General features: G+C 35.7%; 2 protein-coding genes across 3 annotated transcripts; one reads left to right on the top strand and one right to left on the bottom strand.

The window, feature by feature from the left end:
- Positions 1-27155: 27155 nt before the first annotated feature.
- On the top strand, positions 27156-56794 carry LOC136818378 (uncharacterized). Of its 2 annotated transcripts, XM_067074715.1 has the most exons (37): positions 27156-27378; positions 27917-27987; positions 28196-28276; positions 28802-28983; positions 29431-29509; positions 29951-30077; positions 30215-30267; positions 30475-30669; positions 31018-31155; positions 31455-31538; positions 31897-32021; positions 32342-32498; positions 33063-33162; positions 34960-34996; positions 35276-35339; positions 35564-35638; positions 37158-37217; positions 37546-37610; positions 40150-40326; positions 40638-41870; positions 42316-42669; positions 43151-43316; positions 49609-49757; positions 49899-50107; positions 50534-51117; positions 51401-51605; positions 52039-52319; positions 52471-52775; positions 52964-53081; positions 53188-53456; positions 53751-53973; positions 54201-54376; positions 54550-54609; positions 54815-54900; positions 55190-55352; positions 55901-55965; positions 56547-56794. In XM_067074715.1, exons 1-37 carry the CDS (start codon positions 27191-27193, stop codon positions 56692-56694), a joined length of 6852 nt encoding a protein of 2283 aa, XP_066930816.1. In that variant the 5' UTR covers positions 27156-27190; the 3' UTR covers positions 56695-56794. The 2 variants fall into 2 exon arrangements, with proteins under 2 accessions (XP_066930816.1, XP_066930817.1); XM_067074716.1 differs by lacking the exon at positions 28196-28276 and having other exon boundaries at positions 27162-27378.
- A 639-nt stretch (positions 56795-57433) lies between these two features.
- On the bottom strand, positions 57434-63199 carry LOC136818379 (TNF receptor-associated factor family protein DDB_G0290965-like). The gene is made up of 7 exons (XM_067074717.1): positions 62916-63199; positions 62604-62655; positions 62091-62198; positions 61633-61797; positions 60785-60862; positions 60287-60364; positions 57434-58309 (listed from the first exon to the last, which is right to left on the bottom strand). The coding sequence occupies exons 1-7, from the start codon at positions 63101-63103 to the stop codon at positions 57449-57451; spliced, it is 1530 nt and encodes a 509-aa protein (XP_066930818.1). The 5' UTR covers positions 63104-63199; the 3' UTR covers positions 57434-57448.
- Positions 63200-65478: the final 2279 nt, after the last annotated feature.

The following is a 65478-nucleotide window of genomic DNA, read 5'->3' as shown; positions in this document are numbered from 1 at the left end:
AGTGATGTGGCGAATGTGAGGATCTGATCTGGGTTGCTCAGCCCACGAGGATCTGCACCCGGATTAATCGGATTCAAGATTTTCTGTTTTATTCTACTTTTGAAAAAATGACTGCGAGAATAAATAATCTATTTTTCTTTTACAGTATGTGACCCCAAAACTTCTCTCAGATCTAGAGGAAAGAAGGATGTACAAAAGTTTTTGCTGGATGCAAAACTTTAACATCTCTACTTTATTTTTCGAAAGTTCTTGTTTAAAATGCCCGTACGTAAACCTCGGTGAAGAAGCATGATTTATAAATAGCAACAGATATCTCGTCGTGCGTCTCCCCTCTCTCACTCGCACTCCATCGTAGGCAGTTGGTTTGAGAAATTTCAAATGAAAAAAACAAAGACAACGACTAAAGACCCTCTACGACAACCTCGTGCCCGTCTATCCCAGGCTTTATTTGCACTACTGATGGACACCAGAAAGTTATTATTATTCCTTAACTTTCATTAAAGTGCCACCGCACCAAAACGAACACATAGAGTTGAATGCTTTGAAAAGGAACGGTATTAGCCCTATAGTAACTTTTGACTTCTCATCTGATCTGAGACAAAATTCAGTTTTCAGACGCTAACAAATTTGTCAAGGGAGTTTTTGCTAATTGGGAGTTAATGTTATTTTACTCATGTATACGTTTGTTTAAACTACGCAGAGCGCTTAATAACTACTTGTAGTATAAAATTGTTTTACAACAGTCAGTATGATTAAAAAGAATTAACTTTTTACAATTGTCATGACGTTAAAGTTATGTTGAGAATTGTTTTTTGTAAAAGTTATTCATAAAAGATGTCTCATGACAATTGATATGACACAGAGAGAAACTTTAATAAACATTGTAAATTTAGTGAAACACACACAAGAACTTTCTTCCTATAGAAGTGGTACGACTCGATACTTTTTTTTCCGGACACCCTGTATTAACGTCTAGCAGACTGTATCAGTATGCAGTTTACTATTTACGAATTCCCCAGAAACCTCCAAGTGTAATTGATAATGAGTTTCTTTCAAAAGAAATCTTTTATATGATCCTTAAATGTATTACAGTAATTAATAAACTTTTAATTATGGAAATGTCACTTTAATTGAATCGAAATAATAGACAAACTTTATGTTATGATTCTCTATAACTGACTCTTTTTAAAAAGCATTGATGAATAAAAATATCAACTTTGATCCAAGATCTTGGATGGTCGTCATGGTTACTTTTCTCTGCGTTGATTGCGCACTGAATAGAATCTGGATTGGTCGGTACAGCGTCGATATATGATCTCAATATGTGCTTTTCACGGTAATTCTTTTCTTTTTGAACAATCGTCCAAATAAACAAGAAAAAAGTTTTCTTTTCATCGGCTGAATGCGGTTTCAAAGATATCCGTAAACAGTTTTTAACTTCTAGGTACAACATTCACAAATGTCTTTGTCAGCTTCTTCTCGCCATCCAGCGGACTCCAGCGGCCCCTCAATTCATCACGCAATCACGCAATTTTCTTTCGAAATTCACGCATTTACGCAAATTATTTTTCAATTTTCGCGCATTCACCCAACTGAAAAAGCCCATTCACGCAAACCGCCGGGGGCCTGGATTGAATGTCCTTTTCTTCATACTCTTCTTATTCTTGTTGATATTTGATATTTATTTCTTTACCCTGCAATCATGGTCGAAATCTATTGAGAATTCAGCATATTTCCACGTTTTTTGAAATTTGGAGCTCGAGCGAGAATATCAATTTTGGGCCATTTCTCAAATTCAATCGGATATTTCAATTTGTCTCGGGTTTATAGGCTATAGCTATATTATGAGCCTTATTGGACCATTTTTGAACTTTTGGATTTTTGAACTTTTGGATCCTCAGATCCTATTGTCCTAATTGTATTAAGTCTCATGTTAAAACTCAGAGTTAAAACTCTACCCTTCCAATCTACTTTAGAGCACTTACAAATCGACTGTGGTTACAAAACTTCCCGGTGGATTTCCCTTTTTTCTCAAATATTACGACCATGATTGTGGTTGGTGTAAGTCTGTTAAGTTTTTTAAAGATATTGCCTTGAATTCTTCTTTGATAATTTTTAACGCGTTCTGGTTTCCGTATCTTCCATCTTCTTAGTTAGAAATGGAATGCTCTCTCCTTTCCTTTTTTAAGGCTGATTTCTTACCAAAGTCTTTGGATGGTGGTGTCTTTTTCCTTCAATTTCACATTGTCGCCGTCCTTTTTTCTGTCCAGTATTTTGGGATTTTAAGAAAAAAAGTACGGTATTCTGGTATTTGAAATGCTGCTGGTGACGGTAAATTCCCTAAAAATGCTTCGGCATTTCGGTATTTACTAGTAGTTTTAAAAGCTTTCCGAACTGTTTTCTTCATAAAGAGACTTCCAAAAATCGCCTGCGGTGTTAAACTTTCTTAAATTTTAGAAAACTACATCCATGTTTTCTAAAACGATCAGTTTTGACACAGTACACCCTCGCGAGCCAGGGCCGATAAACGATTCTACGACTTAAAGAGGCCAGTACCGTATAATTGGAGGAATCGTTTAGGGCCCTGGTACTTTAGAAGAGAAAATATCAAGAATCTTGATATTTTTCGACCTTTGGACTCTGGCAGCTTGAGTGTGGGCAATATGTTGCGAAGACAAGTACAGCCGAGCTGCGAGCACACTTACTAAAATAATTTATATCAAAATGCTGTAAATAGTTCTTCTCCGTATGACCATTTGGCATGGGAAAAGAAAATAATGTTGATTTGGACATTTGGAAGGGAAATGCAAGTAGAAAATGACTGTGTTTGTTGTTTGGAATAGAGAATGGCTTTCCTCTGTCTTTTAATGGTTTTTTACTGGCTCAAAATAAATTAGTAGCCTTGCAATAAGTCTCAACTTCCAATTACTGTTTTTTAAATTTGGCTCTCTGATATGGATATTTTTTTGTGGTGAAGTTTTAGGGAGCTGTTTTAGGGTTGGTGCAGAAAACTGCTGTGAACTGGTCTTAAACAGTTAAAGCTATAAATTAACTGGCTTTAAACACACTCAGCAAATCTAAAGAAATTTCAACCTTGAAAATATTGCTTTCTTTCTCACTTTTAGACTATGTGAAAAATAAATAAAACATTTTCAACAGCTCTAATGCTTTGCTGCTGACTCTGCTGACGCTGCTCATCCAAAAAGTAGCCGATAGAATTTTTATATCCAGCCTCAAGAACGTAAACTCCAATTGTCCACCCATATCATGTCACCACAGCTGGGAACGATGAACGACAGTGACAGTAGCAGTAGGATGAATTCAATCAGATTTTTGTACAACAACATAATGTTTTTGTGTTGTGTAAAAACATGAAAAGTATCATGTCCTCAACATCATCATTGCATCTTGCTTTTGTGACTAATTGGCTGATTGGAATAAGCATGAGCTATAAAAACTCTGAGAGATTGTACTATTTGTTAGCCCTGGTTTTCCAGGATGCTAAATAACTAAATGCATTGCTCAGTCATCAGTGTCAGTTGAAGTTAATTTTAAACATTTGGCCACTGTTATGATGTTTAACTGGTTTAAATAATAAGAAAGAAAAGATTGATGGACACTTTATGGACTGTGTAACAATTAAGAGTGAAAATGCTTGATCTTTGTTACTTTCACTTCACTGAAAAACAATTATTTAACGAAAAGGGACAATTGGAGATAAAATGGTGAAATCAGCAAGAGGCAAAAATTGCGAAAAAATAAGAATTTGGGGAATACAATTACTTTGGAGAGCTGTGGAGAGAACTTATTTTGGCAAGGAGCTAAATAAAATAGAATTTTTTATAAATGTGGTTTTGAAGAGAAATCCAATTTTTAATTTTGGCAAAAACTAATTTGGGCAAATAGCACAGTATATAAAGTGGTTCTTTTATGCTAAAAAATTAGTGTTTCAAATAGAACTTTGTTGTTACTTAGGGGCCGTCCATATAGTACGTACCCACTAAAATGTCAAAAATTGAGTATATATATACCCCTCCCCCTATAGGCAAGCAGATGCAAATAGCTATACCCCCTGGTGAGTACGTACTTTTTTCATTCACACCCCCCCCCTGGCTGAAAAAAAAATCAAATTCAAAAGGCTTGGGTTTTCCCCTTTTCCTATGAGAGAGAAACAGCTGATATTTTGTAAGGAACAAGCGAATAATAATTCTCTTTTTATTCTCTTTCAACCAATTTTACAAGCAAAAAAAGGGCTGTGAATTTTTTTTTTCGCGTACTTACTTTTCTTTCGAAACCCCGCCCTCCCCTTCCCCTTCCCCTCTGTACGCAAGCAAATGGTTTTGAGAAGACACCCCCTCTCCCCCTTAGTGCGTACGTACTATGTGGACGGCCCCTTAGGAAAATCACTGGAAATTTTAATTCTGGCAAGAACTTATTAGGGGCCCTTATTATGGTGAGGCAGGGTGAGGAAGCAATTCTTTCAATTTTGGCGATAACTAATTTTGGTGAATTTTGTTCTGTTACTATATCATCATTCACTAAGAATTTATTTAGAGAACACATTGAATTATGTAAAATACCCATTTGAAATTTTATGAAAATTTTAATGCTAGCTATGAATCATTGTATAGAGTTTGGAATTAAATTCTAATTAATAAGAGTTTTCTGACTAGTAAAATGAATTTGATATTCTTGTGTGAATCTTTATACCTGCCATTTTTAAGATTTTTCTGAATCTTTAAACGATTTTCAACTCAGGGTTTTGATAATAAAAACATGGCGTAATAAGTTTTTTAGAGATTTGGCAGATGATCAAAAGAAATCTGCAGGAATACATTTTACATGAAACTTTAATAAACTTGGAACATTTCGTTTTATTCAATTAACAAAAAAAGTTAGAAATATTTACTGGTCCTATGAAAAATGTTCATGGGAAATGAAAATAATATTAGATTTTGTTGAATTTCAATATTAAAAAGAGGTCGATTGTAATCAAGGACTACCTTAAAGGAATAAATTATGACGGAAATAAAATTTGGCGGATTTACCAGGAATTCCGCCATACGTCAAATTAAATTCCCGCCAAATTTAATTTATCTCGTGTATTCTCCAAATTTGTGCTATTTCAGGCCTTAAAAACAGGTTTTTGCTTATTTGGTAACAATTTTTGGCCAAAAATTTCCTTCAACCGCCAAATTAAATTCTCACCTAATTTCTTTTTTCTAGCAATCTGCCAAATTAAATTCCTCTGAAAAAACTTTTTCAACCACCCGCCAAATTAAATTCCTGCCAAAATTTCTTCCTTCAAGGTATTATTATCAATTTTGTCAAGTCTCGAGAACAGTGAAGGTAAAGTAAAATAATTCCAAATTTTATTTTTGCCTTTAATGGTTCCTAACTTTTGATTGAAAAAAGTTCCAAAAAATTAATCTTGTTTTATCAGTCCTTTCAGCTTCAAAGTATCAGATGATTTAAAATGAAACAGCTTTGCTGTGAGAAAATGTGACATTTACAAAAAAAAAGCAGAGATATGTATTCAATTTTTTGTAGTAAATTTCTCAATCATTTTGTATCAAAATAACAGAACTTGAACTGAAAAGACATTTATAATCTTAAAGTTCTATTGGGCTTTTCCAGAAAAAATTCGTTCATTGGGGGTGGAGGATATATTATTTTTTTCTGTGATCTACCCCTGGACATTTCGATTTTTCATCCCCTGGACACGTGTTTTACCCCTGGACAAGCATCAAGTTGACCCCCTGGACACAAATATTTACCCCTGGACATCGCAGATTCACCCCATGGACATGGCAGCTTTTCAGGGTTTTTTCAATACCCCTGGACAATATATCCTCCACTCCCCATGAATGGTTTTTTTCTGGAAGAGCCCATTCTTGAATTTTGACCAAAATGTAGTTGTCCAGAAATATTCATCTATAAAATAATAAAATTTGACACTTAATACAGGGCGATTCTACTCAAAGTTGTACATGTCCTTTCCGCAACAGGGTACCAAAATGCCAAATTTCAAATTGGTTTAGGAACTAATATTTTGCCCTAAAAAGTTAGTTATAGTATTGTCTTTCTTGAATCTGAAGTCTGCCCCAAAGATTTCTAATAATTTTAAGTCTTTCCTTACCATTCTCGTAGAGTCATCAATTTTTGTTAAGAAATTATTGAAACCAAGTTTAGCTCATTTAAAATTTCCTGTTGAATGGGGAACATCAAGACTGGGTCAAAATAAAGACCAGCTTGGTTACCAACTTAGAACAACTGTTTTCTGCTCTTAAAACTACTTATCACTATCAAAATTTACCAAACTGTTGCGGAAAGGACATAATCTGAAATTTTAAGTATGCAACTGTTTTCAAAAACTGTCAAGAAAGCATATTCATGGTTTAAAGTATTTAGTATTCAATTTTACACTTTTAAATTGCTTAAAAATCATAAGTATGACTTTTTATGTATTCCTAAATAAAATAAATTAGTTTTCAAATAATGTTGCGGAAAGGACAAAAATTAGAGGGAGGAGACTCTTGAAGGTTACATAGAATAAGATCGTGAACGGTGTAGAATGGTTGGTCTGGATTGAATGATAAGATGTCCTTAAGAGCTTTCTTTACTGTTGCCCCAATGCCATCTGGGATACCTTTACTATGTCCACTTTCAAGCCAAATCCATTTAATATCAATTTTATTATTCAAAATATGAATGTAATAACCAGCACATGGTTCTGTTTCTGTACTGAGATGTTGGCGAATCAGAAATAAAGTTTATTTTCTTAGCACCAGGCACCAGTCTTCACTAGTTCATCAAGAATTGGTTGAATGCTTGTCATGACTGCAGGAGCTTTATGGTCAGTGCAATCACTGATGGCGCAACGAGAATATCTGCTTATTTCGAACCATATGTACATTGGAGGAAGGCAGACTGTATATCTTCATGATAATACGCTGACTTTTCTTCACGGCTTTGTCGCATTTTGGCATTTTCTGACCAATCGAGCTGAATGGTGATAACGTCAGACTTAGATTGGGCCTCTTCTCTTGCAAGTTTAAATGCTTTGTATTGCGAGTGAACACGAGACTTGTGGTCGTGCATTATTTTCAATTTGTTGAGAAGTCTTTTTTTTGAATTTGGTGAAACTTAAAGTTACTAGAACTTTACGGCTAACTTTCTTTAACCTTCTTTTTTTTTTTCTTTGTGGTTTCAATTTTCTGCCATTCTGAAAATGTAATAGGCGCACTGAAGTTAAGATCCTTAACTTTTCTGACAAGCTCATCAATATTGCGATAATCCATAGTGTCATTCCATCTTATGTTAGTGCGTTTTGTGAATTTGCTTAGTGCCTCAAGTTTTATTTCGGGATTCAAGCACATTACACAAAGACAGGTTCCCCAATCGTTTGGGTTAGGCTTCACCACATTGAAAGGGCAATTTTGTGAAAAATATGATAAACTGCACTCGTTGGAGTTTTCAGCCTTGAATTTCTCAAATAATGAAGAAATTGAACACAAAAGATATCTGAGGGACAGGATCTCGTCGGGATCTGCAGGTTTTTTCTTCATTTTTTTCTATCCGTACACATACACGAGACATCATCTCGTAGAAAAAACTTTCTTACTAGTTCTTGTAACTCAGTTAAAGCTTCCTTTTCTGAGTTAAATGAAATGTTCAAAAGATTTACCCCAAGCTCTTGCCTCATTTTGGTGTTAAAGCCCAACTGGGAGACCACCATGCACCAGTTTAGATTTTACTTTCTTCTTCTGTTCTGAGATGGACTTGGGCTCCACAGCTTCATTTTGGGTACTGGAGCTTGTTGAAGAAGAGGAGTGTTCATTATTTGATGAAGATGACTGTTCACCAGTGCTTGTATTATTTTTTTCATAAGATCTTCTCAAGCGTCTCATCTTATTCTTTACAATAGATTTTTGTGGAGTGGAAAAAGTGTTATCAGTTCTGGTTTGCAACCTATTCAACTCTTTCTGTTTTGCTCTATAGTTTTTCTTTGTCAACCGTAACCCTAACCCTAACAACCCTAAACAACTTCATTCTGGTTAGATTTTCTGTCTTACAGTAAGCTGCCTTTCTGTTTGCAGCATTCTTTCTTTCGCGATCTTGATCCTTTAACTTTCCATGTAGCCTTTTGTTCTGATAAATAATTGCTCTTTTTTCTCTTGATCTCTCTGTGCTAGTTTTACCCATTTTACTATTATATCTAATCTAAAGAAAAAGATACACTTTTAAATATGAAACAATTTGTGTTAGGCTAACCCCTTTAGAAAATGAACTATCATCACAACATCAAATTTCTTATTTTGATTGTTTACAAAAAGTTATCTCTGCACGCCAAACGTTTTCCATTCAAAATTGAATGTTTACAAATCAGAAAGCAATGCAATGTCTTCATGAAAAGTTAAAAATTAAAAGAATAACATTGGAAGAACTAAAAGTATAGTCCAAAAAACCTAAATATATTGAAAAACATACCAAACTAACTCAGAAATTCAGTTTTAAAAAAGTGTTGCGGAAAGGACATTAGTGTTGCGGAAAGGACATCATGTTTGAACCTTGATTACTTGTGGACAACACAACATTCAGAAACCAAACTTATAAAAATAATTTCTTTATAAGAATGCTAGCAAACTGAATAAAGAATTCAAGCCCCTACACCCCATGGAAAAAAATTGCGTACAAATGTTTAGCGTTGCGGAAAGGACAGATTTTGGGACCATGGCTTATTGACATCCAAAGATGTATGAATTCTAGATCAAGTACAGCATCCTTTTAAAATTAAAAAAAATTCTGTCAATGCTAGATAGAAGAGCTTTTAAAAAAAACCTGTTTTGGGTGGAATAGCAACAGTAGAAACAATTTTCTGACTCAAACAACAAAAGTGTTGCGGAAAGGACAAAATTTGGAGCCATAAATGAAACCTGAAGTAAATACCATATGATTTTATTAGAAGCAAAGAAGGAAAAAAAATCATATAAAAATTTACCTTCCCCATACCTTTAGAGTATGAAATCAAGTCACTGTAATGATAGAACCCTTTATAAATGGTACATTTCAGTCTCAGTTCAAAGGGCACTTTTTTGAAAAAATGCCAAAAATTGGCTTTTTTCAACTTTGGACTCAAATTTTTGAAAATGACGGTCCAGGTGCCAACTTAAACTGAATTTCCCATGGGGGCACATGTAAAGTAGAAGCTTTAAGCCAATAAAACCCCTGCCAGATCGTCTCCTTGAATAGCTATATCAAAAATTGTTGCGGAAAGGACAATGTACAACTTTGAGTAGAATCTCCCTACAGCTTATGAAAAAAAATCTGTCAATGTTACTTTAGACTGTATTCCTATTTGATTTTATCCTCAAAATAGGTTAAAAACTGAAGACTCTATGGAAAACTTTCCAAAAATTTTGTTATGTAGCAAATCAGAACATGATGACGACAGTGAAACATAATCTTTAGGTCAGAATAAATTCAACTGAAATCCAAAAAAGTCTAACATGTCATAATTGATAATCTAGATGACAGATTTGTTATATGTTTGCATAAATTTTATCCCGATAAAAAAACTACTTCCAGCTTCAACATTTTTTGTCAAATTTAGTCCAATATACACACTGTACCATACTAGTTTGTATACTTTTTGACATTTACGGTCAATATAAATAAATTTTCAGTCTGGTAATAGGATATGTTTAAAGAATTGTTTCATGGTAAACATTAAAGAAACAGATTTATTTCTTTTTCAATACTTGAAGTTTCTTGCTTTTACACATTCATCAGTTGATTAGAATTGTTCACATAATTGCCAAGCTTTTAATTGGATAAACCATAACCAGAACATTTTTGCAGAGAGTTTGTATTGTACGTAGTCTCAAGTTTTTCTGAAAAAGCTTCTTCACCGATCAGTTCATTTTGACTACCAGTCAAGCAATCACTGGAGATGTATGCTTTTTTCTTTTTCATACTCCTGATGCCCATGGTCATGGACAAGATAGATGTCAAAATGTATAAACATCAGTCAGTCATTCATCACGAGTGATCAGATTATAAAGAAACATGCAAGATTGCTGTTGGAAATCAGTTCAAGCAAAACAATTATATGTGGACAGCAGAGGGTCTTTTTGAGTGAATCTTTAAACTATTTTCCATTTGTCTTTCTGTAAAAAATCGTTTTACAAGCAGTTCCAGTTCGCTCAGTGCAGGGATAGACTGCTTATCAAGGTCTCGTAGTATCTTTCTCTGCCAATCAAGTTTCATTTAAATGACATTTTGCAATTTTGTCAATTGATTGGTTTGCCAAGAGTTCTTCATACTTCAACTTCTTCATGTTGAGAATCTGTCTTTGACTTTTAAATTTACTATTTACATCAGCCATTCATTACATATTTAGCTTGTTTTGATTTTTTCAAATTCTCGGAATTTGTAAAATGGCGGGATTATGCTAATCGACATACGTTTCGCGTACATGCCTAAAAGTACTTTCGTTTTTAAAGTGCCCCAGGGCTTATATCCCCCGTCAACGCGTCCATCAGAATCATCAATAGCGTAAGGGGGTTAGATAAGCCATGGAGTCGAGGGTGGACACAGTATGTATGTGTACCACTTTGGCTCCCTAACAGTAGCGTAGTGACATGGGGTCAGAAACAGCTCCACCTCTAGTCAGTCTAGTGGCAACTTTTTCGTGGTTATAACCACAGAAATGAGCTTCTATTTTACTCAAAACACATATTAAATAAGTCTCATCGTTACCGTTTATCGAGCATCTTGAATTAAAAAGTCCCTTTTTAATAGTCCCCTTATAATATCACGACTTCTTATTATTTGGAAATTTTCATTTAGAGGAGAAGAAATATTTTATACAATAGGCACTATGTTTAATCACTTTCTCATTAGCGATTATAGCCTTATGCAAAAATCAGAGCACAGAAGTTAAATTTAGGTTAATCTGGTGAAACCCCGGCGCGTGGGATGATAGGTTTCCGAGGTGACAGCTTATGTCTGAAGTTTAAATGTCGACCTTTTGAGAGGCTGAATTTCGATCCTGACTTTTTTATGACCATTTTTTCCAATTTTCAGCCAAAATTTTCAAGTGATTAAAATTAGGGGAATTTATGACCGCATGCATGACGGGAGTATATGAGTGACTCGCAAGTTTTGATAATTTGTGATTTTTGGACCCTTTCAGAGACTTTCGACACGGTGTAAATACTGCAATAAAATTTTCAAAATTTTATATAAAAGGGTTTAAAAAATTAGTTACAAACAATTAAAGATTTGATATCTTGACAAAGGTATTTAATCACGCCCTCAACCATGACATATTTGCACTCTTTTGTCTTTTTGTTGGGAATGCAACTAATTTTGCGCAAAGTGTTCCTTGAAAACTTCATCAAAAAGTATCGTTCTTGTTCCTTTGTGATTGTTTTGTCAATCGTTTTCTGCGACGGTCGTTGTTCAATTCTATTACAGTTCGTGTTATGTGCGAGGAGACTAAAGATGCAAAACAACCAAAAGAGCTCTAACTTTCTTTGAAACCCCATCTTTCAAACGTCAAGATCTTCTTTTGAAAAAGTGTCTCTTACACTGTGTCATATACTATAGCTTCTGGTTTAAATACAAATAAATATTGTTATGACTTTGAGGAAAGTAAAAAGTCTAGGCACTTCGATAATCGCTTCTACATTAGCTTCCATTCAATAATATCATGTTTGTTTTTAGCCATCTGCGTACCTCTCTAAACCCAGATATTAAATCTGAGTTTCCTTCAAATATTTTTTCTGTTCTTGATTTATCACTGTAATGTACCCCTGCTTTAAAGTGAGAAGCCTTGTTGGATAGCTAAAATACAGAAGCTTCAAAATTCCGCCGGATCTAAATAAATGTTCATCGACGAAATCACTACAAGTAATGGTAGGCACTCGTTCACAAACATACTTTGAGCTCGCCATCCACAAGAAGCCAGCGACAAACTTGGCCATTAGATTCAACACACGGTGCAGTTAAACGTAGCGTCGACCGCCGTCTCCTCTTTCTTTTCCTTCTTTTCCTCTCGTGCTCTTCTTCATCAAAGTCAGTATCCTTCATTGATTCTAAATGTTAAACTTTCGATTCGTCCAAGCTTTATCCATTTTGAGAACCACCGCTAACATAGTCGTCTGCTTTGTTTGGATTTTCGTCTAATTTTCTGTGTTTTCTGTTTGTCGTTTGACGCTCGAGATGACCAATGCTGTCCGATAAAACCAACATTGGATCATCAAAACTCTTCACTTCATTAGAAAAATCATTCTCTCGGAAGTTTTCCTTGTCATTCTCTCTGATATAGGTTGCTGCTATTTCATAATTCGGAAAGGCTAAAAAATAAGAGCATTTTGAAATATAAAAACATGGTTGTGCTCTGATACTTTCCAGATGTAAGATATTGTCAAAAAACAACAGAAAATCACATCCATTCAAGGAACCTAAGATAAAATGGAAAATGGAAATGGAATGGATCTGTTGAAAATGTGAAAAAATATTTTTGTGTTCACTACCCCTCAATAATTGCTTCCTCTCCATCATTTGCTGCAATATTGTTTTCCTTCTTTTATTAAGAGATATAAATTAGATCAGAAAAATATGATGACTTCCCTGCACAAAAAGCCAAAATGTCTTATTCGAGCGCACAAATCGATAGATGGACCACCCTTACTTCTTTTTTTTAATTAACGTTTATCCATCATAAGCCGAATATTTGGCAACATCGCAAATGATGTACGCGTGATGTAAGGTTCCTTTTCCCAAATCTCTGATAGAACTAACGTTTGGTTCAAATTGAAATGTTGATCTTATAACAGATCATCCATTTCTACGCTCTGCTCTTAAAGCGATGTGGCGAATGTGACGATCTGAAATGCGCAGGGAACAAGGTTGTCTCTACGACAATGAATTTTGGAAAAAAACGTCGATATCGTCTTCATTTTCTAAATTTTTCTAATGATTTTTCTCAAAAATTATAGTGCCAAGTGCTCTGAATTGTCTTTCCAACGGTATATGATATGTGAGGATTTAAGCATTTGCTTGAAAATGGCAAGAAAATAAAAACTAGTGAACACTTAAAGCGAATGAACTTTCAAGGATGTTGGTGGAGAGATACGCCCAAGATGTAATCGTCCGTTTATGTTTGGAATTCTACCGTCGCTACGTCACGATTGTAAAATCTGCACATATGAGGTCATTTACGTCCTTCTAACGGAAGATAGCATCGCCCAAATGGATAGGTATCGCACCACGGTTAAACTTCCAATGAAATATTTAACCTATGGTGGTGACGATCTAATTTTATCAAAATACAAATATATTTAACATTAGTCATTATACTATCCAAAGAATCAATGTTATATGTAATCGATTCGTTAAGCTTAGAGATGTCTTTCTTTCATAGAATCTTCAATATAAATACAGTATCTTGGATGATTGCCATAGTTACTTTTTTATTGTTACTTAGGCAAAATGGGTGCCGGGAATGTGAGAGCCACAAGGGATCCTTTTTGACACCCTCGAAAATCGACTCCCTGCCCTCAAAGTCAAAAAGTGAATTTTGGCTGAAATTTTGGTCAAATAGTCTCTCGAAGCGTTGCAACAAAATAACTAATTTCAAAAAATGGACAAAATTTACGAAATTCATATAGCCCCCGCACACTGGGCCCAGAGGACAAAAGTTTGGAAATAGGGAGTGGGAGAACAACAAGATAGTATTTCTTACATTTTTTGTATTAGTAGAGCTCTAGGGTCACATTACATGAGTTAGAAAATAGTAAACTTCAAATTTTGACTTTCTTTTGAGATTTTTCATGAAAATTGAGATTTGTAGCTTGGAAAATGCAGGCAAAATTTGAACTTTTAAACCGCTAAGTGTCACATCGAAACTCCAGCATTTTTGAAAAGGTTAGTGTCTGTAGTTTTCAAAACATATATGGTTTGATATGTGACACTTAGCGGTTTTTGAGATATTTGGACATTTGTGGTTACCTTAAGCATTTTCGTGATGGGAATTTTGACTGAAAATTTGAATTTTTTCTCATTCTTGGATATTTATACTTACTTTTAAGGGCTCTGACGCAAATTTTTTTTCCGTGAACGGACGGAAGTATCTTCGACGGTCAGAAGTATCATCTTTTGACGGTCGGAAGTATCATTTTTAATTTTTCCTATCCGTCATTCCGTGGTTCAGGGGGTATTGGGTCATTACCAATCAATTAGGTAGGGTCAGGGTTGCTAGTAACGGCTTGTCACTGTGCCGGGTGCATACTCGGCGCCTTGGGCCCCGCAGGGTTGCTAGTAACGGCTCGAATTTCAGTCAGTTTAAAAAAGGGGTACTTTTACCCATATTATAATAACATTACCCCCGTCTTTTGCCAGTTCGGTATAATATGTTATGAATTGCGTGAGTTTGCTGTGCGGCGATGGCTCAACGGATAGAGCGATGGCTTCCGAAGCTGAAGGTCTTTCTTTGGTGGTGGTTAGAATCCCACTCGGTGTGAAAATTAGACAGGTCGAAATTGATGGACAAATGATTGACAGGTATGAAAACTCAGTCAGAAATGAGAAACTAAGTCTCAGAAAGTAGAAAAAACAGATAAGGTGAAAGATAGGAAAGGGAAAATGGGCCGTCAAAAGATGATACTTCTGACCGTCGAAGATACTTCTGACCGTCGAAGATACTTCCGTCCGTTCACGAAAAAAAAATTTGCCTGAAATGATATCGTTCAAGGAGAAGGGGCGGTAGAGTGTAAACCGCCATATCCTTTTCCGCCCAGCCCCGAATAAAATCTGCACGAAATTTCAATTTGGAGGGATTTTTGACATTTTGATTTTTCATTCAAAACAGGATCAATTTTCATTGACATCGATCAACTTTTTTGTCACCTTGTTTACTGGTGTTAAAGTCAGCCACTTTTATTTTACTTAGAAGAGTTGGCTTGGTAAGGTAACAATTTTTTATGCCCATTGTTATGTCCAACAGCCACAGCCTTCAAAGGACAGGCACAAACAAAGGCAGAAAGGCAGCAGTGCCTTTTTTAAACTTCATTTTGTTTTTGTGTTTTGATTTTCCACGACCCACTGTATGGCCCAAACTAACCCCAAACATTTTTGGTTCATGTCCAGGCCAAAATGGCAAAACATACTTTTGACCCAATGATATCCGGGCCAACAAGCTCAATCCACAAAATTTTGGATTTTCATTTTTGAAAACACCTGGACCTGGCCCTGAATATCCTAGCGGTGTCCAACCGAACCCTATCGAACCGATTTTCGTTATCGAACCATCGAACTTCATCGAACAAAATCGAACGATAGCTGTTCGATTACCGAACCCGATCGAACAGCTATCGAAGAACTTTACGAAAAATTTCTTGATAAGTTCGATTTAGTTCGATGAGTGTTCTTTGTTCGATGAAGTTTGATTGATGTTCGATGAGTTCGATTGGGTGAAGGCTTCATAAAGACGAAAGACATGTATCTATTTTTCAGATCCGGCATGCGGGAATAGTGTCATCAGGACCTGCAGGCGATCTGGTAGGGTACGACCCTGCCGGTGCACCCGACAGTCGGGTGCTGTTGTCGGGTGCTTGAAGTTAGAAATTTTAACACCCGACAGTCGGGTGCACTTTGTCGGGTGCTATATCTTTGACGCTCTTAACAGCACCCGACATGTAACGGGCGGGTGGCGATTTCCGAAGGGCGGAAAAACGGGTTCTTTTTACTACCGCCACCCCGCCCGTAGTGGGCGCGCGGCGTTTTTGACGAAATTACTCTTTCGTCAAACCAATCTCTTTAGTTAAAAAATGTGATTTCTGATATTCGGGTTTTGATGTTCTTGGGAGAAGTTCATGGATTAACGTTTTTTTTCTTTTTATTCATTCATGCGTGATGAGCGACTTGTAAAACAACGACACAACGATGAAGACAAATAGAGATGTTTCATCAATGAGTCACCAAATCAACGCAACCTTCGCTAGTACTTAGGTAGGCAAAAATCCATTCTGGGTATTAAGTTTATCTAGGTAGGTTTTCTACCTACCTGAAAATCGTGTGTCATTAAACTCTTAAATGACGTTCAATTTATCTGAGCTGATTGAGTAACTTCGTCAACTGGACGCTATATATCACCTGGGTTTTCATTTTGTACCGAAAAGCTACTTGTATGCCGAATTTTTTGTTCTATCTTTTTAGCGTACCCCTTATTCTTATACAACCATTGCATACATGCGTACGGTACATACAAACTGTTTGGATGGCTGGGGACAACGTGTGTGTTGCTTAAAAGAAGAAAATTGGACAACAACCTTTGTATAATATAGACCATGTTCTAGACGTCACGGTTCCGTATCGTTCCAAAACGAAACGGTTCTGAAACAAGTGTGAATAACGCCAAAATTTGAAAAAAAGAAAATAAGAAGACGTTACAAAGCAAAGCAGATCGGAACGGTTTCTTTCCACTATTTTCATCGGAACAGAACTGCTCCGTTTTCTTGCTCCGAAACGCTCCGAAACCAATATGAACACTATCGTGGAAACACTCACGGAAACCATACCGGAATGATACGAGACCGTAACGTCTGAACATGGTCTTACAGACAATCTTTTAAATACATACAATTAAAAATATGTAAAATAATAAATTATATATAAGGCCATTTGATCATCAATGCATTCCCTTTGTTTTCTTTCTGAAGGAGATAGAAAGTAGAAAGATTTATTAATAGACTACCACCCGCCTTCACGATTTTGAATCTCTTGTCTATCCACAGCTTTAATATCCATTGCACATTATGTCTGAGATTATAAGCCTGATAAAATATTTTTAAAAGTATCCATAGGGTAACTAATTTAAAAAAAGCCATTCCTCTCTCCGGAATTACGCATCTCCACAGGCCATTTAGAACGCCATGGACATTACGTCATTATGAAACTAAATATCAGATGAGATCGAGCTATTTATATCATGATATTAAAGGTAATTAACGTCTTACCTGGATAAACCAGTACGTCCGTGTGTCCGTTTGTCATCATCAGAATGTCTAAAAAACGAAGAAAAGAAGAGAAAAAAGCGAGTGGGTGGGATGTCATGCCTCAAACCTAAACACGGAGAAATAGATTGACCATCGAGTGCAGACTGGAATTTAAGAATATCGAAACATTGATATGATCAAAGTAGAGAATCAAAAGAAAGACACGGCAATTTTTTTACGACTAAAATGTAAATATCAAATTAAAAGTGATCACCTGTTATCGCTATTTGATTCATTTTCTCTTATTTGCGACTCTAAATAAAAAAAAATATATCGAGATTAAGTTGAAATGAGAGGTTGGCCCTCAGAGGTAAAGGTTAATGTCAGGTATGGCGTTTCTATCGTATCGATCAGTAGTTAGTAACGTAAAAAAAACCTAGGATAGACGGGACGAAGTTGCGCCCAAACTCGTACCCAGAGCCACTTGCATATCGCACTTTTTAATTTTACTTATGGACGCGATGCAATCGTTCCACGGATAAAAGAGCGCTATATCAGAATGATAAATTAAAAAAGCAAACTAAGGGACTGGGTTCGAGTTTGGGTGATAATTGCCCTTATTATTACGCCGAAGCTTATTTTTCTCTACCTCAGAATTTTCGTCACTTTCCTGCCCCCGAAACTTTTTTCACCTTCACCGATTAGGACTCGAAGATCTCTATTAAACCCATCGCTGATCCAATTTACACGCCGGCCCTTTTCCGCCGGTGACGAGAAATAGTGCTTTATATAAGGGCCGATGATGTTCATATCATTTGACTGACGCCCCACGGCATCGGAAAAGATGGCGGGAAATAGTATAGGGCGTAAATCCGCCAAATGCCCATCAGGCGGTGTCGGGTGTTGATTGTCGGGTGTTCTCACTAAGTTAGGAATTTTTAGCACCCGACTGTCGGGTGCACTATTTGTCGGGTGTTTTCGCAAATTTAGAAATTTCAGCACCCGACAAAACACCCGACAGCACCCGACTGTCGGGTGCACCGGCAGGGTCGTGGTAGGGTTGGGTATGGGTGTGGTTTGGGTGTGGTTACGTACATAGTCTGGGAAATCCTCTCAATTGCACGCTTATGTTCCGAGGGCGTAAGCGCGTAATTGCATGGTTATAATTTACGCCCGCTCCCGCCCCGGTTGAAATTGCTTAGGGATTTCAAGGGGTTCAGAATTCTCTCTCGGGCGAAGGCATGGTTTAACGGGCAATCCATTTTTACGGAATCTTCTTCTACGATAATTTTGAGTAAAACTGCCCTAGGCTTTTGAAATTCAACAGAGCGGAAGGAATTACGTGTCAAAAATATAGGAAATTTTAAAGCGTGCAATTACACGCTTACCGCAAAAGCCGTCATCCGTCAATCTTGCTTAACGCTTACCGCCCGTTTCAGAACAATTTCGATAAGCGTGTAATTAAAAATAAAAAATTCTGCCATTTTGATAACCGTGCAATTGCGCGCTTACGGCCTCGGAACATAAGCGTGCAATTGAGAGGATTTCCCAGACTGACGTATATCAGATTAGCTAGGAATTGGGCTATTATCAGTTAGGGTTAGAGTTGGAGCTCGAAAGCACTCTTTTGTGATTTTCTCTTAATACAGTCTGGTCTGCAGTTTGTACAATATAAATAGCTGTCAGAAACACTTTCCTGGCATGAATCCGTGGCGCAGTGGATAAGGCAATGGGTTTCAAGACATCGGAACTTTGCATTTTTTTAGTGGGTTCGAATCCCACCGGTGGCGATCTGTCGGTAAGTCATTTAGTATATAAGTTAGAAAACATAGAAAATAACTCACAAAGAACCAGAAAGTCAGAAAAACTACGAACAAGAGACTGGAAAGTACGAAATAAGTCCAGATCTGTCTTTCGTCTTTATGAAGAAGCCACGACCGTTCGATTTAAGTTCGATGTGGTTCGATGAAAGCTCGATGTGGTTCAATGATTGTGTCGGATTGATTCTAGGTTGTTTATAATCAAAACACAGGCACCGTATGCTTCACTCATTATTGATCATTTGAAATAATAGAGATGATACTTTCTTTAAAGAAAGTAATAAAAGTTTAGAATTTTTTTTTACAAATTTTAAAAACGACCAACAAAGAGCTTGTAAAAGCTCCAGCTTGTCCAATCCGATGGGATAGATACAGGATGGCCCGTGAGAATGGCCCGTGGGCGGCCGCCAATACGCCCTCGGAATATAAATACAAAATTCGGCGGCAAGGTATATATAAATCGATTTAATCGAACTATAATTGTATAATCGAACAGTCATCGAACTTTACAAAAGTTTTCCCGGTTCAATAGGTGTTCGATTGGGTTCGGTAATCGAACAGCTATCGCTCGATAGTGTTCGATAATCGAACAGTTCGATTGACACCGTCTGGGAATATATGCTCCATGTTTCCAGACGATCTCAATCGAACGCAATCGACCGATTGAAATTCGATTGTCGAATGCGATCGAATCTCAATTGAAAATTACCGCAATTTTCAGATTCAATTGATATTCGATTGCGTTCGATTGAGATTCGCTTACATTCAATTGCGCAGTGCTGGCGGTTGCGTCTTGGCTCCCGTTCTTTTGCTTGCCTAACATTGAAGCGCTTCTTTTTTTTGCATGGGAAAACATGTGGTTTTGAACCGTGACCTAAGGATTTGACCCGAAGCGAGTAAGGGCGGGATAAGAAAAGCAAGTGTTATCATGAGGGTGGAAGGATAAATTGCCTAATCATGGGATCATCCTCCCCCAGGAAGATGGGGGGGAATCAGATTTTGGTGCCAGGGGGGAAGTGAAATTTTCAAGCTTGATGGGGGGAGAAAGGCGAATAGGGGGGATATTCAGTCCTCCACCTAGTGGGGGGAGTAATAGGATAAATAAAGACCTTCCTGGTGTGTTTGGGCATTCAGGCTTATGTGCCTGTCTTTCTAGGGATTTTGAGAGTCTTTTTTTTTTGCTATAGTAGCTTGCGAATTGAGGCGAGTCTGGATCATCACTTCGCAACCCTTATACAATACGGCTAGGGGGATTTCCCAATTGGGGGGAGCACAAATTTTAAAGACAGGTGGGGGGGAAAGGCCAGATGGGGGATTTTAGCTCTTATTAGGGGGGACCAAAAAGCTGGAGGACGCCATGCGTAATTAGGTCACGTGACGAATCATATCCTTTCCATACGGTTGAGAAAGTGTGACGGAAGTGGTGGATTGTATGTTTTCGGGACATCCAGAGGGCGTCAAACACTCTCTTTGATTTATGATGGAAAATCGGCCTTCTTTAGAGCATAAAGCAATCAAACGCAGTTGAAAGACGACTAAGCGGCAATCGAACGCAGTCGAACGACAATCGAATGCAGTCAAACAACAATCAAACCAATCAAATATTACCCAGAATTTTGACGTTCGATTGAGATTCGATTGCGTTCCACAATCGAATTTCAATCGGTCGATTGTGTTCGATTTGCTTCGATCGTCGATTCCGTTCGATTGAGATCGTCTGGATGTTTGGAACATTTTTTCCGGCTAGCTCGAAAGGCAGGTTCAGGTTACAGGTTACAGGTTCAGGATACACGTTACAGGTTCAGGTTACAGGTTAAAACAGAATAATTGCCAGACCAGATATAGTCTGGAGATCCATACTCTCTATTCAAACTTACAACACATATGCAAAAATCCCATCAAAAGCTACTCATTGAGAGTATGGTATTTTTGAGCCAGTTTGAATTTGTTTACATTTGGTTTGAATTTCGTGCCAAAAAACCCGTTGATAAGGTTAGCCAATCAGATTCTTGCACTTCCAATCAAAACAATAATATCACGTGATTTCAATAATTGTTTAACAGCCAATAGAATTCTGCGGACAGATTTGGCATCTACAAAAATACCGGGCTACTCTGTTATTTCTATCAAGATTTCTACATTATTATTCGTTTTAACTAAATGATGTACTTCGAAACCACACGAACAGAGTAGATGGGTCTCCCAGCTAGACCAGATTATATCATTTCAAGCTGTTTGCAGACCAGATAAAAAAAAATCTTTTTTATTTTTCTCTTTTCTGTTATGTTAAAAGTTTTTTTTTTAACATGTATACCGTAACTTGGTCTAATGTCGACATCCCTCCTCTAAATTCGACACCCTTTTCTAGAGCTGAAAGATTAAAAAAAGGTCAAAATTATTTTATTTGCTTAGTGGTAAGGATGAATCTTTTTTCAATCACCGATTCCGACTTTCATATTATTCCTATCTCTAAAGAAGGGTGTCGAAATTAGAAGACCGCTGTCAAGATTAGACCAACTTACGGTATAGTTTTCTTCTGTATATATTTCTGGCATCTCTTGTGCGTGATAAAAGAGAAAAATTGATCGTTCGTACGGGGATAGGACGTCCTGCAGCGTACCTTGCGCGGCCCGTAGCCCTGCGACCGGTGACGGTGGAGTGATGAATTTTGGCATACTTTCCCCCTTCAATATGTTTGATGTCTTCACAAAGTTTCAAGTCTTGAGACTTACCCAGTCCGGCGCTGGGGGAGGGGGTCATTTACTGTCCCGTATGGGTCCTTTACAGTCTCGTAGCGCCCTCCCGTCAACTTTTCAGGACTTGGGACCTATTTTCTTTTTTAATAAACCCAAAAAAACATGAAATATCAAAATCTGGATAGAAATTTTAAAAGTGACCTTAACCCGATTCGATCCGGGTATCGGATCCCTAGTGCATGAACACAACACCTTGTACCACTGAGCCAACTTCAAGCTGTGCGCTAATGCTATTTCTCAGTGATGTCATTCCTTCGCTAGCTTGGCTTGGCCCAGAGCTCAATAGGGACCCCTCAGAGTATTTTTTAGACTTGGCTGAAGGTGTACGTCAGTACCAAGTGGTTCACGAGTTGTAGAAACGTCTCACTGCTTTCCATCCCACCGGGGACTCCAAGCTGGTCTCTGGTACGAGTTCTGACCCCCCCTGTAGAGCCTTCCCATGAACTTTTCAGGACTTCGGACCACTTTTTTTGCAATCTACACCCAAAAAAACATAAAATATCAAAACCTGGTCAAAAATTGGGACTTTGACCGGATCGGATTCCATCAGGGGATCCACTGTATGTGAACTTCTGATTAGAAACACCGGTCTGTAAAATGAATATTAAGTCAGTAAATTGAACGCGTTTCAAAATAAAAACAGACATTTTACTTTGTATGATAATTCAATGACTAATAATATATATATTTATATATTGTCGAAATCGCAAGGCTCCACTCTACAAAAATCAAAATCAAAAAGATATATATAATAACCTATAACCTAAAACTTGAACCTGAAACCTGAAACCTGAACCTGCGTTTCTAACTAGCCGCATATTTTCAAGCTCAAAATCTCTGAGTGGCCCAGAAAAGTTTGTGTCATAGGTACAGTGTGTCATGATTTTCCATAGGATCTCTAAAATTACATTTGAATCATGTATATTGTACAAAAAGATTCATTTCCAAAATATCTTTTATATGCTGTAGAATCAGCTAGTCGCAACGAAAAGCTAGTTTAGCTAGCTTGTGAATTAGTTTTCAGAGTATATACATCCGATAGTTGGAAGATTTCTCATACAGTAAATTAATACCTTTTTATGCTTCAGATTGAATATGAGAAATATGACTTGAAATCTTTTCAATAAAACTAGCTCAGTATATATACTAGCAAGTAGCTGTCGCTATGAATGCCCCGCCGATAGCAGATATTAGCCCAGAGGAACTTAGTCATGAAGAGAGCAAGGGAATCATAATCAGACTATAAATTGGTGAAATGAGTCTTCATAAAAAGTGCTCAATGTTACTAGAGCTGTTTAAAGTTAAGAAGCACGAGCCGATGCGGTTGAAATTTTCTCAGTAAGATCCATACATAACGAAAGTGTCAATCCAAAAAAAACATGTTTAATCTACCCTTTCTGATGCAAAGTGACTTAAATTAAAACTATTACAGGTTTCGCAACATATTAAGAACTAGAATGATATCAAAGTTGATTTTCTTCAATCACCAGATAAAAATCTAATAAAAATCCCTTTTGAAAACCCAAACATAAGAATGTGTATATACTGTGAAACTGAAAGTGCTTCCCGTTCATAAAGAATATACATAATGCAGATTAAAAGGTGAATTTGAAAATGAAATTGAATATAATTTCAGTCATTTGATTTGAAATTTAAAAAGTAAGTAACTTTGGACTGGTGGCATACTGTAGATATAATTTATTTGTATCAAAGGTTACTAATTATCTGAAAAACTTTAACAATCTTTATACGTGTTTCTGAAAAAAGTTTTCAGTTAGAATAAAATTTCTTCATGGTTACTAAAGATATGAATTTGATAGTTGCTCTCAAAATTGCCAGGGGAATTTTCAGATACCGTGTCCTGTTGTAACCACCGTCAACATGGTTAAAAACTTTTCACTTCACAGGTAGGTACAACATTGTGTTTGTATTTTATTGGACGTCTGGTTCTAAAAAGTCAAAAAGTTTGTTCAGTTTTGATTTGAGCAAAGTATACTCCTGCGTTCAACATCAATAGGGTACAATGTGCCGTGGTGGTATTAGTAAAGAGAGTGTTCGAGTCTGTTCATAATATGAGGCTGAAAATCTTCGGCGTACATTACATATCGAAGTACCGTTCTGACACAGTGACATAAACAGCATTTTCAAAGTTTGCTTTTTAAGCTTCAATATTGGCGTAAAGAATTATTCACAAAATAGCATCAAATACTTTCATAATCCATCGTTTTCGGCTTTTTTTCCCCCGCTTCTGTTTACATTTTTCTGCTCGCTGCTTCCCATGCACAACCATTTTTTTTTGCTGTAACACTGTGCTTCAAATGTCCACGAGAATGAAATCAGTTCATGTTAGTCATAGTATATTTTCATTGGCATGTCTCACTCACTAACTAAACTTTTGTAAGAAACTCGATGTTGTACCATTTTTGGCACGTTTGGCGCAAGGCTTACTCTTTGAAAAATTACTTTCGGCGCATGCAATATCCATATAATTATAGGGTACTCTGGGTTTTGTCTTTCCACCAAAAATTTCAATTTAATTTCCTTCAAAATGAAATCACTATATAGGTAAACAATATGAATTAACGGTCAATTTCCCTTTTGTCTATGCCTTTATAATATCAGCAGGGTTTCGTTAGAGCAGCGCATAACACTCTGTCTGTGTGTAGTGCGTGTGTAACAAACTGTCATTGAAGATGTCCATCGTCCATTCTGACAATTGTATAAGGTTTGATCTAATATCAGTAGTTTGATAGTTATTCATTCAGTAGCAAACAATGTCCCTCAAGTAAATCCAGTTGAGCAACTACGTTAAAAAGATATTAACCAAGCAAAAATAAAATCTTGTGTGCTGTTTGTTGTTTGTGAAAGCTTTTAGCCGTGTGGACTGGCAGTGCAGACGGGAAGCTACCTTCTCTGTCCGTGCATAGCTAGGAAATCAATACAAGTAGCAGCAAAAGAGATATCGCACGCGAACATTTTTTAACCGCGCGCGGCCCGCTCAGAATCGGACGAAACATGAATATGAATATGAATATTTTTCTGCCGAGCAGGTCCGCTACGTGAAGCAACAAAAGCCCCTGCGGGGCAATAAAGAATAACCTGTCAATTAATGAGAGTTTCTTCAGGAAGTTTGAAGGTGATTTAAATTTAATTGAAAACGGGAACTTATTGACATAAAACGTCAGAGAGCGTCAAATATATCATCAGTGTAGAAGAATGTAAAAGATATAAAGAATGTTGCTGTATTTACAAATTTGAGGTCGACATGACGCACCTTATAAAAGACCAAATAATAAATACTTTGATTTCAAAACAATCATGGCCATATCCGACAGACCATTTTCCATTGCTTTTTTACTGTCCGGTTATCGGACGCAGCCCTTCAAGAATTGTTAAAAATAATGTTGAAAAAAGCCCTTTTTGACCCCTAGCGGACGCTGCTCTGCCTTTTTTAAATTTGGTCCGTCCAAACTTACAGGACAACAACTTATATCCACTTCTTGCGCGGAAGACCTCCGTGTTTTACATTGACCATTTTAAAAACTCAATTTCTCCTAACTTTTTTATAGAAAGTGCCACACCTTTTAAAATTCAAAAACTTACGTCACATGTTTGAATAATTGATGTCAGAATTATTTCTTTAAAGTCAGGGACTTCTTCAATTCGAAAGTCAAATCCTTTTTAGGTTTTTCAGTAGTGTCAATTCTTGCGCTCAATCATAGATGAAAAAGTTGCAAACTTGAAAATATGATAAAAATGATTAAAATAATGGGGAAGTAACAATTGGCATGGAATGAAGCTCTCTAAAATTGATAAGTGGAGCTCTTTTGCGCCATTTTTTAAGATTGCACGAGTACAAAATGCTGGAATATTGATTATAAAATTCTTGAGGGAATGATAAGACCTATCCTGTACATTACTTTTTATTTCAAGTTGATTGATCTAAAATCAATAGGGTAGAGATGAAGGAAAAAGTTTGATGGTAGTTTTTTGACATTTTTTAGCTGAAATGCTTCACACTTATCCATGAATCTTGACCCAAATGTACACTGAATTACCAAGGTCAGCGCATTGGTGCAGTAAAAGTGTTAAAGATTTTATATCTCTTTTATATGTCTGTTAATTGTAGCCCAGTCGTCTGTTCAGCTGAAAACCCTGTTTTACAACATCCTTTTAGAGAGACTCTCATCTCCATAAAGCACTCTACTCCACTATAAAATGAAATGTAAAACGCATGTTAAGGTTCCCCTTATCAACAAACTCAATACTGTACCAAATAAATTTCACTTTTTTTATCTTTGACCTTTTGACGCACAATAAATTTCACTCATAAAAGCATCTGGCGGAAAGTTTTTCCAGACTGGTGGCTTTCCCATAAAAAATAGAAGAAAAATCCTCGAAAAAGATAGGATAATCCTAGTAGACAGACAGCTGGCGACATCTAAAATCTGGATGACTTTGGGAAAATACTGAGTTGCTGATCCTAGGAATTTTACTTGGCATTCAAAAATACATTTAATGGACATGTCCGGTGATAATTTGTCAATAGATGATTTCATATCCAAAATTTGATTTCAGTAATGGTAATTATATAATACACCATTTGAGGTTTTTTTTTATGTAGATTCCAAATCACATCTCACATCACCAGGCTGCATCGTTTGAGACGTGCAATAGCACGCGCACACCTCCACACACACCTAAAAGCCTCTTAGGAGAATGATAAATCACACGCCATAAATTTTGAGTTTTCAGCTAAAATTAGTGCATCACACACCTTATCACACGTCAGAAACTCCTAAAATTAATGGTTTAGGAGTGCGATTGACCACACGCCTGGAATTTTCAAATGAGGAAGCATGCCACATCACATCAAACACAAAAATCAGGAAACAGGAAATCAAGCTTTCAGTAAAAACAACATCAGTCATTCAGATGATGTTCATGACCCACAGTATGGCCATTTTGAGCTTGACAAAGTCCTTAACACAACCCAAAATTGGCCTGTGTATATGTCCGGGGCGTTTTTGGGCCAGGTTTTTGGGCCAGGTTTTCAGAGGCTAAAATTCAAAATTTTGTTGCCCAAACTAGGCTCCATCACCAATGTTGGGGCAAAAAGTTCCCAAGGCAATTGAATTAAAATTGATAGCTTGAAACAAAATATACGTGCAGCAGCCAGATTATTATAACCAACCAAAATTTGTCATGCAAAATTCCTGAGATAGCGCTTTGATTTGCTAGGCCCTTATTACACCCTGAAGTTAAAATAGTTCTGTACATTAAAAATGGGTCTGTGTTTGAGCTCAAGATCTAGGTGGGTGTCTTCTTCCTGCTCGTAGATATCTTTTTTTGAGAACTTGCTCTTCAAATCACCTTATTGTACAAATATTACTAGGCAAGTATTCAATGGCCTTGAAATTAACACGCAAAAAATTAACACAGATTTTATTTGCTTTTTCAAGGACACCACGGCTGGTTTTAATTAAGGGGGTTTTTATTAACATGAAATTTTTCAATTCGTGTTGATAAAATGACTAGTAATATTCGTGTAATAAGGTATTATGCAATCTTTTTCCAGCAATGATTATTAAATAAAAAGCAAAAAATAGCGATGATGGCGGATGGTTTTGAAGTAGCACCTGCTGCAGACGACTCAAGGCTCAGTGATATTTCTTTCCCATCACATGTCAGTGGTTTGGGGTCGTTTGTTGATCTGGAAGAGACAATCATTTCTGAAGGTGAGGAAGATGAAGGAGAAGACCAAGTTTTCAAAGATGAACCCAAAGAAAATCATGATATGTAAGTCTACTAAGGAAGGAATGTTTACTTTGAAAATGAATTATTTTTTCTTGGACGTACATTCCTGTTGTTATTTAGCATTCATTACTCTTCAATAATGTTATTTTTTATATATATTGTTTTTCTGTGACATTTGGTGATGTATTTTTAGTTGTTAATGGCTACAAATATATGTTTCATTTGATAAAAAACAAAATTATATTGAAGAGCCTCCTTTAATTCAGTACAATCTTTGATAAAAATGTACACAAGCCATTTTTATGAGCTTTTACAAAGTCCTTCTTAAAGCTGTTCTTAATGGGATTTTGTTACCTTTAAATTTTACATAAACCTTTAATACGATGATAGAATTAGAATAGGTAGGCTCACCAAAAAAGTATTAGTCGTACTTTGTGGAACTCGTCTTAAAAGGAAGTAAGTGAAAATAGATTTACTCACTGAAAGGATAGAAATCCCTTTTATGTTTTTACAAAGAAGGATTATTTTGACTGGATCATGATTTATATTTATCAACAAGTTAATTTTATCTTCTTAACAGTGCAAAAGAGAAGTCTACAGAAAATCAAGTGGCAAATATGAAAGCTTTTCTGGCCATTTCTTCCCCTCCAGGTGACAAATTCAATCAATTCAATTTTCAATCTTATGAAGTTTACCTCCGACAGATTTTGTAAAAAATGATCTCAATAGAAAGCCATACTGTGTACCAGGTGGCTTTGTTTTATGAGATAAAGCCTCTAAAATCTGAATGAAAATGATAAAGATAAATGTTTCTAAAATGTCTAAATCTGCACACATAAATTTTAAGTTTTGATTTTAGTAACAGCATCGAACTCGAATTCTATGAATTCCCTAAATGAATCCTCATCAATGAGTCTTTCCAGATTGGAAGCATTGCAAGGTACAATTCCTTCATTCAGCAGCATTCAGTTTACATATCGGATTCAAATTTTATTCTACTCCGAGTAATATGAGAGAAAATCCCTTTGATCCGTTTGATTGCACTTTTTTCCGAAATTACATTACTGTAGGTAGATCGTCAATTTAGCAGGCTTAAGAATAAGAATTGAAGCGAAGGGTCCACTTTATAAATCAAGTGAATATTTTCTATTGCTTTTGCGATGTAAAGACTTATTTTAAAAGCAGTTACTACTGTTTTGTGCCTTCCTTGAAAATTCATGCCACTTACAGTTTTTTTTGTTTTTTTTTAAAGAAAGTCAAAATATTATAAAGCTTCTGGATGTGATAGACTTTCAAAATTTCAAGCCTTAAGATAGAGTATCCAAGAATATCAACAATCAATCTTCTTCAACTTCATCATTGTGCCAGGTTTTTCATGACTCAAACTCCTGGTTATTCTCAAGGCTTTTTTAGTAAACAGTTTTTGGTGAAACTTACTAACTCCATTTGATCTGTTTGTTTACAGAGAGCTTGCACGACAGTTTCTTGAACTCCCATTCAGATGACAGTGAACGTGAAAAGAACATGCAACGTTTCCTCCAAGAAGCTGCTTATTCATCTGAAAAATATGATCAAGAAAAACCACCTTCGCTTAGTGATATGATTGATCTCTCAAAGAAAATGAAGTCTTTTCAGATGCATTCCAGGGTTTGTTTACTCTGTACCAGAGTGTATCTCACGTTTATCTCTTCGTAGTACATTAGCTGTAGATACTGGGTCTGTGTACGGACAAGGGTTTGTTCTGTCAAATAAATTCTTTTGAAATATTCTCCTGCTTTTGGCTGCCTTTCTGCCTAGCACCACTATATATATTCTACTTGGGCTAAGTATCTTTCTTAAAATAGGGAATAGTTGCAAAAAGTTGGAAAAACCGTCGTCTTTATAGGCACTTTATTAAAACTAGAAGAAGAAAATATTCGGAGACAAATGAAATTTCTCCAAAATTTAATCTTTTTAGTGAATGTTACAATAGTTCATTGTCGATCAGCAATTCTTCATGAATATTTGATATTATTTGGTCACCCCTCTCTTCTTCTTGATTTTTTTTCAATTTTTCATTTTCAACTTTTTCATCTTTCTCTCTCTCTTGTGCAGGATACAACGATAGCATTTGATTTGAATCAGACAGACCAGGATGTCAACCAAACTGAACTCGATTCTATCTTCATGAAAGGTTTTTACACTTTTCACATGTTTGAAATTCTTTTGATTATAAATCTAATTCAAAAGTGTTAGTGACATAGTGTTATGTTGCAAAACACCCAGTCCGTTTTACGCTACCGGTGAGCAATATGCAAGTCAGCACTAAAAATCATGTAGCCTGTTTACATATAAAACAAACTTTGACTGGAAAGTGCTAAATATTCCTGAGTAAAATTAGGCTTACTTGGTTATTGGAGGGCCTTCCTTTAAGAAGGCGTAAATAATTCATTCTACAGAAAGCTGAATGATTTTGCATGGCTCTTGATTAAAAATCCTGGTGATTAATAAACAAAAAACTTGACTGAAACATTATTCGATCATTATTTTAATGGTAGTCTCCAGTCCCCTTTAAATATATACTGTCCAGTTTCATGGTAAGACGACGATCAAATAGTTTAAATACTTTCTTTAGAGGTAAGAAAGAGATTGCAATTGACGAACGTGGACGAAACAATCAACCCTTCACCGTTGGAAGAAGAAATTGATAAAACTGTTCTCAATTCTGATGAGGATGAAAATAACAATGCAGAAGATACACAGTAAGCTACCGAAACACATTTTTCTTCTTCCCAAAAAGTGTCAGAACTGGTCTCAATAGTATGGTGTTCTTTAAAAGTCGCTGTTGTCTTTATCATTATAGGATTGTTACAATCTATTTCGTTTGTTTGTTTTTCAGATCCGATGCGAGTGCTATAGCTGAAAAAATTACAGAAGATCTGAGGAAAATCGGTCAGTTTTATTTTCAATTATTCACTTTTTCATACACTGTCATTTACACTTTAAATATCAATTCTGAGAAGTCTAAAATGAAAAGCTAGAGATGTGTAACCAAAATCAAAATAAAACATACAAAAACACATTTTTGTTGAACTATGTTTCGACCTCTTACGTGTCTTTCCCGAGTTTTAAGTTTTTCCACCTTTTTTATTAATCAAGATAATATGGACATGTGTAAACTTTACGGTGAAATCGAACGACCGCACCTTGACGGGAGTAGCAGTGATAGTGATACAGATGTCAACCTTCAACCAACAAGCACCTCTGTTCAAAACTTCGCACGAACCTCTATACAAACAAAACGTTTTGAACTTCAACATGAACTTGAAGGATTGAATCTAGATAATATACCAGGTAGGTTTCATGTTGTTTGCCTATTTGCTACCATGCAGCTGGTAGGAATTAGCCAATGGTCTTCTCTGCAACTATTCTAAAATAATTTATCACAACACTAGACTACAACACAAAAGATTAGATTTAGAGTCAAAGAATAAATTAGTATGGATCTTCATTCATTTATTAACTTGAGAAAAGTTACTGCAAATAGTTTGGATAATGCAAATTTGGGTTTCCTTTGGGTATGTAATTACCTTGGAAACATAGATTTTTACTAGAGCTTTCTAGGATGTCTATAAAAAGTGATATGATCTACCTTGAGAGCAGACTTTTGAAAAGCAATCAATGTTCTATTTCTGTTTCCAGAGCGTCAATTAGCAGAAGGGATTGACAATGATTCAGAGACCTTCAACACCAACAACGATGGAGGAGGAGGGGGAGGAGGTGATGGTAGTAGTGGCCCCGAAGATGAGATGGGTGGAGATGGTGGTGTCCTCATAAGGAGTGAGTTGTTGATCCTACCCAACGGTGCTTTTGTTTTGATATTTTGGTTTTTTCTTTTTACAAGCCTTAATGAATTAAGGTTTTCAATCTGGTCCTCATAGTGGTTTCTGACTATCAAATCTTAATAGCATTGAATATTGCTTCAAGCAACCATGCTACATGCGGCGCCAATCTTCTAGCCCTTTGGACTTTTGATAAGGTTTTCATGTCTACTCTCTATGAAAACCAAACTTGTGGTATTAAGCTTAAGTTTTAACCATAATCTTGTTCTGTTTCTATATGTGTTTCTTTGTTACTAGATCGAAGATTAGCGTCACAAGGAGTGGGCTCTGCAAGCAACCACAGCGATGATGAAGATGATGACGATCGTTCAACACCACCCAGTGAGTTGTTAGTTTCCAGCCCTTTCAGCAGATTGTTTGGTTTTTGAATTTTTCAAATCTGTTCTTCTTTGGCACTAGAATTTTTCAATAAGGGGCGAATTTTTCGAGGTGGAAATTCACGCAGCGTCAATCTTTTCCTCTGACATATGCAAATATGGTACGGTAGTTCAGTCTATAGAACATTCAACTTGCAATCTGAGAGGTGTGCGTCCAATCACCGGCATCGCCAACGGGTAACTGATCTAGGCGGTAAGTAATTGGGATCAGAGGGTGCGTGTGGTGCTCTACTTTATGAACTTGTAGATTGTTTGTAATTTCTATAATTGAGGTTTTCTTGTTTCTCTTCTCTTTTTTCCAGGCAGGGAGAGACCTGTTGGGGGGTCAGGTAATAACAATGATGGTTCAGGATTGCGCCAAGTTCATTTCGCCGCAAGTATCACAAACCAAATGTCAACTCCAACCTCATTGCCACTTGCTGCTGAAGTAAAGATTTCATTACTCAGAACTTTCTTTATTTCGAAAATATTGTTCCTTGCAACAGACTCCTTTCTTATTTCTTCCCCATCGCTGTTTGAGAAATTATATCTCAATGATTTCGCCACCCAATACAAGAAACTAGACTTCATATAACTTGCCGATTTATTGGTGGTAATTAAAATGTGATCATTCTTAAAAAGAGACACTGCATTTAATTAGTAAACTCGGCATAACCATGTTTTATTTAATATCATTGCAAAATCGGAAGGTATAAATTTTATCAATTAACATAAAGACGACCTTAGAATTTTCCCTTCTCTCTTCAGCCTCAAAACAAGGTGGACACGACACCTCAAGATTCTCGTCTTTCTGCGCGTTACTTTCTCGCTGCCAGCACTCCTTTCAAATCTGACGAACCTGAAGACACCATGACCAACCCTCCAAATTGGATGAACCAAACGCAAAGTTTCCATATGGGCCAAGGTAAATGTTTTTCTTGAAGAAGAGCGTGATTCACTCTCTCGCTGGTCACGAACATTGAGTTTCAAGCCCGAAGGGCTAGATGCAATACTTCTGGATGGGAAATGAAACCACTTATTTCCCATCCAGAACGCCCGCGCGTAGGTTTTACACAAACGCCGGATTGAAATTAAAATCTATCGCTAGATTTCAAAAAATGTAGTCCTCTAAAACAAAGGAACCACTCAGTACAATCTGTCGTCATAATTACGACGCGTTCTATGCGCGTTTTGGATGGGAAATAAGTGGCTTCAATTTCTCTTGTCTGAGAAGGGTTAAAGTTTCGCCTCTAACCCTTTGGGCTTGAAACTCACTGGTCACAGAGATACAGTTTAACAATTCCCATGACATGAAGCTAGATGTTGTATCTATCTCATTGGTTATATAAAATGGGTGTGAGCTTCTGGACATTGTGTTATTTTGTGACACTTTTACCATAGGGTATAAGAATAAATGAATAGTTGAGCGCCAGTTTCATAACATTGTTCTTTATTTTTGAAGATAACCATTCTTTTCTCTTGAACGTAGGACAGAGCACCCCAGGTGGAAAGAGCGAAGAACGTACATTAATTGGCGCAAGTCGAGATGAAATGACTCTTATGAATACTCCTTCTTCCATGACTTTGACGTATGTACTCATCATATTGGTAGTTGCAATGCTCTTTTAGAAATATTGATTTACTGCTACGAATAAAGGACGCTCTTGGGAATGATGTGTACAGATCTTTCCTGGAGCCATTCCCACGGAGGTTGTCTGGACTTGAAACAGCTTTTCTTTGGCATATTTAAAAACTTTGTTACAGCTTCATACCGGGTGTGTTTTTACTTAAACATAATGGTAATTAACCTAATCCCAGGATGTCACAGTCAAAGGCGATGAACATTTTTGGACCTACCCCGGTGGGGTAGAGGTCCTATAAATAACCTGTGTTCGTTCGTTCGTCTGTTACCAACTTTTCTCAGGATTGAATCTTAGGAATCCTTTGATTTTTGGTACAAAGGTGCAAAATGGTGGTGGGCAAAATGTGACGGAGCCCGATTTTCAAAAAAAGATTTTTTTGGGCCAATATGGGCCAAAAAACGGCTAAAAAACGGGTTTTTTAATTGAATCATTAATTTTTTCTGATTTTTTGTATGAAAGTAGGGTACCATCATAACAAAAAACGCATATTTATCTATAAGAATCACTATTAATAAGCATATATCAATGTTCTTAGTCAAATTACTCAATAGTTTTTATGAGATAGATGTTTTTTTGCTCATGAGGGCTTACTTTTGAAGAATATATGTGTTTAGACATGAAATTTTGGTTGCTTGGCGTGTTTTTATAGAAAAACCGGCCAAATTCGATATTTTATTATAAGCAAATTATCAATTAATTAAGTATTAGCTTTTCTCGAGATTGGCTCTTTCAATCTATATGATTTTTCGCACAAAGATGCATAACTATAAACCCTCGAATGTGACGGAGCCGATTTTCAAAAAAAATATTTTTGCGCAAATTTGGGCCAAAAAACGGCTCAAAAACGGTTTTTTTGGACTTTGCGAAAAATTGGATCAATAATTTTTTCTGATTTTTTGTATGAAAGTAGGGTACCATCATAACAAAAAACGCATGTTTATCTATAAGAATCACTATTGATAAGCATACATCAATGTTCTTAGTCAAATTACTCAATAGTTTTTATGAGATAGATGTTTTTTTTGCTCATGAGGGCTTACTTTTGAAGAATATATGTGTTTTTAGATATGAAATTTTGGTTGCTTGGCGTGTTTTTATAGAAAAACTGGCCAAATTCGATATTTTATTATAAGCAAATTATCAATTAATTAAGTATTAGCTTTTCTCGAGATTGGCTCTTTTATTCTTTATGATTTTTTGCACAAAGATGCATAACTATAAAACCCTCGAATGTGACGGAGCTCGATTTTTGGGAAAAAAAATTTAGGGTAAACTTCAGCTAAAAAAACGGCTGAAAAAAGGGTTTTTGGACTTTGTGAATTATTGGATCATTGTTTTTTTCAGATTTTTTGCATGAAAGTAGATAAAAGATGGCTCAAGCTGATTTTTGTAAAAATCGAATTTTTTAGCTCAAAAAACGCATCTTTATCTATAAGAATCACTATCAATAAGCATACATCAATGTTCTTAGCCAAATTACTGAATTTTTTGATGAGATAGATGTTTTTTTTGCTCACGAAGTCTTGAATATAAAAAAATATTTCAAGAGCATGAAATTTTGGTTTCTAAACGTTTTTTTATAAGAAACAAACAACTAATTTTAATAGATCGTCACTATTTGTGTTTTGAATGATTTTTTAATGGTCACGCTCACGTAGATATCAATTATATATGTGTTAAATGCATAACCAGGTAGGTCCATAAAAGTATCACTTGTTTTGACATGAATGATTTCCTTTTCAGTCGGTTGAAGCAACAACATGGGGAACTTCCGGATTGGGTAAGTTCTATCATTCCTGAAATTTGCAATTGAAGGAGTCCTCGCCAGTCTCCAGCCTCTCGAATGTCAATGAGGAACCAGCACTTGTAAAAATTTCGAAAAACTTGAGTAATATTGATGGAGAAAGGAAGATGCCTTACCTTCTTCGAAACGTTCGGGTCACGAAGTAATTCGACCTATGTCGATTTATAGAGGTACGGGTCACGAAACTCATCTACATGATGATATGTTATACTGCTTGAATTTTATAAATAATAATTGCACCCATTGATTCTTCAGACTTTTAATCAAACTGATGGGAATTTCACCAACAAAAACATCACCAACCCTTTCGAAGCCACAGGTAAGTGCGATTTTACAATTACAGAACTTTTCACGCCATTTCACTTTCCAAGTAAGGAAGCCGACTCTTTTTATTCTTTGGAAATAAAAATACATTATATGTTAACTTGAGTACACAAGAATGTTTGAACCTTGAGCACCTAGGTATTCAATATGAAACGTTTTGATTTTTTTATTGCGAGACCTCCATGTTATTTATATATTCTATTTCTTTCTAACTCTCAGACCCTCCACACTACAATCCTTTTGACACATACAATGCTGAAGGAGGAAATGGGGCTGGCTTCCCAGCTATGTCTGGTAACATTTCATTTTGTTCTCTTTTAGTTTAAAGATGATTTCCCTAAGAAAGTATTTTAGTAAGGCCCAATGAGTAGATACACATACGAAACGACTCTGTTTTTTGGACCTACCCCGGTGGGGTGGAGGTCCTATAAATTAACCCGTGTTCGTTAGTTAGTTAGTTAGTTAGTTAGTTAGTTAGTTACCAACTTTTCTCGAGATTGGCTCATTCAATTTTTCTGATTTTTTGCACAAAGGTGCATTACTATAAACCCTCGAATGTGACGGAGCCCGATTTTCGAAAAAAAAATTTTTCCGGCCGGTAGAACCGGAAATGTCCCGAAAAAAGCGGTTTTTTGAGATTTTCTCGAGATTTTATCATTAGTTTTTTGCGATTTTTTGCACATAGATGCACATTAGTACTGCCAAAAAGGTGTCGAAAACCGTTTGCCGAAAAAAAATTTTTTCCGGTCTGTAGGACCGGAAATGTGCCGGAAATCGTCGTTTTTTTCACATTTCCGTCACATTTTTTCAACTTATTTAATTGTTTCTTTACAGAAAAATGTTCTTTATGACGATGCCCAAAAAACTTAGCATTGTTTGATTTCCAAAAAAATCATCCTTTGAATCCGGAACTCCTTAAAAATCGCCGGAACAGGCGAAAACCGGCGTTAAAACGGTTTTCCTTCATTTTTTTCAACTTATACTCGACAGATTTTCATGATTTTTGCACAATGATGTAAAATGGCAATGCCCAAAATGTGACAGAGCCCAATTTTCGAAAAAAAATTTTTTCCGGCCGGTAAAACCGGAAATGTCCCGAAAAAAGCGGTTTTTTGAGATTTTCTCGAGATTTTATCATTAGTTTTTTGCGATTTTTTGCACATAGATGCACATTAGTACTGCCGAAAAGGTGTCGAAAACCGTTTGCCGAAAAAAAAAATTTTTCCGGTCTGTAGAACCGGAAATGTGCCGGAAAAATCGTCGTTTTTTCACATTTCCGTCACATTTTTTCAACTTATTTAATTGTTTTGTTTACAGAAAAATGTTCTTTATGATGATGCCCAAAACTTAGCATCGTTTGATTTCCAAAAAAATCATCCTTTGAATCCGGAACTCCTTAAAAATCGCCGGAACAGCCGAAAACCGGCGTAAAACGGTTTTCCTTCATTTTTTCAACTTATACTCGACAGATTTTCATGATTTTTTGCACAATGATGTAAAATGGCAATGCCCAAAATGTGACAGAGCCCAATTTTCGAAAAAGAAATTTTTCCGGCTGCTAGAACCGGAAATGTCCCGAAAAAAGCGGTTTTTTGAGATTTTCTCAGTTTTAATTTTCTCTGAATGATTGATTAAAGTGTCGATATTATTTTTCTTTCACCGTTAAACATCGATGCGTTTCTTAATTGCTTTCTCCGTTCCAATAGATATATAAATCGAAATTTAAAATTATACATTACTTCCATTAAATTCTAATTATTCGTTTTATAAATAGGTAGGTCCATTAAAGTATTACTTGTTTTTCTTATCTTAGAAGCAGAATTTAATGGTTTCAATGGCTCAGTACGTAGTGAAGATTTCCATGGCGATAAAGGTCTATTTTAATGAATGTTTTTAATATTCCTGGACAATACAACGAACAAATTCTAATCTTTTCGAAAAGTGCTCTTTCATCTTTCATTGGTCTAAATACAGGGGAGTACAATGAAACACCTCCTATTTGTCTTTTACTTCGAAAAAGTTAATCTTTGATGACAAAGAAAGCGTTCACTAGACAATAAAGAACATCCTAATTAATGAATCCCGTATTTACAGGGGCTCGAAATATCGAAATTTCAGCTCAATATAATAAGTCTTATAACCACCGTGTATAAGAAACCTCATTGTGAAAGTTTGATATCTTCCTTCTTTCTTATTTGCAGACCTGGAAGCATTGTTTGAAGAGGACGAGAGACAAGTCGCATTGAACCACAATTCTGTTTACAAAGTAAGCAACGAACGGTTTGTTTGTAGTCCTGCTGTAGACCATCTTTGAATAGACCTTGTCGGAGTTTTTGATTTTTCTAAAAAAGCGATGCATTGTGGGATTGTTTCGAGTGTATTACAATAGAATTCCCTTGAGGAATTCCTAAGAAATTTCTATTGTAATACACTCGAAACAATCCCACAATGCATCGCTTTTTTAGAAAAATAAAAAACTCCGATAAGGTCGAACCTCTATAACTCAAACAATCTTAACTCGAACCAATTTTCTGATCCCTCCAGTTAACAATATATGCCTTATAAACTTTACTCCATAACTCGAACAATTTTTCTGATCGCTTTAGTTAACAATATATGCCTTATAAACTTTACTCCATAACTCGAACAAATTTTCTGATCGCTTTAGTTAACAATATATGCCTTATAAACTTTACTCCATAACTCGAACAAATTTTCTGATCGCTTTAATTAACAATATATGCCTTATAAACTTTACTCCATAACTCGAACAAATTTTCTGATCGCTTTAGTTAACAATATAAGCCTTATAAACTTTACTCCATAACTCGAACAAATTTTCTGATCGCTTTAGTTAACAATATAAGCCTTATAAACTTTACTCCATAACTCGAACAAATTTTCTGATCGCTTTAGTTAACAATATAAGCCTTATAAACTTTACTCCATAACCTGGAACAAATTTTCTGATCGCTTTAGTTAACAATATATGCCTTATAAACTTTACTCCATAACTCGAACAATTTTTGTGATTGCTTTAATTAACAATATATGCCTTATAAACTTTACTCCATAACCTGGAACAAATTTTCTGATCCCTTTAATTAACAATATATGGCTTATAAACTTTATTCCATAACTCGAACAAATTTTCTGATTACTTTAGTTAACAATATATGGCTTATAAACTTTACTCCATAATTCGAACAAATTTTCTGATTACTTTAGTTAACAATATATGGCTTATAAACTTTACTCCATAACTCGAACAAATTTTCTGATCCCTTTAGTTAACAATATATGCCTTATAAACTTTACTTCATAACTGCGAACACATTTTCTGATTACTTTAGTTAACAATATATGGCTTATAAACTTTACTCCATAACTCGAACAAATTTTCTGATTACTTTAGTTAACAATATATGGCTTATAAACTTTACTCCATAACTCGAACAAATTTTCTGATTACTTTAGTTAACAATATATGGCCTTATAAACTTTACTCCATAACTCGAACAAATTTTCTGATTACCTTTAGTTAACAATATATGCCTTATAAACTTTACTCCATAACTCGAACAAATTTTCTGATTACTTTAGTTAACAATATATGCCTTATAAACTTTACTCCATAACCTGGAACAAATTTTCTGATCCCTTTAATTAACAATATATGGCTTATAAACTTTATTCCATAACTCGAACAAATTTTCTGATTACTTTAGTTAACAATATATGGCTTATAAACTTTACTCCATAACTCGAACACATTTTCTGATCCCTTTAGTTAACAATATATGCCTTATAAACTTTACTCCATAACTCGAACAAATTTTCTGATTACTTTAGTTAACAATATATGGCTTATAAACTTTACTCCATAACTCGAACAAATTTTTGATTACTTTAGTTAACAATATATGGCTTATAAACTTTACTCCATAACTCGAACAAATTTTCTGATTACTTTAGTTAACAATATATGGCTTATAAACTTTACTCCATAACTCGAACAAATTTTCTGATTACTTTAGTTAACAATATATGGCTTATAAACTTTACTCCATAACTCGAACAAATTTTCTGATTACTTTAGTTAACAATATATGGCCTTATAAACTTTACTCCATAACTCGAACAAATTTTCTGATTACTTTAGTTAACAATATATGGCTTATAAACTTTACTCCATAATTCGAACAAATTTTCTGATTACTTTAGTTAACAATATATGGCTTATAAACTTTACTCCATAACTCGAACAAATTTTCTGATTACTTTAGTTAACAATATATGGCTTATAAACTTTACTCCATAACTCGAACAAATTTTTCTGATTACTTTAGTTAACAATATATGGCTTATAAACTTTACTCCATAACTCGAACAAATTTTCTGATTACTTTAGTTAACAATATATGGCTTATAAACTTTACTCCATAACTCGAACAAATTTTCTGATTACTTTAGTTAACAATATATGGCTTATAAACTTTACTCCATAACTCGAACAAATTTTCTGATTACTTTAGTTAACAATATATGGCTTATAAACTTTACTCCATAACTCGAACAAATTTTCTGATTACTTTAGTTAACAATATATGCCTTATAAACTTTACTCCATAACTCGAACAAATTTTCTGATTACTTTAGTTAACAATATATGCCTTATAAACTTTACTCCATAACTCGAACAAATTTTCTGATTACTTTAGTTAACAATATATGCATTGTAAACTTTACTCCATTCCTCTTGTGTGTTCGTTAAACTTCAAACTTGTCTTTTCTATAATGACCAGGAACCAAACGAATCAGCAGTATCCGAATGGTCGTTACGAACACAGAACCAACATATCCCTTCCATGATGCTTCCCACAGAAGCTGAAGAAGAGGACGAACAGGGAAGAGCCAGCGTTTATTTTAAAGCAAAGTCGAAAGACATGGGCAACTTGTCTGGTGGAAATGCAAGCACAAGGGTGAGCCGAGTTTTTTAGTGGAATTATTTAACTAATTTCTTCGAAACATCCTTCTTTGTAAAAAAAAAAATTCTTTTTTAACTTACTTTGATTGGAAAAGTCAACATCAGTAAAAGAGTAGCGGTGTTTATCAGTGGCTTTGTCACTAGGAATCAGTTACTACTCGAATAATATCTTTTTAAAAGATCACTCGAGAGCTTTTTAAAGAGTGACCTTTTTCACTTCTACCGAACTTAAACTTAAAAGCTCCTTTGCTCTAAATAGAGTTCAAGAAAGTTCTCTTGAATCTTTGTCTATCCTTTTTATTTCAGCCCAAATTTTCGGACGATAAGAGCCACAAAGTGGTGACTCCTCCAACAGCTCAACCCATAGGATTGATACACAAAGGGAGATCTTCAGAAACAGATCAAACTATCCCTCCCAATGTTTCTGATTCAATCTTCGAAGAGGACACACCCGTCCAAAGCAATGCGACATACGTTCAAAGTGAAGCCGTAGAAACACCAAAATCTGCTCTACTAAAAACTCATAAACGGATGTCTAATACGGTTTTGTTGAAAAAGAAGAAACGCCAACTGGTGGGTCAAGAAGCTGAGACATCAGTAGCTGCTACATCAGAAGAGAAAGTATCTAGCGCTCCCGCTGTATCGATTCCTAGTTCAGAATTAGAAGCTTCGTGTCTTTTGGACGATATAAAGGAACGTAGAGTGAGCACAATCGGCTTAGATGATTCTCAAGTCATGAACTTAGCAAAACTGATTTCCACTATGACTGGAACTGAAGAGGATATGGTGTACCAACTCATCTGCCTGCTCCCCAAGAAGAATGACGTCATCAAACGTATTTCGAACCAGAGCAAGAAGATGAGCAATACCAGCAACAGTAAAAGTTTTCACTCGTCCATGACTTCGAATAACTCTTTGAAAACACTTTCCACGTCAAGTGAACGAACAATTAAACCTATTTCTTCCGTCATTCCGTTGAACGCAGAACGCTCTCAATACAGCGAACCATCGCGTGATTCGCACACAATCAACTATATGCAGAGCACACACTTACCTGAGCGCTACAGTGATCCACAACCACTTTTCGAGCGACCAGCAACGGAACAGAGATTGGCAGTCAGCGTCAGTCCTGTCCGCAATAACGCTTTGCAAAACAACCGGACTGCACCAACTCCCTACGGTCATTTCCAACCGACGAGCTTGCAAACTTCTGATCGTAGTTTTCTCGGAACCTTAACTGATAACAGATCATTCGTTCCGCTCGCTGCACACACACGGACATTAACTGAAGGGATAAGTCGGACTTCAGGTGATTTTTCATCCACTTATTCACACACGACGGCTGCTAGTTCCTTTGGTAGCATTTCGAAACACGATTCGCTGATTCATTCAGAAAGTATTGTGTACCCTCGTGACGTCAACTTTGATATCTGTTGCAGCGGTGCGTCATCACAGCGGATCATTCAAATCAAAAACACGAACAAGTGTTGGATGCAGGTTCAATTGCAAGTTGCTTTCTTTGCTTTCAACGGACGTGAGGTAAGCTCTTAAGAAAGTTTGATCATCTCTACTCATAACATGTTTTTGAAAGTCATGGTAAATAGTCACATTTCTGGTTAACTCTCCAGACCTCTTTTCTGATCTACTTTACAAATAATTATTCTTACTAAGAGAAATTGCAAATTTCAGAATTTCGTATTTTGTAGCCATGAATCATTATAATTAACCTTCCTGTTTGACTTTCCAGATCTCCCTTTTTCTGATTTCTTTTACAAGTAGATATTCTTTTTAAAAGAGAACGATTACTAAGAGAACCTACGAATTCTAAAAAGCCACGGGTGGTGTAATTGTGTAGCCATCAATATCCAACTGGTACACAACGTTGTTTTTAACGGATATCTGATGTTCACGATGTCCATAATAACGTTAGATAAACGTCTAACAACGTTCTGTGCCAGCTGGGATTTCAGTTTGATCTTTTCAGATGGACCACCGTTGCAACGAGACGTTCATTATGCCTCCCAAAGTCACTCTTGAACCACAATCTGAAGAAGACGTCAAGTTGAAGTTCCTTCCCAGCCACCCCGGGACATTCATGTTGAAAATCGAACTCCTCGTTACCTCGCTTATTCAAAACGAAATGAACTTAAGATGGCAACGCTTGCCGGTTGTCATGAATCTTGACGGGATAAGCGAGACAGCGGATATCGAGTTGCTGTTTAGGGAAGAGCGTTTCTTGGACTTTGGCGAAATGTGCTATGGAAGTGTTTGCCAACAAGAATTGACAGTGTTGAACAAAGGACGGGCTGAAGTCCCTCTACAACTCTATGTGGAGAATGTAAGTGCGAAATAATATGAAGCAGTATTAATACTCGCGCTGCTCTTATTTCTGCAACAGCGTCGACCAATGATGTTCAACAGTAGTTCGAAAAGAGAAACAATCTTTTAAGTTTTGTTTATAGTACTCATTTTCAAAGAAGTATCCATCACATTGTAAGTCATCGCAAAACTTTCTTGGATGGTTTGATAGACCATAGTTTAGTTTACCGTTTTACTTCTTCCCATATTTTCATTATAAAGACAAGACTTCAAAATTCTAAAAAGAAGTCATGCCATCACTATTTTTAAATACTTTTTTGTTTCGCATCGCGCTTACACGCCCCAACTAAGAGAAAAATACCAATCTTGAATAGTTTTTTATTTGGACGTGGTGAAAAAAACAGGGCGACACGCGACGACGGTAAGACCGAAAAATTAAGCGATCTCATATGATGCCACATTGGCACTTAATGTGCTGATATGAAACCTTTATTTTTCAGACACCTACTGGGACGAACGGACCATTATTTCTGCTGCACTCCAACGAGCAAGACATGAAAGCCACCAAGTTGTGCACCACAATACAAGGGCGTAATGAACACAGTTCGTCCATCAAACCCAAAACCATAATCATCACTTTCAATGCGCCATCCTCCACGTTCAGAGGTAGGATATTTTCGCTGTTTCGTTATTCAGTTATTACTCTTTATCTGTGTTTGTAACAGTTTTCGTTCCATTGAGAGACAAATACATAATTTCCATCTTGCCAATAAAGAGGGTTTTTGGTTCAAATGACCATTTAATTCTAAGGTCTCCATCTGTATTCAAAAAACCTATTTGCACTTGCAACACTAGTACATGTTTGTAACAGCTTATTGAGGGAGGAATGGGTGGCAATAAAGTCGAGTCAACGCGAATTAGATGGTTACAAAGTTAAAACTAAAAAGCCGACGGTGTCACCGTAGTTCCGCCGTGTTTCTATCTGGCAATTATGAAGATTTGGATGAGTACTTACATGATGATTTCTCAAATTTCAATAGGTCTTGGCTCCCAATGGCCAAAACTTACGAAAGGTACACACGAAACTGGTCCCATGGTTAACCTACATGAATTTCCCCTAATACCCACAAGTCTCGTATACATCTGTCTTGCTCTTTATGAAGGACCCTTATATAGATTCTGATAGTCTTCAGGGATTTCTAAAAAACAATTTTTGTCACACGCCAAACCGCAGCACGAATCTAAGGGTTTCGTGTTTCCCTTACAAGACATTTGTCTATGAGGGCTATAAAAATCTGGCCAGTTTTTTTTGCATGTAAATAAGTAAAATATGCTGGTGGATGGAGCAGGGGGGGGGTCTTGCAGTTACTCCTTGACACTATGTGGAGTAACTGCAATTTTGGACATTTTCTACAGACACCACCACCCTTGCAGTTATTCCATAGTGTACTAACTGATTTTACCCTCAAAATTGGTGTATACCACCCCCAAAAATGCCAAATTTGGCAATTTTTTCACTGAATTCCTCATTTTTGATACCATTTTACTAGGTACGTTGTATTAACGACCGTTCAAGAGTTAAATATCTCAATCATTTTCCAAGTTTGTTAAAATATCTTTCATGCCTTTATTGAAGAAACAATTTTGATTTTTTTTTTTACTTTTGAAAAAAATGTTTTGAATTTTGTGGCTTCCGGAATTACAAAAAAAAAAAAATTAAGTGAAAAATTGAAAAATGTGCTCACTTAGTACACCATTTTTGACAATTTTGGGCTTAGGCACCACCCATGTTGCAGTTAGTCCACTGGTGGAGTAACTGTTTTCCCAAATTTTGGTTTATATACCACCACGGTAGTAATTGTCATAGTGTTTATATAATAACTGCATGACCCCCCCCTGGATGGAGTGATTTGCTAACTTAGCACGATTTTTTTGTTGGCTTGGTTCCTTCTTTTAACAAGCTTGCGATGCTTGCAACGGTATTGTAGGATTTCAGAGTGAATTTCAGTGGATGAAAAAAGGCTCGAGAGATTTTTTTGACGAGAGTTTTTTTAGACGAGGGGTTTTTTAGACGAGGGGTTTTCAATGTTTCTATTGATATAGATCACGTTTCCCTTTAAATTGCAGGCAAAAAAATGGAATGTTTTTTATTGAGGTAGATATATAATGTCAAACTTAGGCTGGATTCTGATATTTGGATAAGTTAAGAAAAGCCCTGTTGAAATGGAACAACACTATTCTACGTGAATAAATATCACAAATTTTAATTGTTAAATTTTTTGTTTAACTCCTTGCTGCGAGATTTGATAGTTTGCACAAGGAAAACCCCTAATTGAATGAATAATTTAACGCACTTCACATATTATTAGAAATTAAATATTTTCTCATGCTGATTTTGTATCGAGACCCCTTGCTTACACGCTCTCGAAAAGACACGTGTCTCTAATCTTTCTTCTATCCCTCTCAGTTATGTTATAAATCCTCAAAACCCTCCAAGATTTCACACGTCTCCCTCTCTCGCTCATAGACTTTGTAATTTTACAAAACCTTTCGGAAGAAATTTTTAAAAATTGATGAGATTAAGTGAGGTTTTTTTGGGAGCCTGAAACCGCTGACCTCCATTCTTTAGCCTGGGTTACATTTTCCATACAGCCTGTGTTTTTACCATATGAGTTTAGATTAGTCACCCTTCACCCTTGATTTTTATAATTTTTGTATACAATGCTCTTCATGATCGAGCTTTATGGTTCCACTGCAACATCTTTGAGCAAAGAGTTGTATTTTTGAAGCGTAATTGATTTGTTTTCCTGTTTATGACATATTGAAGAGGGTTAAATGAGATTAAATCTTCAGAAAGCGATTGAACCTTCAAAAGAAATAAGAGGGGGTTGAACTAGTACACGTTTTTTTTTTTATAAGAACATCAAAAATTTTCGAAGCCTTCGGATGTTCTTAGTTTTTTGGATTTGAAGCCTAAAAATGTTCTTAAAATGTTCTTATTTTCAGCATTTTTTGAGCATTTTGATGTAATTTCTTAAGAAAATGCATGTTTTAAGTCTCCAAAGCCTTAGAATGTTCTTAGAATGTTCTTAAATTTTTGGGCCTCGAAGCCTTATGTTCTTATATAGTTTGTTCTTATAAAAAAAAAAACGTGTAGTTGTATGGTTCTTTTTGTTTTTGAAACTGATTGATGCTTTCTGATTGGTCGAACTGCTCAGATGGTCAGGTTTTTAAAGAAATATGATTTGATGAATATAAGGAGATTGATCTTTCGACGAAGAAAGTATATATCAGTGAACGATTTGATCTTTACTTACTCTCACAAAAGGACTAGTAATCTCAATCTCGTCAAAATAACTTTTCGATGTGGAAAGAAAAGAGAAGAAGTCTGACCTAGGTTGTTTTATACTGATCTCCCTCTGCTTTTATCTGTCAAATGAAATGTATGAGAAAGTAAAAGGCTTTTTCTGATAATCGACTCAGAGATTTGGATTAAAGACATAATGTAGTCGAAGCATGGATCGAGTGAATTTATTTGAGATTTATTTGTGGTTTTTGCTTTTCTTATTATTGGCACATGTTTGTCATAAAATATTAAAATTATTTTTGTATGCTAGTATTTTATTTGTTTGGTCTTTTATGGACCTTTGTTTTCCATTTGGAAGTTTTCCCTCGTTTTCCTGCGAAAGACCGACTGCTTTTATTTTTCGTTGAATTTTACGTAAATTTTAAATAATTTAAAATAATTTAGAGAGATTTAATTTCATTCTCCAAAAATCTTTAAGAGTTTATCAACGTCAAGATTGTGGTTCTTTGCACCCTTTTTGAAAATATTCTTTGTTTGTGATTTTGTAGCATAATATTCCACACTCCACCTCCTTCTTTTAATTCAACTACACAAAAACATTGAAAATGTGTTAAATTATATTATATTGTACGAAACGCCATTCCGGAAGAACTTTCCTATCTCCCGTTTCGGAAGAATCTTCCCGATTCGGGGAGAGTCGGTTGATACAGTAGCACCTATTGAAGAAACCGTCAGTAATTATTGCTTGTACTACACAAAAGAAAAAAATAATTACTTCAATGACAGTTTAATGAAGTACTGTAAACAACCAAAGAAGGTGTGAGAAATGTTAATGACCAATTATTTGTCAATGTTTTCGTACTTTCTTTGATGTTCAGCGAACGTTTCCAAAATGTAATGATCAAGATTTTGAAAATTGCACGGAAATGGAGAATGAGTCAATGTTTTTCCCAAATCTGAATGTTGCTTGAAAGAAATGTTCATTGTACAGTATGTATGTCGAAAATAAAAGCTGCGATAATTTTCGGAAATAAGGGAAGTTCTGAAAGATTTTATCAGTAAGTCTTGACCACCAAACTTCTATTCCAAATAAAGGAATACCGCTTCCGACGTGTATTTCGTTCCCATGATTCAAGCAGATTAAAAATTGATATCAGACGTTCTTTCAGTAAGAAATATCTCCGTTCCGTATTAAACCCTCATTGATCGATAACTCATTTTATTGGATTAACTCCCCTTCTAATTTTCACATTTCATTTTCATCTTCATTTTTGTTTTTAATTTATTTGAAAAACAAAGGATTTCATCAGGTGATAACAAAATCCTTGATCATGAAAAGTTTTATTTAATAAATCAATAAATAAATGAGCTTCAGCTGTGTTGGCGTTGTCTTTAAACTTTTCCCGCTCTTTTCATCTCACTCGTTTCCAGTGTTCTCCTCTTTGATTAAAAGATTTTCACATTCGCTCGCTAGAAAAGAGATTTTTGAAGATTTAAGAAAATTGGAGACATCAGTTATGTAAATATTCAACAACAAAACCTGAGCAAAGATTTTTTCAATTTTGATAGTTTTGTCCGGATAAATTTTGATCGAGTGTCCGGGATAAAAATGGTTTTTCAAAGGTTATGTTGTTCCTTGAACACCTCTTTGTCAATTGGAGAAGGTAATTAAATTATTTAATTAATAAATTGTTTCACATCTAATTTAATCCTTTGTGAGCAGAGCGCGTAAGGACGCTTTGTTCATAATGTAAAAAAGGGATTGCGCTCTAAAAAACTTCGGCTTCATTTTAAGGGTAATTTCTAGATATTTCAATTAGCGGCATATTTTGTTTACAAAGACTTGTGTGTTAATTAGATTTAAAGAGGTACATTTTCACCAAGAAAAAAGCGGCTTCTACAAGAAGGGTCTGATTTATCGTCAATTTTCTTGAAAGTAAATTTCTGTTATAATTGGTGAGAATAATTACAAATTATTATCACCTTTACGAAGATGTGAGGAGTTTAATTTTTTGTCACTTTGGAAGAGATATGTTATACCATGTACTTGCTTGTCTGGTTCGTTGTGGTTTGGAAAATATTCTTGTTTGATTTTGTAATTTTGTCCGGTAGATATATCATAGTGTTTTCTTTTTTTCGGACAACAAGGGGTGATATCGATAATGGAGGGATTATTGATCAATAATCAAAACATTTGTCAATTATCTAACCATGTGTCTTTTTTATTCTTCTGCTACACGCGTTTCAATGTTCTGATCTTTCTTTGAATAAGAAGTTCTTGTCATCCACTGTCTTGTCCTCGTGACATCCCCTTTGTACATGTTATGAACATCTTTTGAACGTCTTGGGACATGGTCAAACTTCATGTGCAGGTTTAATGGGAGTCTAGTAATTGTTCGTTCTTATTGTTTTTGCACTGTTTTCGTCAAAAAAGATTTTTGTATGTATTTTTAATCCTAAGCCATGTGTTTTGTGGCCCTCTGAGAGAATACATTACAGTATCTCCAATTTTGCTGACGTTGTACATCTTTGTTTCCACCTTTTGTAAAAAATAACAAAAGTTTGTTGATTTCCCAAAGCTGCTGGTCTCATTTTCAGAAACCTACAAATGTGGGTTTCTTCACGAAACTTGATATTGCTTGTGAGACTAGCATTGTGAATTGACTGCAAAAGTTTTTGTTTTTAAATAAAGTGGATTGTAGATGAAAGTTGTATGTACTGTATGTTAGGTGTTTCAACATATTATCATCAGGGAAATTGTTTAAGTTTTTTTAGGCTCAGCTTTTTGTGTAAGCATTCAGACAATGCAAATTATATAAAGTTAGAAATTTAAAAATTTTAATAACACACGTTTTTTTATAAGGAATCTTAATTTGGCATCGAGCCTGCAGTTCCTTATTTTTCAGAGAATTTCAGCCTCAAAGTTCCTTATCGAGTTTCTTATTTATTTACCTGTTAAGATTGAACAATGGACTAAAGTAAAGGAAACGACGCTCATTCAATGTTGCTGTGCCAATATTTTGTCATCTTTTTCTTCAGGCCTTTGTAAATGTGTGCAAGTTTAAAGAATAACTCTCTGTTCCTTAACTTGATTTCTTATATCCTTATTTTTCGTACCATTTTCAGCCTCAAGTTCCTTATAAACGTGTTCCGGGCGTCTTCCTTATAAAAACGTGTAATCTAGATATATTTTTGCAACAAGTATTTATCTTTAGTTTGAGTGAAATCTGTATTATCGCGACATAAGTATTCGGAATCTGATACTGTACCTTTAAAGGGGGGACTTAAAAGTCGGGTAAAACTCGTTCATCAAATAAGACTTAAATTGAGGAGAACTTTTGTAAACACCTTTGTTACAACTTTTTGAAATTGATCAGAGAAACTTTCTTCCGGGAAGACTTCCGGGAATTCACTTTTTCCCTGAATAGGTTTTCCTATTTTAGGTACGTCTACCAAGGGACTGGATGTCAGTCAGCCCCAGTGTTAGACTACCCCACTTCTTCTTTTTCTGCCTGTCAATAATTATAAATTTGTTATAGTCTTCCAAATGAAGGGTCGTATCGTAATAGAACGTTGACTTTTGATGCTGTTGTTGAAGCTCTGCCTGGTTTGTTGGGGAAGTTTAACATTTTATTACTCTTGTTTCCATAGCAATAGATGAGAAGACAATGAGTCCACCGGACGAATTCTCCAACCAACTTCGTGTTGTGACCAACACCAAAAACCCTAAAGAAATTGGAAATATTTTCATGAAAGCCATTGTTGGTATTTCAAGGCTTCATTCTCTTAAAACTATGCAAGTAAGTGTGTCTTCTTATCTTCACATGTACGTACAATTTTACTTAAGATCTTAGAGAATGGGGAATTTCCCTTTCCCTTAGGGCCTTGAAAGTTTGAAAGTTTTGAACGGAAAGCTATAGTTCTCTTTCTTCTTTGCTTAGGCAATAACATTTAATTCGACAGTCGGTCAAACAGTTAGTCGAATCATACCATTACGTAATGCTGGAAACATCTCTCTCAAACTGGAACCAAAGATCATCGGAGCGAGCGCACAATTTACCGTTCATCCAACGTCACTGAAAATCAAGCCTGGCGGTGAAAGCGAAATTAAAGTTTCCTTTTCTTCTGGTTTCGCTGTGACTTCTGAAAGGTACCCATTATGATTCTTCTCTGCTCACGGCACAGCATTTTTGAACACGCTTTTCTCATCACATCGTGCTTTTTCATTCATAGATTTGTCAATAAGCACATGAAGTTGTCGTGACAGGGTGCCACCTTGTTGCTCTTTTTTCATCCAAAAAGCAACGTACTTCAGCTGGATATTCAAAAAAAAACGTTTCACTCATTTTTTCTATAAAGATTTTTAACAAGAACAATGATACTCAAAGACGCAATAAATAAAAACAATTTAAAAACATTCCCGAGTCTGCGGAATAACCGAATTTGAGGAAATTAGGGCCGCATTTAAGCCTAAAATACCTCAAGTTTGTTTTGAAAATAAGAACAAGATATGAACAGTTTGAAGCTCGAATTCCCAAAAAAATCAATTTGTTGAAACTTTTTTTTTTCATTTCAGTCGTTTGTTGGTCACACTTCTTCCAGACGGTCACCAATACGAGTGGTCCCTTCGTGGAACTTGCATCAACGCCCAACCCACACTCAACAAACCAATCCTTCTGTGTAATAAACTATCACTTGATTGGTCTGGCGTGGCTTTACTCACTAAGAAACAACAACGCATTGTATTGAAAAATAACTCGAACTCAAAATCTATAGATTTATCAGTCTGTATATCAGACAGTCATCCGAACTTTCAAATCCATCCGAACACTTCACTACAAGAGCGCTCTATCAATAAATATGAAACTACATTAAAACCGTCCGCAGAACTTCCCATACATATTTCTTACTCACCGACCAGTCTGAGCATGGATAAAAGCTCCCTGGTTTTACGTACCACGAATGGTGCTACGAAATACGTCATCCCTCTATCGGGGTACGGAGGATGTTCTAATTTAGACATTAGTGGAGCGAAGGTTGTGAACGGGGAGTTCGTGGTTGATTTAGGACATTTGAGTATCGGACAGAAGCGAACCGTGACTTTGATGTTGAGAAATAGTGGAATGAGAGCTTCCTTCGTTGCATTGAAATGCTTCTCCGGTAAGAAAAATTTTGGATGACAGTAACTTTTGACTTGATGTTTTAATTCTGGTCTAATTTTCGTGATCCTATTATCTCAAGTTCACTCTCTAACTAGATCCGGTTATTTTAAAGTCTTACCCTTGCTCCTCCGGGCCTTATTGGTGTTAATTGAGGTTTAATAGCTTTCTCAATCTTGCAAAATTTCTGCGACAATCTTTGTGACAAAATTTCTTGCATTAGATTTCTTTTTATTCAATAGCCTTTTCCTTTATTTCTTTCAACTTCCATTCTTTTACATTAGACATCACTGCACGCATCGAATACCCTTCCACTCATGTAACCATATCACCAAATAATTTTGTGTTGATGGAAAAAACTTCGTGTCAGATTACACTGACCTACCAACCGTTAAAGGAACATGCGTTAAAAGCACAACGAGGTTCGTTCACTCCTGCTCAATTGGTCATCTTTTCTGGCGATGAAGTCCTGAGAAGGGAATATCGGAAGTAAGTTTTATTTTTTATTTGTTATCTTTAAAACTAAAGTTGTTACTGCTACTTTTTCATCAGTCTGCTCTGTAAAATACAAAGCTTTCATCTTGATCTTCACCAAAGTCTATTTTATTTTTTCGGAATTCGGTTCGATTTTTCTTACTTGCGAATTTTCCTTGCTTGGTGGTTAATACTTTCATAAAAATTTTCATCTAACTTTTCAGTCTGTCCCCCTAAAGAATCCTGCATTTTAAACACGCGTGCGTAATTTGTCGTTCTTTGATGTGGTTATTCTTTGTAATAGGCAAAGAGGAATGATAACATTGGGATGAACAATTTATCCGGGTCGGGATGGAGGACGAAATTTGTCGTTCTTTTAGTGTTTTTGTTGTTTTATTGAATGTAGGATTCTTTAGATTAACTCCCTCTTTCACTCCCATTTTGTCAGGTACAGACGCCGTACAACGAACATCCAGAAAAGTAAAACTCTGAAGAATTTGTCCATCACTTCCGACTTCTTGAACGAAAGTCACGTCACCGAGGACATCAAATATAATGACATCGCAGACTGGGAAGATTTCTTTCTGACAAGTCTAAAACGAAACGTTGTTGCCATGGTCACAAAACCCGTCATCGCTACGCAATCTTTTGATAAGAACGTCGTTAAAGACGAAGAATTGGTGCATATTTTACCGAATGTTTCAAATAGAAGAAAGAATAGTTTTGAAGGCGAGTCTTTTGAGGGATCATTTCTGGAAAAATTTATTCAAAGGGTTTCAAGAAAAGATGAATCAACGATTAGGCTTTTAAATGCTTTAGCAAAAACTGCTCTTTATTGGACACATGCAAGGGTTTAAAACTGTATTATTTTTTCTTTCAGAATTCAAATCGCAAACGGAACTGTGGACGGTTTCTCCATCCTCTCTAAACATTGACCTTTCGTCCACTTCGGATGCAAGCACTTCACAATGTCGCCTCAAAATCATCAACTATTCCAACAAAGAACTCCCCTTCGAATGTTCATGCCCAACTGGAGATGGATTTGTCATCACGCCCTCCAAAGATCGTATCCCGCCCCATGGACAGTTAGGCGTGAGGGTGGATCCTAAAAGATCATTTCTATCGAAACTTAACAAGACAGAATGGATGGGACAGTTATCGATAACTTGTGGGAATGAGAGAAAGGTTGGATATCGTTTTCCATTGTTTCGCATATTGTTCTTGATGGAAAGCTTACAATATTACTTTTCGTTTTTAATCTGAACTTAGGTCGATCAAATCGGTTAGTTTCCTAGGTTATATATAAAAAACCTATAAATATTCAGGTATTGTACAATATGATTTAAGTCATCATTTTACATTTGATTTTATAGACGGTGCAATTTGATATTAGGAACATTCCATGTCATAAAGCCACGCCCATTCCAAGCAAAGATATTGAAGGAAGATGCTCGGTGGAGTATGATAAAAGCACGACGAAAGACATGCCAGGTAACAATTTTAACTAATTTCTTTTTTGCTTGTAGGAGTTTTATTGACGGCTTAGTGACTAACAATCGACATTTCTCCCTAATTTTCTTCTTAAATTCTCTTTTAGAATGGGAAGTTTATCCGAAAGAAGTCGAGCTAGATTCCAGTCTTCCCTCCACCGAATGCAGGTTAAAAATCACCAACAATACCAACAAACCGCTTCCCTTCGAATTCATTTGGCCAGCTGAAACTCTCGTCATCACGCCTTCCAAGGATAAAGTACCGCCCTTCGAGACGTTGGGCGTTCGAATAGACGCCCGTCACACTTTCTTGGCAAAACATGAGGAAGACTTTTGGGCGGGTTGTGTTTACGTGCAATGCGGATGTGAGCAAAAGGTGAGATTTACTATTATGTTAATGCTTTGTCCTCAAGAAGTCTTCCCTCTAAAAGATTTAGCTCTAGTTTAGACGGCCCACTTTTCGCCCTGCCTATTTTAATTGTTAGAGTAGTTAATTCACAATTAGAATAGGCAGGGCGAAATGTGTGCCGTCTAAACTAGAGCTTACAATTGTTAACCAATAAACGGTCTTCCTGTTCTAATCCTCTGCTCTTACTTATCTTATCACTGAGACCTTTAATGGAAATATACTCTTTACTTCACTCAAGCATATTCATATTATTCTTTGCAGAAGGTGAAAATCAACATGAAAAACTTGAAGAAACGAATTTCCAAAACAAACGGTTTGAAGAAGAACGCCACTCGCTCTCCACCGTTGTTGAACCCTTCACACGATCTCTCACTAGAACCTCACCAACATCCCTCCTCCACTAAGAAAGCATCAGCGAAGGAGAGCTGTTCTATTTCACCACACACAATGGAGTTTGATGCCACTCCTTGCAATACTAATCAAGGTTTGAAGGATTTTCTCCCTCCAAAATTCCTCGTCTTGTAGTAGCCTAGTACTGTCTTTTGTAAGAATGTTTCGATTTTATTTTACATTAATTGGCTCATATACTAATTTGCAACATTAGATTTTAAAAGCACTAGAAAAAAGCATTTGATTATGTTTTCACTTTTTCGACTATCTACCAGCCAACATGTGCTAACTAAATCTAAAGTTTCCCTCGTTTCTTTTTAGACTCTATCTTCACGATCAGTAACTCATCAATGAAAGACATCCAGTGGAGCGTGCAACCCGTCGGGCCAACCTACTTCAAAAGTATCGAAGCCGACGCTCAAATCACGTCAACGAAATCAAAAATTTTCCAATTTCTCAACTCGAATGGAATCGTTGGTGCACAACAAATCACTAAGGTATCATCAACTTTTTCGTTTTACAAATCACAAATCACAAATAAGTTCTAGATGCTGGCCCGCTAAAATGGAAAGGTCTTTTGTTTAATTCTGGAAACGAAGGTAAACTGTTTCTTCAACCCAGTCCACTAACAACTTTATTAACCCCGTTTTGGTTGTGTTTCTTTTCTCAGCTTCCCATCATGTTCAAACCAACACAAGCTGGCATCTATTCTCAATTCTGGGATTTCGAGGTAAGAATTCCGACTCTTCAGACAAACATCCGAACTATTAGACAGGAATCGTTTACAACCCATGTAATATTGATCAATAAACGTGATAACATCAATGTGTATTAACTACAAGTTGTCCCTTCCATTGCTATAGCTGAAACAGCCGCCCAGCATGCTAAAGTAACGAACTTATCTATTAACTTCGGTAATTCTCGTCTTTTTTTAGGTATCACACGGCAACGGCCGAAGGGAGAAAACTCGAATCGAATTAACTGGAAAAGGAAAATCGATCGATATTTCAACATCAAAAATGTATGCATCAATCTGATTTTTGAAAGTGTCTAAACTGGACTTCTTTTCTCCCTTCTTATTTACAAAAACAAGCTAGGAGTGATGTGTGACGATAATCAACACTGTTTCTCAGGGATTTCAATTTTATGTTCAAAATTCTACGCTCTTAGCCTGATTCGAAATCAACATTTCCACCTCAAAATTTGACAATATTGAAAAATCTCGGCTAATTTCTAGTGTAACTGTAAAGTCTATTTTACGTTTAGATCTGAAAAACTTTACTAAAACTACTGATATTCATTTTCTACAGGCCTCCAAAAACACTGCAAACAAGTGTTGCTGCCATGGTAACGTCAGATCGTTTGGGAAACATTTTCCTCAAAGATGATGTCGTGGAATTCCCTGCAACGAAAGTTGGCAAGACGAAAGAAATGAAATTTCGATTGTGTAATGATGGGACAGAAGTGACAAGAGTGAGTTCCCATGGAATTTTTTGCCCCAAATTCCTACTCTCGGGTACCTAATAGCCGGGGGGGGGGGGGGTTGGAATAAGCGGGGGGGGGGGGGTTGGAAAAAATCTCAAACTTAATAAGCGGGGGGCTGGAATAAAAATGTCCTGGGTGGAAATTGTTTTTAAAGGAGGCTAATACAGCAGAATTGGGACAAAAAAGGGAACCTTCAAAAACATTTAAGCGGGGGGGGTTGGAATAAGAATGTCCTGGGTGGAAAATTTTCGAAAAATTAATTAGCGGGGGGGGGCGGCTATTAGGTACCCGAGAGTACAAACATTCCTACGAAAATTAAAATTTATCTTTATTTAAACTAGACTACTGTTGTTGGAAATTCTGAACAAATTATTTTACACCGATTCCATTTCTACTAACATTTATTCGATCATATCTTTCGAAGAGCCGATTGTTGTTACTTTTTTGTTCAAATCGTATATTATTTTCTGGATCCTTGTCATCTGAAATATCTTCTAACTTTTCTATTCAAATCATTTTATTCTTCTCTGTTTTAGATTCGATTAAGTGGGTTCCATTCTCCTTTCTCTGTGGTCGAAAAACACACCAAACTCTTTCTCAAGTAAGTAGGCATTTTTTGTCCCTCTAGCTCTTATCAATCTATCCAAAACATTAGTTCCTCTTAAGAGAGTCAAGCCTATCATCTCTATCATAAAGTGATTGGTCTGGCTTTGCTAATCATGACCAACCAGCATTTCTCTTGTAAGTGTTGGAGTGTTGGGAGTACCAGCAGGCCTCTCTTTTGTCATAATTTCTAAATTTTTACAAACTTTCACCAATTTGTTAAAAAATGATTTTTATAAAGCCCGAAGGGGTAGATGCCGTGCTTTGGCTGAAAAGTGTGCCGAGGTTAGGTAGGAAATCCTACCTAAGTCACGTGACATTACAATAGAATTTCAGCGCTTGACTAATAAGAAGCTTCGGGGGTTTTCGAAAACAGCAGCAGCAATATTTTTTGCGATGGTTTTGCGATAAAGCACGAATTCTAGCCCTTCTGGCTTTATAGAAATCTGTCGTCTTTAACGTAATAGTCAAGTGCTTAAAAATCGCTAGTGAAAATGCTTCAAGCGAGAATGAGAAAGATTGCATTTGAGCGTATTATAATATAGAAGAAGGTTATTTATCGATATTTCATCTTTTCAGACCGAAAAGTTACATCCGTGTTCCAGTGACGTTCACACCGACCGTCGCCAACTCCTCGTTTACTGGATTGATCATCGTCTCCCTTGACAACCAGCAACAAAATGGCGGAAACATTTGCGTTCAGCTCAGTGGAACTTCTTCATTTTGATGGCAACGTCGTTTGATTGGAAACGAGTTTCGAATGTTTTGTTACTGTTTGTTTAACTCGAGTAATTCAAAAAGAATTTCAAAATTTCATTATTTTCTCTAACAACTTTTTAGACATTTCAAATTCAGTTTATTGTCAAAGACTGGCAAATCGTCAGAAAAATATTTGTCCGGTCAAAATTTAAGGTTTGCTCAGTTTTCTAGCATTTTGTAACAATTATATTCCCCTCCTTTTTAGCAATGAGTGATTTTCATGCAAATTTTCATAGCATTCGTATTATTATTTTTCGGTCTCGGAAAATCAAGGGTGGTTTTACAAATTTCTTATTGCACGTGGTTTGAAAACATGTATGAATTACCGTGAGACGTAGGAAACATTTTTTATCATTTTATTTTTCTGTTTTCATGTACAAAAATATTTCTATTTATTTAAAAAACTGTAAAGTAGATACCTATGAAAATATTCCATTGCACAAATTGTAGCAATCTTTTAAATAAAAAAATTTAAATAACTTTTGAATCGATTCGAATGGTATCAGAAAGTCTCTTTCTTCCCAAACAAATTCATCTTTGGATTCGTTCGTATTCCATCGAAATTTTCAAGTGTTTCATTTTCATTTTTTTCTGCAATGTTCTCGTTCTATTCGTTTATGGAATCACATTGGAACAGAATCTTCCTTTTGAGAAGATATTTATCTCAAGCGGAAAAGCAGATAAAAAAAGTGTAAACCAGAAATCAACAAAAATTTTTATTTTCACTTTTTCTTCAAATAGAAAATGACCTCATTCTTCTCGTTTTTGAAATCATTCCAATTGAAATAGTTGTTATAGTAACCATATTTCAACAAAAACTTTTGCTGGTTTTTACGGCTGACGAGGAAGAGTTCGGAATTCTCTTCATTGAAATTCGTGATTTGCATGGAAAGATGATATAATGATCGAATATCAACTATCAAGATGAAGTTGTCGTTGGCGAAGACGGTGCGTCGTATTGGATCGTTTCGAAAAATGTTGATGTCTGTGACATGGTAGACGAAAAGTTGTTCACTATTGTTACGAGGAAATGGTGAGAGTTTGACGAAAATGTTTTGTTGATGGAAATAAAGTTTCCCTTTTTCCATTTTCTTGAACAAATTGTCCATTCGCTTTTTGTAAACAGGTAAATTTGATTTCGGGAAAAGTTTGTATAATTCGTTGAAACCGTCAAAATTATATACTTTGTCATCGGCTTTTATTGGCTCGACTTGTATAAATTCTTCTTCTTCAAATTTTTTTTCGCTAATTGAATGAAAAAGATCTTCACATGATTTCAAATTAAGGCTGCGTAATTGAACTGTGTTCGAAACCATTTGGAAGAGTTCGAGTGTTTTCACGTTTTCATTCCTTGATTTCCGTAGCTCTTCCTCCAAAAAATCGATTCTCTCATTCGATTCATCTTGCACGATCTGAAAATCAGTCAATCTGTCTTTCAATGAAGTTAACTCGTTTTTAGCGATATATAACTCATTTTTTATCGAGTTTAACTCTTCTTTCGATTCGTTATATTTGTGGAGGACAAATCGGAGATGGTGTTGACTGTTCATTGCTTTGTGATCGTCATGGTCTTTTTGAAGAACCTGAAAAAAAGATGATCAAAACGATGATAATTCACAGTACGTAACTCGTGTATGGCAATAAATAAGTCTGGCGCAGAAAATTGGGGGCCTCAGATATGGTTATTTATACGTCAAAAGAAGCGCATTTCAGAGCTGGCTGTTACTGTACTTAAAGGGATAATCAGATGGTTGCCAAGATTGAGATATTTCACTACGGAACCTACAGAAAATAACGGACTGCATTTTTCCTTACCCAAAACTTTAATAGTGTTTCTTAATCTCCAACTCAAATTCTTGGTTTTTAAAAGATCTCAAAAAGCAGTCGCCATGTTTTTTATGGATCCTCGCATCGCGCTTTCCAGTTTGTTATTGTAAACCGAGTTGGCTTACAAACTCACAAAATTCCGAGAGACATTTGCTTTCACTTTCGTTTATTTGTTTATGCGGACCGTTGAGGAGCAAATTTTTAGTATTATCGCCGTCGGTTCCGAAGAAAACCTTTCTATCAGGGGGTTTAGAGTGTAAAATCCTGCAAAGCATTTTGTAATTATTTCTTTTATTAGGTAACACTTTTATACTTTATTTTACTTCCCTTTTATCATGTTAACATAAAACCATGAGGATTCCTATTTTGAGTCAAGAATGTCGATTCTTTTAGAGAAAATTCTACAAGAACCCCTGAAATATATCTCACCTTCGACAAGTCAGGACTTCTCAGGAACTTCAATAAAAAAACAGTGGGACCTCTCGCGGACCTTTCACGTTGGAAAGAGCTGAGATTTCGAAATTTTAAAGTGGAATATCCTGACATTGACTTGTCAGTTGACAAAACTACTTGGGGAATAACGTTTTCTCATGTATAAGAACAGGAACCCTTAAAATCTCAGACCATCTGATTATCCCTTTAAAATTTATATTTTGTCTATTTTGAGAAATTTGGGAAAAAGTGCTTTATGACGTAATAATTGGTGGCGTCATAAAATTCAAAATTTAAATATCTTTTTTTTTGATGACATCAGTAGAAATTAGCAAAAATATATTTTGGCTGAAAAAACAATCACGTCATCATTTTTCCAAAATCTTTTTTCGTGTATTTCTTCCTCTCGATAGTATGCATCTAAGGTGAAGATTTCACTCTTATTTGATCATTAGTGTTGAGATATTCAAGTTTTATGACGTCTTGAAGTACTTTTTCCCTAATTTTTTAAAAAAGTTAAAAAATTAATTTTATTAACACTCAGGTAAGTTATGGCATGTCTCAAAAACCTGAGAATTAACATAATTTTTAAAGACCATTGACCGGCAGAAAATGAGCAAACCAATGATTTGCTACGAAGGATACGATGATTAAGTTTCCCTGTAGGGGTGTTACCTAATTGTTTACGCCCTTATTTTTTGCGAAAAAGCGCAAAAACCAAAAAGTGCTGACGTCAGCAAAATTGGTTTTTAAATATCTCCAGTTTGGCTAATGGTAGAAACATGAAATTTAGACTGATTATCATTAAAAGGATCATTTTACAAAAAAAAACTTTTCGAAATTTTGCTGTGGTCAGCAGAAATCAGCAAAATACGAAATTTTGCAAAAATGTGCTGATGTCAGCAAATATTCAAAAATATTTTTTTGCTAAATGATCCTTTTAATGATGTGCAGCTTCAGTCCAAATTTCATGTTTCTATTTTTAGCCAATCCTTCGTAGCAAATCATTGGTTTCCTCATTTTCCGCCAGCTTATGGCCTTCAAAAATTATGTTAATTTTCAGGTTTTTTGAGACATGCTACAACTTACCTGAGCAGGCAGTTCTGAAATCTACATCCTAATACGCTTCTTTCGACGCTACGAAAAATTGTTACTTTAGAAAAAATTTCCGTCTGTTTGGGTCTATAATTTGATTAACACAGTCCATCTCCACATCACTGCGAAATATATGATAGCGTCCGGGACGGTCCCCGTATGACGTATCTCAGTGCTTTGGATTTGCCAGATGAAAGAGTTAATACCTGAACATTGCAACCAAAATTTTCAAATTCACATTTAATTGTCTGAAAAAGACATTCTGTGTTTTGATGACCAGAAACCTGAAAGAAAATAACAAAAACATTTGGCTATGAAGGCAGAAACTTTACAAAATTTTGATAAAAACACTAGTTTTGAAGGCTTTTGTCTCTTTTTATTGTTAAAAGATGGTACCAAAATCGATTTATTTTACAACCTTTTTGATCATGTGAATAGAAAATAGACCAATCCCAAGAGGAGGTTTTGGTAATGTGATCAAAAAGGTAGGCAAACCGCAACTTGTGTTTTGTTTGTAACAAAAGAAAATTGAACAAAAAGCTAAAACAATACATTGCCAGACCAGTTTTTTTATATGATGACTATGGTTTCACTCAAAACTAAAGAAAAAGAAACTAAGCTAAGCACACATGATTTTTGAGGACGATTTGCATCGCTTATAGCAAAACAGATCAACAGGATGCTGGCAGCCTAAATTCAAATACCTCATTCTTTGGAAAGACTATTTCGCATCCTTGATTTGGACATTTCGTTGGATATTTTAAACATTGTCGATAATGATTCTAGAATTTAGATTTTAGATTTATGACATCGCGGAAATATATTTATAACACATTTACCATTCAAAAACGATAAAGATTTGGAAGTTCTTCCCGAAAGTTTGTACTTTTCTATCCAGATTTTAGACCTAATTTTAGGCCGCCCTCGAACCCAGGGCTCACCCGATCTCTTATCAAGCACTTCAGTCACGTGACTAAAAATCGTCGTAAAGATTTAGCGGGAACCATTTTTTTATAAAGACGGGGTTTTGAATTTTTTCAAAAAATAGTATACATTGTTCTATCAAAATATGGCAGGGGTTTTTACCAGCTTTTCGTTAAACAAATGATTGTGTGTAAAGCTCAGAGGACTACGTGAATTTCTCCCCACGTGCTAAATTTATTGTTTTTCACAGTAAAGTTCTACAGATCTTATGCTTGATAAACACGTTAACAGGGGATTTGAACATGTCTTCTACATCGCAGAATGTCGTCTATTGACCATAAGCATGAAAGTTTAACTTTGTATGACATTTAACCTCTGAGGACAGAAAGACTCGCGTAGCTTTCAACCACATTGACATTCTCAGGATCGAAGAAGTTACACTTATGCAGATTATATCGTTTCTTACTGTATCAGGTTTTCTAAAAAAATTCTGGGACTTATGAGTAAAACTGAAATTGGTTTCATCGGATATTTTCTAAGTTTACTAGTTGTGATTTAGTTCGGAATTTATCCAAGATTACTGCCATTGTTGCTTTTTATTGTAATATTTAAAGAAAAGCAATTTTACCTGTTCATCACTTTCTTTAAAAGCCATTTGACAGTAAACGCAGTTCATCTCTTTCATTGGACAATCTTGTTCGTGTTGTTGTTTCGCTTTACGTAAAAAGCGTACGTCACATCCCGTAAAATGACACGTTATTTCGACGTATGGACAATCTGTGTTGGCGTGTTGCTGTTGAAAAAAGATTTGATTACATAAAACGAAGACAATATATCTTTCAATAAAACAAGTTGCTGATCTTAAAATTTTATTCAAGCTTTTTTGACATGTACGTAAAGTTTTACCTTACGGAAAATCGTTCAAAAGGCTGTCTTTTGGGAATTTCCCCAAACAATAACAAATCTAAGTGGTTTTAAGTAAGATTTTACGGGTATGTGAAAAAAGCATATGTTCAGTTTCCCTAAATTTTTTAAAGACTGTCAAAATATTCCAAGGAATTAAATCGGACCATTGGAACCATATACCATAAAATCGTTGATAGCACCAGTCCACGGACATCCTTGCTCATGGTGTTTGCACAAAACTTCTATATCTTCAGTGATAATGTTGTCTACGACTGTGTTCTTTTTCTTCTGTTAAATAAACCAGATGCAATAAAAAGTTATATTTCATTTAATTTCAATACCGTATCGAAATCCCGATGGAAATGGAAATGTTATTGTTCCCAGGTCAAAAAACCTAGCGGGATGCTTTATTTCCATTAAATTTCAAATGAGGATGAAAACAAAGTTTCCCTCACCGGAAACGAAGTTTTAGCCAAATCTTTCAGTGGGTAGGGGAGACTCCCAAGCCCCTGACACAGTGAATGTTTTAGAAGTGTTTTTTTGCACTGAAAATTAGAAATTAAGGCGAGCTAGAGTAAGGGATTGAGAGTGCAAATTTCCGATACAAAATAGACGATAATTGGGAAGGTCTTAGGAAAAACTATTTAATCATTGATGGAAACTAATAAGAAACCATACGAAAGAGTGACTTACTTCTTGAATTTTATATTCTTGATTACAAAGCATACACCTGAAGGTTCTCTCTCTGTAAAAGGAAAAGCAGATTGGAACGTTTATTTTTGAGGAAACTGTTAGGGAGTGGTCAGAAAGTATGTACTAGGGTTGGGGGGGGAGAAATTTACAAAAATGTCAAAAGAATTTCCACTCTGTTGATATCCTGAGAAAGATTTCAAGCCCCCCCTCCTAACCAGTCAATATATTTTTGGCACCCTCTCAATATAGAACACCCCCCCTAAAGACATGAAACCTTTAAAAATTGTTATGAATAAAAAAGATAAAACATACTGCTCAAGGCCTTTCCTCTCTTTTCGTTTTTGATCTTCCCATCTCAGCAAACAGCTGCTACAAAATGGATGACGGCAGGGAAGTTCAACACATTGTCTTATCAACTCTTGGCAAATCAAACACTGACAGCTTGTTGGTAATTTCCCTTTTGTTTTAAATTCATAACCACCTGATTCTTCGCCGGCCATTTTATGTCCGCAAAAACAAACTTGTAATAAATCAACTAAATTTTTATCATCAATATTGTCAAATCTGCTGGTTTAAATCACCTTTTTCGAATTTCTACAACAATTTGGAATTTTGAAAATTCAAAAAAACGGAGGCATATTTATTAATCAAGTTTACGATTTTAACAAAACATTTCAACTGCCCATTTTTGGCCACACTTTCTAAGTCTTTTCTAATTATAATTAAACTCCAACTTCAGTGGTATGTGAAACCACGATTCTTTGCCAATTAACTCAATCAATAAATTCTAAATTCTAAAAAGTCAATGGACTAATTTGCTTGAATTTTTTACAGAAGTAAAGCAAGAAAGAATTTAAAGGTGAGTGTGTCCATAATATAAACTAATAAAAAGAGAAAGCGCGAGATAAAGTCGATAAAGTATTCTTGATTAAGAAAAGGAATATAAAAAGACTTTAATTAGAGACAAAAAAGCTATTAAAGATAATTAGGCTTTAGCATGACATCCTGTTGAGATATTACTCTTCCATATTCGATAGAGGTAATAGCATTGAGTTTAAAGCCCGAATGGCTAGAGTTCAATCTCTAGCCTTTCTCAGGCAAGAAAAAGTGAAGCCTTAAGAAATGCGCCGCATTTTTGACGACAGATTGAATCTAGCAATGTCTTTGTTTACGATTGATATTTTTTTCGAAATTTAGAGGTAAATTTTAGTTTCAATCCGTCATTTGTGTAAAAAACAGGCGAGCCGCTCAAGGCCGCGCAACTTTGGTAGGATTTGTTGGCTTCAAATCTACCAAGGAGATTCGATTCTAGCCCTTCGGGCTTATACTTCATTGGGTAATAGACCACTAACTTTACTGTGGTGTGGAAGCTTCGTACCTAGAACAAAAATATTCCGAACATCAAAAAGACTTAAGATTCAAACGTTCTTTTATAAGAAGTCTTCCGATGCTCTTTTAAAGCAGTTTGAGTTTCAAGCTTAAAAAATGTTCTTATAATGTTCTTATTTTCACCAATTTGTGAGTATTCTTGTACGAATTCTTAAGAAATCGAGTGTTTTAGTAGTTTTAGAGTTCGCAAAGCCTCAAGATGTTCTTATGTAACTTGTTCTTATTATTCTGGCCATCGAAGCCTTATGTTCTTATATAGTTTGCTCTTATAAAAGTTTTCGTATAGAAGGGCAAAAGTGTTACAGAATACAACCTATTAACTTCTCGGCAATGATTGCTTCAGATCACGAGCCAAACAGAACCAAAGAAAACTATTTACAAAATTTTTCTGTTCTTTGATAAAAGAAGTGACATAAAAATGCTGATGCAAGAATTTGGTGAAACCTTCAAAAAATTTTTCACACGGCAGGTCGAAGGGAGAAAACTCGAATCGAATTAACTGGAAATGGAAAATCGGTCGATACACGAAACACACTTTTAAGAAACATGAGGCTCAGAATGCCTAAAAACTAAGAAACATCTAAGAAACATGCTGAGGCTGAGAATGAGAAAATAACATTTTTAACACGGTTTTTTAAGAACCTTCCAATCTTTGCATGAAAAATAGGCTGATTATGTCAAAAAGTTTAGAAACATGTAAGAAACATTTAAGGCTCAAAAGGCCGAGTTCTTAAGAAACATTGAGGCTGCTTGGTAAAACTAGTTTCTTAAAAAAAAAAGTGTATTTCAACATCAAAAATGTATGCATCAATCTGATTTTTGAAAGTGTCTAAACCGGACTTCTACTCTCCTTTCTTATTTACCAAAACAAGCTATATAGATATATGAGAAATGTATGAGAAATGTTTTACAAGTAATCAACACTGTTTCTAAGGGTCTTAATTTAAGAATAGTTAAATCGTAGTTTAATTTCAAATCGTCTAAAACACTTATTCCGCCTGCGGTACTACCGGGGCGTCCCGCCTGCAATAGCGTTACTTCTCACTTGGTTCCGGGCGATATTACCAAGGTTAAACAAAAAGCTATCTATAACGTACGGAATCTATTATGTGAGTTTTTAGACTGGATCCGAGGCGTTTTAGCCTGATTCCTAAAGCTTCACGTCATAGAGAAAAAAGAGATTAAGCAAAAAAGGCGATCTATGACGTATGACGTAATGTTTATTTTTCCGTATCTCACTTTCGGCCCCAACTTCTAAAATGTTCTTTTTCTTTTTTTCTTTTCCAGTTTTCTTGTTGGACATGTTCATTAAAAAAGGCAAGTCCTGTGACATGTCAAAAAGTTGGAAAAATCGTTTTTTGTTAATAAATCAATAAATATTGTCTCAAAGTCTATGAAATTTGCTGGATAATTAGGTAACATGGTAACAAAGCCCCTGAAAGGACAAAATTTCACTTTTTGTTGTTAGTTTACCAAGAATGGATAA

This window comes from Clytia hemisphaerica, unplaced genomic scaffold (genome assembly GCF_902728285.1).
Source record: "Clytia hemisphaerica strain Z4C2 unplaced genomic scaffold, Clytia hemisphaerica genome assembly, whole genome shotgun sequence".
NCBI classification, from domain to species: Eukaryota; Metazoa; Cnidaria; class Hydrozoa; order Leptothecata; family Clytiidae; genus Clytia; species Clytia hemisphaerica.
The sequence above is the reverse complement of the archived record's forward strand: the minus strand, read 5'-3'. Positions and strand labels throughout refer to the sequence as shown.

Bases quoted from the DNA above. Each gene is read 5' to 3' on its own strand.
- LOC136818378 (XM_067074715.1), top strand. From the start codon at position 27,191: ATGATGGCGGATGGTTTTGAAGTAGCACCTGCTGCAGACGACTCAAGG. The intron at 30,268-30,474 runs GTCAGTTTTATT...TTATTAATCAAG, and splicing joins AGAAGATCTGAGGAAAATCG to ATAATATGGACATGTGTAAA. The intron at 32,499-33,062 runs GTAAATGTTTTT...TCTTGAACGTAG, and splicing joins AAGTTTCCATATGGGCCAAG to GACAGAGCACCCCAGGTGGA.
- LOC136818379 (XM_067074717.1), bottom strand. From the start codon at position 63,103: ATGGCCGGCGAAGAATCAGGTGGTTATGAATTTAAAACAAAAGGGAAA. The intron at 62,656-62,915 runs GTATGTTTTATC...TTCCTTTTACAG, and splicing joins GAGAGGAAAGGCCTTGAGCA to AGAGAGAACCTTCAGGTGTA. The intron at 58,310-60,286 runs GTATTAACTCTT...TCTTTTTTTCAG, and splicing joins ATTTTGGTTGCAATGTTCAG to GTTCTTCAAAAAGACCATGA.